The 72,089-nt window shown below is 44.7% G+C and overlaps 1 protein-coding gene across 1 annotated transcript; it reads right to left on the bottom strand.

Annotated features, from left to right (window-relative positions):
* Window positions 1-20,016: 20,016 nt before the first annotated feature.
* On the bottom strand, window positions 20,017-48,980 carry LOC149339213 (uncharacterized). The gene is made up of 5 exons (XM_089550425.1): window positions 48,910-48,980; window positions 38,495-38,673; window positions 37,344-37,550; window positions 26,253-26,552; window positions 20,017-20,182 (listed from the first exon to the last, which is right to left on the bottom strand). Exons 2-5 carry the CDS (start codon window positions 38,642-38,644, stop codon window positions 20,045-20,047), a joined length of 795 nt encoding a protein of 264 aa, XP_089406551.1. The 5' UTR covers window positions 38,645-38,673; window positions 48,910-48,980; the 3' UTR covers window positions 20,017-20,044.
* Between the last annotated feature and the right edge of the window lie 23,109 nt (window positions 48,981-72,089).

Here is a 72,089-nt window from a genome sequence, read left to right as displayed (position 1 = left end):
AGTTGTCCTCGGAATGTGTCAACAAAAAGTGGAAACCGGAAGTGGTGCCTCTCACGTGACCTCAATCGAAAACAGAAATTCGCCGGCATTGGTGTTCAATCCCAAGCCCTCTGCGTCACGCCACAAAAGTTCGTTGGTTCAAGCGTGTTCGATTGGCACGAAGTAAACGCGTTGCGGTACGTACGACGCTAAAGCGTGTTAGGGATGGGTACTCATGGTAGACAATGCTTATATGCAAAAAAAAAAAAAGAAAAGTTGCTGGCATTCAAACGCAAATGCTCTCGCATTTGTCCAATGCAGCAGATTGCAGTGCCCTCCAGGTTTTTGTCCACAGCGCGACCAGAGGCCGATAACACGCCGAGGATAAAAGAAAAATGAAAGCGCTGCAGGTACGGGAGCTAATAGCGCTCCCTTCAGCAACTCGGTCCAGAGCTTTGGCAGCCAGCAAAACCGCGCTGCTCAAGTGTAGATTGGCGAAAAGTGCGGATGTAGCGCTCCTTTGGCAAAGCGAGAAAACGAATGTCAAAGAAAATAGAAGCAAAACTATCGCAAAATCAGATAAGCGCGGTAATCTCCAATGGCGACAAGCAGACGGCTTAAAATGGACCCTCCACCCCACGCTTCGCTGGTCGCATTTCATTTATTGCCGCTAGTACGTACTGGTCAAACTTAAGCTTGAAATGTTACCAGCTATGACGACTGTAAAAAAAAGCACGTTCAACTTTTCTTTCTAGCTTGAGTTTAACTCTGGGAAGAGCAGTTTTTGTTACAGTAGAATGCTAATACTTGTTTTCAAATATTTGTTCACTATGTTTGGTTGATGCCCAAACCAATATTGTTCCAAAAACTTTTAGCATCTGGAACGCTGTATTCATGCAAATGCACAGTAAGTCTGGATTGTCGTCCGGGAACGTATCTTGAAAAAAAAAATATTGTACCTCCGGAAATGCTACCTTTCAAACATTCCTTCCCCTTTTTGTTCAACCTTTCGCAAAGATACGAGGTTAGGACAGATCCAGACAGGAATTATTTATGTTCAATTTTTATTCTGTTTAAAAATGTGTTCTTTTACTGCTCATATTCTATCTGCAGGAATAATTTTCATGCCGCGGCGATGTTTGGGCTTTTCATTAACCTTTCACACTAACAAAATATTTTTCAAACTGAGGAGTGAGATTACTGGAACGGTTACTGGTACGCGGTGACGGCAGGATGGTGTCATCTGTTCATTTCCTCACGTGAAGGTAGTTCACTTGCGATGTGGAAATTCAAAAGAGAGAGTGTTGGTGTCTCCTGCTGGCCGCAGGATCGGGGATTACTCTCTCTTTTGCCATTAATGGCTACGGCGCGTAATTTTTGGTCTAAGAAAGAAGATTAGTTTTAATGCTGCGAAGTACACTCAGTGATGTCGAGGCAATCAGGCTTTGATTATCAGAGATGTCGCAGACCTCTGAGACCATTCCTTAAGCTCTGTATTTGTGTATGGGAGGGAGAACCCTTATTCTCACTTTTCGAGTCCTATTGGTATTTAGGAGGGCTATAAAAGCTCCAATGTTGCTTCATTGCCTGGTACTTTTGCCTGGTACTTTTGCCAAAGACGGTACATTCGTCTTCATAGCAGCCTTTAACGGAAGGAACACGGGAAAGACCACTTCCTCGAAGCGGTGGCCTTGTGGTAGAGCATCCGCCTCGCATTCGGGAGGTACTGGTTTCGATACCCAGTACCGCCGGGTACCCACCGGCTTCCTTAATGGGTACAAGATTCCCCTGGCCTGGTGCTCGGCTCTTATAGGGTGAGATGCCTGGGAAAAGGGTCATAGACCAAACAGTTGCCTTGACGGATCAGATATAAGTTCCGTCGCCAAGCAACCCTAAATCCGCCTCGTGCGGTAGAATCTCAACTTGTGGCCCTTTTTTCCTGCGGACGGGCTGCTTGGTCCTCACGTTTGAGGAAAGGGCATTGCGCTTGTCAGCCGTTAGCAGACTGCGAGTGCGTTCGAAACTGGGCTTGGCCCTCAAGGGGCGCAGCGGGGTTTACGGAGCTTCTCCCAAACGTGCACCCCTGAAGATAGCCGAGCGCCAGGCCGGAGGACGCTTGTACCCTTTTGTACCGGTGGGTGTCCGGCGGTGGGTTTCGAACCAACCACCTCCCGCAGCCGAGGCGGGCGCTCAAACCACTGGGCCACGACTGCGGATCAAAGGAAGTCTTCGATCCGCTGTACTCTGCATTGTTGTATCGCATGTGAAGACCCAGAAGGCCTGATTGCTCACACTTGTCTTAACGGCGACGGATATTGTAAACGCTTGCTTTCCTACAAATTCCTTGAAACAATCTGCTCCATTTATTTCACTAACTTTTCCACTGCTTGAAATGAATGTGTTTACCCTTCTTTGAACAGCATGGTGTTTTGCGTCCCATCCGCAACTAAGATCAAGACTGCACTCTTGAAAGGTCAGGGAAAATTTTGATATTTCAGTTTACGAGTGCTATTTCATCGATATTCACCCAAGATTTTTGAAGTTTTTTTTCCTTGGGTCACAATATGTGTCCAAACATTGTATAACTTTGTTTTTGTTATACGACAAGTAGCACCGACAAAATTTTTCATTTCCGCCAGTTAAGATCTTCTAACACCGCATCCGTGACATTTCATGTAGATGACGAACAGGAACAGAAAATATTTCCGACGTACACATTAGTAAAATGATATTTTATACATTTATTTTTCAGAATAGACCAATAATTAGAGACAGACTTTTGGTTTGAAACAGTACGAACACCTGTTCACTTGTGTTTCCTTTTTTTCTTTAGTTGCTCATACGAACGCAAAATATATGAGGATTCTAAGAATCAGTCTTCGCGCCTTTGGTTGAAAATTTATCGGCCCATCTCTACACGGTATAGAAAACTGAATAAGTCGAGGCGTTTGATCTCATTTATTTTAGAACTTTTATTTTTTTGAGAGCCATTCGCCCAGCCTCCACTAAAGGTATGGTGGTCTAGATATCCACGTAAAAGTTCCCCTTCCATTCCTCTTCCATTTGTTCTTTCAAAAATTTTCGCACTGAGTTTCAGTGACAGTTAGGGGTTGCTGTACCATCCCATAATCGACTAACTTGTGCTCTGCTAGCCCACTAGGCCTTCCTCATCTCGCTCCCCTTTGGCAGCTTTACACTCACCTGGCTATTTCGAGTGCACAAAATTCCTGGCGACTTTTCGAAAGCACTACTTTGAAAACCAATGCTGCTTCCGCGCGCTGTCATGAATCGTTAGTCAGTGAATGTAGAAAATACCAGCGAAGACAAAATCAACAGACTGAGGAACTGGAGCACAAAATTCGGCGCCATTTCGCATAATTTTGCTTGACTTTCAAGGCCATATGTTCTCATTGCTTCAAAATGCTTTCCGCAGCGCATATCTGAGCAAAACTCACGCGTCGATGCGGTACGCGAAGAGTGAGCCATTCTTAGCGAAGTGCTTGCCGACGCTTTGGACTTCTTTTCATAGCGAAGCAGAACCATCCATAAAGAACCGCCGCGTGCTGTGCTGTGACTTTTCTGATGGGAATGGCCTACGGAACATTGAAGCGGACGGGGACCAAATTAGATTTGAATGCGTCTTGTGGCAACGTCTTTGCGATGAGAGGAGGCTGCATCGGCAGAAAGCAGGATGCATGAAGTGGGAGACGGTGGTCCACGTTCACACTTCTTGCTTTTGCAGTATTCTCTCCATCGGCTTGCTTCTTCGTGCAGGCATTACATTCTTTATTGTAAGCGCCAGGCTTACAAAGGCGTAGAGAGCCATATAGAGTCCCCTCCTGCGGCCACTTCCTTTTTGAAAATTGGAGGCACACGGGCTCTCAATTAGGCTTTCTGTTATATTTCGGTTACCACTATCTCAGAATGGTCGAGATGTAAAGACAAAAAAAAGCAATTTACTATAAGTTATACAATTAATTTTTGTTGAATAATTAAATCTTTATGATTGGGATTATTTAGAAATTAATTACAGACCTCCTTTCGATGTGAAATAATATTTTATTATTTTTGTCTTTGATTAAGTGAGCTGCCGCTAGTAAAGGCTAAATGACAGCTTGTAGTGCCTGACGTATGAACTGGCAAACTGTGTCAATCATGTTTTTTTTTCTTTGCGGTAACCAAAAAAAAAAACGATGTATATTCCCCAAATATGATGATATGTGCTAGAGCGACGTCAAAAAGTTAACTGTCGGAAATCTGTCTAAATGAGCAGCAAAGCTGCGATCGAAGCTCTCGTGTAGTTGTCTTTAAGTGATTTGGTATCGAGTGTAAGACTCATCTGCGTCACTTCATTGGAGGAGAAATGCAAAAGACCTGCGCAATTTAACTGCACGTTAAAGAACCCAGAAGGCTGAAGTGAATCAGGAGCCGGCCACTACATGTTTTTCATCTATTCGGGATGCTTGGTCCGGTAAAAACACATTTTTGCAAAAACTCTATCCTTTACGCCTCTCGCCTTCCCTTCCCGAATTGAACAGAAAACGGCTCTCTCGGCTCCATGTGGCTTCTCGACGGCACACACGCGAGTAATAAGGGAAGAAAACTCCGAATAGGAAGCTTAATCACAACCTTCTTGACTGCCTACGAAAAAAGCAGCGGAAGACAAAAAAATCAGAACATGGGCCAGTAAAAAAAAAAGATATGTAAGCAAGCGCAGAATAATTTCCCAAGAAAAAGAACATAAAACAGAAAATTAAGATAAAGAAATTTGAAATGAAAAAATACTTTTATTTATTACGGGCCTTGACATAGCTGCTAAATTCACGGTAAATAAAAGTACAAAATGCAGAATTTGCCTAGTCTCGCTATTTATAGCATTTAATATTTTCAAGTAGTTTCCTGAGTTTATAAGAAAAAAATAATTCGCTGTTGTAAAGCGGGCAAACAACCGGATGCGTCTATGGATGGAACTAAGCAGTCGGCTGCCAATTCTTTCAGCGGTGACAAATTGCAAAGCGCGCCGGCATGTCTCTATTCCTGTTTTCTTTCCTACTCGTGGAATTGAATGTGAAGTACAAAGGAAAATCAACGACAGCGGCAAGACCAGACAAACGACCAAGGACAGAGCTTGCTGACGTACCACAGCTAAAAAGGGAAGTCGTCAGAGGAAACACATACGACGCATTCGCACTCGCATTTCCAAGGAACCTGAGGCGCTGTATAACAGGAGATCAAGGGCTTTACTTTCCTTAGCCACTTTCTAGAACGTATCTACTCTTGAACAAAAAAAAAGTAGTGAAGAGGAAGAAAAATTCGCTTTGGCTTAGGTTGGTTAAGCCCGATAATTGCGAAAGCAATATCCGTACTTACGCCATGGTACAGCTGGTAGTGTAGCTGGTGGTGGTGCTTGTGGTTAGACTTGTGGTGATGCATCGGTTATACAATCCAATCCAATCCCATCCAATCCATTCCGTTCCAATCCAATCCACTGTTATCCAATCCAATATAATATACTCTAATCTAATGTAATCTAATCCAATCCCATCTAATCGAATCTAATCTAATCTAATACAATCCAATCTAATCCCATCTAATCCCATCTAATGCAATCAAGATCAAATGAAGGTCTATGGTGGTCACCGCCGCGGCACGATGGTGGCCACCGGCCGCGGCACGGCAAAGGCGTGAAAGTGCTAGTAGTATTGCTTTCGCAATAAAATGTAGGCACCAAGAATAAAAGCAAATTGAATTTTGTCTATTTCCAGTATCGCCATTTAGTTAGCGGTTTTGTTATTGAATTACTGTCTGGACTCGACGAGCTGCATCGCTTTTTTTTTCTTCCTTAGCGGTAGTTAACAAAGAGGCTATGGCCACAAGCTCGGTGTCAAAACAATTATAAATGGCTCCATCATGACATTGGAGTGTTTCTCCATTGCAGTGTTCGTAATGCGATAGCCTGAAAAGTGTTCTGGAGAAAAAACTGTGTCGTTGGTCGTAAACACCAGTTTGCTCGGAAGAAGTGACGTCATTTCTGGTAGAGGCATCGAGAGCTTCTATTGCTACTACACTGCCAACACATAAGGTAATTAGATACCCCTTTGAATTTTTGTTCAACTTCAGTTCATAATTCATGGGAAGGAAGCTAGGATGACAAGTTGGCTTCTCTTGTTTACACATACACAGGAATACACATCACAACCTTGAACGCAAATATCACCGTCATGCAGTCTCGCGGTGTCGTATTCTTGAAGAGGTTTAAGCCTTCGATTCCTTTCTTCTTTTCCACCGCGAAACATCCAGCACCCCTTTGCAACTCCTGTTGAGTACTTATCCACTGTCTTCCTTTATACGAGCTTGCCAGGCAGCCGTGAGTGATAACGTAACACGACAAAAACGTGATAACATAACCAATACTCAGGTGTCTTCATAATTAATAGGAGGTGCGCTTTTTTAAATTAATTATCTGCAAGCAAGGTGTCTTGGAGTAACAAACCATTTGGAAGAGGTCTCTACATGCCCCAGGATTAGGCTGCTGCTCGGCGCGGGCCCTCATTATCACTTTCCGTTTCATCCGAGGTGTTTCGATAAGAAATAGAAGTCCCTCTCATGGTCACTGCTAGGAGTGGGAGGGTTTCTGTCCTCAAGTAAATCAGTGCCAGATTTTCTTTGCTTTTCACTTTCTCAAAAGTCGCATTTTTTCTTCCTTTTCGTTTTCTGAGTCAGCGCTAATGCCGATTTCACTGCTATTTCGTTTATTCCCAGGGCTCATTTTGACTGTAGGGGGCAGGGACCACCACGGTAACGAAAACACTTGCAACGACTGAAGCCGAAAGAAAAAAGGGGGATTACGGATAGAAGATGGCTCGTTTCTGTTGAAGCTGCAGTTCTCTTTCATTTGAGAGCAACCAGAGCCTTCGACTTCTGCAGGGTTTTTTAACGTTCTGACCAAATAAACAGCCTCCACCGAGAGAAATTTGACGTTGGTCTACTGTTACACAATTTTGTATCGAGAGAGGATTAGTGCTACAAATTTCTGACGATATAATATTGTTTTTTTCTCCAACTGCCCTTGGCACGTAAGCATGCGCCTTTTTCCCTTTTAAATATAACCTAACATTTCAGTTTTCTTGTAAGAGATCATCACTGCGGATGAGCGACCAGCTTTTGGGATTTCTGCTTGAGTTAAAAGAGAAATCCACGCTTTTTAGTCCCCTGAATTCTCACTGAACAGCGGCCAATTAAGACCATTATCGGAAGATTTTCTGAGGAAATTGGGAAATAGCAGTTATTTGTAAAAGTGCTCAAAGTATATTTCCACATAGCAATACAAGGTCCGTAAGCAGGGATAAGTGTTGTGTAAGACATAACAGATTGCTGACATAGACCGTAAAACATCCTCGCAAGCTAAGCTCGCGGCAGTAAAAAAGAGATTACGTCTATGTTAAGAGATCATGCAGTGAAGTAAACCCTAGAAAGTTTCATCTCAATGGCGGTGGAGTGGTTGTTTTGTACAGGCGGGATGAGCCTTCCTGTGGGTCTGTCGACAATCACTCTGCATCTGCCAATTAATGAAGGACAAAGGCTCTCTGCCACTATCCCTAGAGGCCCCTTCGTCGCATTCTAGTAACATCTTCATTTGTGCATGTGTGTGGCTGAAGAAGGATGAACAAAGTAGCCTTCGTGCATAGGTGTTGTTTCCGGACGACACCTTGCGACTCTTCACTTACCGCCTCTCGTTCCTGCCTCTTCAAAATGCAACGGTACGCCATTTCCTTTCGTCATTGGGAGGGAGGTACTCTTATTTTGAAACAGAGCTTAAAACAGTGTGTAAATGCCTTCTTTTTCTGGTTTTAGCACCCAACGCATCAACATTTGCAGGAGAAAAAGTTGTAAACCATCGTGCCGATATTTTTATACTACAAGGTAGACTACAGATAGCGGGAAAACTTGATCTTCTGGTCCTGTGCCTCGTGGAGTGCCATGAGCATATTCTTCGCACAGCTGGCGCACAATTACAGGACATCGGCCTGTCACACTTCGTGGCCAGGTACCCCTCAGCAGGCACAATGCATGCCGCATAAACACCTACGACTATGTTACAATCTATTTTGCGACTATGTTTCAAAAGAAAAAGTTACAATCTAGAAAAAGGTGCTACAGCAGTTTCCATTGCTAATACTTTTCAGCACAGATTTTTCCAGCAATCTCTAACTCGATTTCTTGTTTTATTTAACTTCACTGCGATTACAACATTCATGGTTTGGTCGGTTGTGTGTCCTTCTTGTTCTGGTCCTTTGTCTGCAAGCGCTGTTTTTTCTCAAGATGAACGGCAAAGCTATGTGGTTTAATTTCTCCCCAGATAGAAATATATCTTTTTATTCTATATCCCTTCCTTTAGTAAGGACAAAATTCCAAAACTTCCATCAAAATTTCCATGCGTTATACTTGGCTAGCTGTTCCATTGATTCGGGTGCAACCCCGAGGAAGTATAACAGGAACGTGGACACAGCGACAAAACGGATGGAAGAAGCAACAGAAGATGGTGCGCGGACGGATGGAAGAAGCAACAGAAGATGGTGCGCGGCACAACCAACGTGCATTCATTGAATAGAGGAATAAAACACGCCATGGCAAGGAAAGAAATTTAAGCGAGAACGTTGTACAACGCTGAAATACAACACCAGAGTGCGGCGAGACACCTCATTCTAAAACGACTGACCCATCGCTACTGAGTGCATTCATCACCGCTGACAAGGTGAAAAAAAAGGCAACTTATATTTCTCGTTTCTGCTTTCTTTTTTTCTTTGAAGGCTGGTTTAATGCGGCCGAACAAAACTGTCGAGGTGAACTTCCCTCCGTTCCACGGCGAGTATTGTCTGCAGTGGTTCCTTGAATGAGGGATCGAGACGTCCAGAAGTCGGCCTCTCGAAGAAGTTCGAAGAAGCAGCCCACTCTGTGCAAGGCAATGACGTTTCGTGACCGCTGGGATCCCAGAATCCTCGAATTTGAGGCCGGCGAGCGCAGTTTATTCGAGAAAACAATTATTGCGTTACCGAATTCGCCGGGCTTAGTCTTTATAGGAAGTAATTAATAAGGTAATGGATTTTTGTTCGAATCAGTCGACCTCCTCACGATGCATTACCATCAAAGCATGCAATTTCAGCCTGGTTATACATGCTCCGAAATCTATGAAAGACACTCGAGTGGAACAGAGGTGAATCCAACGTCGAGCGGAGTGGGTGATACTATAATAAAGTAATTTTCGCTGATCACACGCTTGCAATAAAACTTCTTGCAGTACTTTAGAGAGACATCTGAAGTTTTTGTTTCGTTGTCGTTTCACACACAGAAAACTCCCAGAGTGATGTTCGCAATCAGAAAGGAGCTACACAGTTTCGTGCTTAGAAAATAAATAAAATGGGCATTTTTGCAAACATGCATCCTGGCATAGAGGACTGAATGGATGCGAGATTCGTCCGCGGCCTTTCAGGTTTATAGCCCCCCCCCCCCCCCCCCCCCCCCCCATTTGCTTGAGTGCATTTTAAATGGGCTTCGAGAAAAACTTGAAAACAAATATCCTGTGAATAGGCAGATTTTCAACAGTGGAGGGTGAGGTGTGGAAAGATGGCGGCGGTGTTTTGTTCTTTTAGATAGTTAACACACAAGGAAATTTGGCTTCCTGGTGCACGGGGGATACATTCACATTGTTATTTACAACGCCACCGCGACGGATGTTCTCAGCCTGATAAAACGTGCTAGATTTAATTCATGCATATGAGTGCACGGACAAAAACAAAACGGTTTGAGTCCTTATTATGTCGAACAAAGTAAAAGTCTTTCTACGATACACTAGGTCCGTGTTGAGGGTGCTGTATATGCAGGCGAAGAATATTACCCAGTCTGCCATGCAAGCGAGTGAGTATGCAAGCAAGTCCCGAGGAAACTGTGAAGATAACGGGTGAAATCCAAGCGCAGATATGAAATAAAAAAACATTAAGATAAGCAGAGCTCACGCCAAGTGCCGAATGTAGCGAGAGAAGGCAATAGGATTGCCTTCGGGCCACTCCCCTTAGCGACAAGCGACGGGTTTAAAACGAGATTTGGATAGGATCCCAGATGCAGCTGAGCGGATCAGGGATCCAGCAATGGGCCATGATCGATCGTTTTTGTAATAAGATGCCCTCCGGGCCCTCAGCTCCTTTCCCGCGCGAACAGCTTCGAAGCAGTTCAGGAAACTCTTAGTCACCGTCAAACCATTTTGTTTTTTAGAGCTCATTTTATCCGTCAGCAGTGGTACTTCGAAAATTTCTTTGTGACACAACGCCTTCGTTCTGTATCTTCCTTATCTCTGTAATTTTTCTTTTTTTTTATTGCTGTAGCGGAAGCTCATCTCTGCGTAACATTCGTACGCTTCTTGGCCCGGAAGAAAGCGTCGCTGCATCCTGTTTTCGTGCATTCAAGGTGCAGACGCGATGGAGTCGCAGCATGTTGTCTTCCCCAGACTGCAATTCCGGACTAAGGGACCAGAGAGGCAGGGAAGAATGAAATCTCCATAAATAACTACAAAAGAAAAAGCGACAGGTATCAAGCTACAGCAAAAAAGGAGAGAAGTGTACAGATTGCAAAAGTGCACAGAAGAGCTACACGAAGCAAGACGAAATGAAGATAAGATTCACACAAAAGATGTGCATGGGCTCTGCTGCAGAAGCGGCAGCAACGAACTGAGAAATCCCCTGGATTTGTGAAGGGGCGATTGGAGCGCGGATGTCGTGTCGGGAGCGTTCTGACGGGCAGGCGAGAAAGATGTGCTTGAGTTTGACATAAAGAATTTGCCAAAACGAAGGAGAGGAGCTTGGCCTAACAGAACTGCTTTCGAAAGGTTAGGCCTTCTCTGTTGTGTCGCCCGCTTTTCGCGCACGTTGTCCTGAAATGGTTCTTCTGTCGTTTACATTTATGCCCAGCTTAATGGTTTGCTGCGATTGGTGTGGCACATCAGGCGATATTGCCTTCGTAGTTACGTCACACTTCTTAATCCCGTTAGTGTGACTATCTGAGTGATATTGCCTTTGTAGTTACGTCACATTTCTTAATCCCTTTTGTGAGACTATCTCAGTGATATTGCCTTTGTAGTTACGTCACACTTCTTAATCCCGTTTGTGTGACTATCTGAGTCACATATCTACTACGTTGATTGAAACCGGGGTTCTACGTTTTGTAGCGCGAACTTAGTGAGCTATGAAAACAAATCCCATAGTAATAATTTGCAGAACCTGTTCGCATAGTCTTCTAGTTTTATTTTAGTTTTGAAAAATGCCTTCTTCCGCTGGGTTTCCTTCTATTGTTTTTATGATGCGGCCCCTCAGCAGAAATGCGTTGTAGTTATGACTACTAAAGTGTCTCCAGAAGGAGAAGTGAAAATATAATGCTATGTTATATTCTTTTTTCTCTACTTCTCAAACATACTGTCACCACTTTTATGGCTCAGCCAACTTCGTTTTTGTTGCTTTCAATTTTTACCGATATTTTCTAATTTCACGCGCTCGGTCATAGTGACATGTGTATTTAACGAATAAAGTAGCGAACACCTCTTCAAAGACAACAACGAAACAGAGTGGCATGCGGCGGGACGCTCATAAGAATTGAGTTCACAATGAGATGATATTGTGGCATTAGCTTGACTGACTTGATTCTGTTCTGATTGCAAGAGAATGTTATTGAATAAAGCTCGCAAAAAATGCTGAGAAGTTAGTTAATAAAGCACAACCGGCTCTAATGCACTACCTTTTTACTGAAATCATTTTGTCATCAAATGATAAGAGAAGATCTCTAGTCGTTGTTCTTGCCTGCGCTCTGGCCTTCTAGTGAACTCAATGATTGCATTTTTATAAGGAGTCCCCATGTTAGACAAAAACCGCATTGTTTTGAAAAAAGCTACATGTGTTATATAAGGATTTAGCGGAACGTACACTCGGCAGGTTTCTAAACTACGTTCTCAAAAGAAAAAACCAGGTGAGCAATCTTTCCATATTTGGTCCTTCCATCTTTGGCGCTTTAGAACCAGTTTATCGAACCTAAAACGATATATGCATTCAGTGGGAGAGAGTTAAGATGGCGAACTTAGGAATCATCAGTAAGGCATGTTGACGGGTTAGTTGATTTTTCACCTTGAAACTTGGCGCTTGTCCGTTGTCTCCTCGTCTCTTTTTGTGTCGTGAAATCATTTGCGCCTAGGTGGGTTTTTTCCCAAGTTAGCAATCATCACTACTAAAATTTGAGTGGATTACTTTTCTCGTCAAAAACAAACGCTGTTCTCCAGCTGTTGCTTGCTTTTCCTCGCTGACATGCTCATCTGCGTGGGTGGTAAACTTCTCCCCTAAATTTTTCTTGTTTTTCAGCCAGCAATATCCCAATATAAGATGATTTGGGGGCCGGGCAATCTCCAGAGATCTGTCACGAGAATCTTCACAACAGCTCCATATGACGCAGTATTCGCGGCTGAAATAACCAAAATGTATATAATGAATCAACGGAAAGAGTGGCTCACGACTGAAACCGTGGCGGATTCCGGCGAAGAGCGATTATTTGAGATCCCTCGTCAAGCGACTGATCCGGGGCCAATCTGAGCGGTGCTACCTGAAAGCTTCTCAGGCACCACTCATTATTTTTTTCCTGTGGCCGAAACGGACGTGAACTGCAGACTCTGGAAGATTTGAGTCTCACATGGCGCGGGTTATTACCAGCAGAACAACTGTTTGCATAATGTGATGTGTAGAAAGGGGGTCGCTATGGCCACAGACGCTCCAAGCCTACAAGTAGTGAGATTACCACGTCTTGCCACGGCTGCGCATGAATAAAAAAAAAATGAATTATTCCTTCCTTCCCTTCTCAACCATTGCTTTTCTACCCCACCCCGCAAAGCTCCCCTTTTCCCGAATTGTTTTTTTACGTCTTTTACTTCGCAGTCACTTCAACCCTCCTTTCAACGCATTTTCTTTCGCCTAAGAAATGAGGAGTGGCCGGCGACAAGGGGGGTATTCAATATATGCCTTTCTTTAAAGGGACACTGAGGAGAAATTGAAGTTGGCTTGTATCGACAGAATACCAGCTCCTGATTACAAAAACGCCACTCATACTGACAACAAAGCTCTTCTAACGTAGAAAACAGCAAGAACCAAAATACAGGTATCGCCGCCACAGGCCAAACTCGCAAGCACAAGCGTGATGACGTCATAGGACAAAACAGTGTTGCTAGAACCAATGGCTCTAGATACACTGGGACACGAGGGGCACGAATCACTGAGGCGCCGCCAATGCATGCGCAAATCTCCTTGACGTCGCCAGATGGCGCCACGTACCCGGCAGCTACGCGCGCGCCTGCAGCATCGGGACCAATCAGAGCCTGCTCACCGACGGTAGGCGGGCTCCCGGTATTCCGCTAACGGTAACAAGGTACACGGTATGCTAAAGGTGTCTATTTGCGAGAACTTGGCAGACGACTTCGAAAACGGGAGCCATCGTAACGCTGGCAAAACGCCGGTGCAAACGTAAACGAAGCGACGGTAGCGACGGCTGCAATAGACGATAGATGCCTTCAACGTGCGGCCGGCGCTAGCTTTCTTTTCGGCTGCTGCTAGGCCGCACTGCTGGCCGTCAGAAATCACGGAGTCTGCGTTACATCATGCGCATGTCATGTTTCACGTCATTTAGTCCTGTGCCATCATAAGAGAATCCCAAGTTTTAATCAGAGCGGCGCGAAACACTTTTTCAACTTCGAATCCAAATTTCTTAGAAATAAATGCATCTTTCGCTGCCGGCCAAGTGGCAACAAAGCCATGCAATGCCGAACTATCGGATTTTTCTTTTAAAAAAATATTAATAGAGCTCTCCTCACTGTCCCTTTAAGCTGGGGTGCCTTGAGCCCTGCCCTGACAAATTAGGCCGCTTTATGTGGGCTTTTAACATAAATAACAACAAACGGTACCAACTAAAATGTCGATAATACCATGTTTCAGCTCCCACACAGGAGCTTTGTTACCAACAAAGACGAAACTAAGTTTTGTAACACTAAATACGACACATGTCGGTACCCAGACATCTAGTTTATCATGGGTAGAGGTGTCCATCACTTCGATTCAGCGCATGCTCTGTAGTCTGATTAATCACCGACTCGGAATACAGCCGTAATATCTGTGTTTTTCATTAGCAAGTGCACGTTCCTGTTCTCAGCCGGTATTGTGGCTGGCACGTGCCGAATGTTGGGCAAGAGCTTTCGAAGATCCGACCGATTCCTCACGCCACTCTAGCTTGCTCCAAGTCTTTGAAAATTTCCTGATTCGCCGATATAGCGAGCTGCGTAATCGGCACACGGGACTGCGTTTACGACGCCTGGGAGTGTTTCCTCTTTTAGTTCAACCTTTACTTGCGCCAATTCAATCCTCAGCTTTCGGGTTGGAACATGCGCAGCCTGTACTTAATAACTGTGTAATATGTGCCAGGGTAAAATTACGCCAGCCACAATATCGACTGGGCGCCGGCACGTGTCCTTGCAAAAGAAAAGAGCAGAGCATCACGGCTCTTAGCTCGAGTCTTTAATTATTCACACGACTGGGCATACGCTGAATCGCAACGATGGAAATCTGCTATCAGTGTACGCAAGATGGTCGGGTTACGTAATGAGCCATATTTAACACTTCATGTTATCATTCTTTTGGATGACGGCGTTTATTCTTTTGTCATGTCCAGAGGGCAAAACGCCTGCCTAGAACACGTTCTGGGCGTGTCTGGGGCTAAACATGGGATATATAGTGATAACATTTGGTTCAAAATGGTTGGGATGTAAGCATGTGCATTAAACTCTCAGAATTTCATTGTCACTTTTTTTTTTGTTTTCCTGGTCGCAACGTTTTTGGGAGCTGCGGAAAACATAGTTCTGAAGTTCTAGCAAGCTGTTTTGCCCTCTGCACTATACCTACCAGACGACCTTTCGTTTAACATGCCTTCAGGCGTGTAGCACCTCATGATTTGGTGCTGGCTAGCTTGCGATCAGCCACCGCGTGCAGCGGTGGCCAGATTTTGTGTAAATCACCCCTAGGCTATGCCTAATTCTTATACTTCCGAAGAGTTCCAGGCTGAGAGGAAGTGAGATCGAAAAAAAAAAGCCAACAGCATCAAAACTAGCCATCTTTGTTAACCAAGTAGCATGTCATTGAACACGGGAACAGGGGTCAAGGTTGTTCTCGATTAATGTTAACAGCTCTTGAGGTCCTTCATGAAATATAGCTGATGCCTGTGCTAGGGTTAGTCGTTTAGCCAACTCCCTCGAAGGAAACGTGAATGTAGAGAAACGTCCACGTAATCGTAAGGCTACTGGATTTTCTCACTATTCAGGGCCCCAGTTTCTGTTCCTTGCTTATAAGAAGGAAATGGTAATTCCACTACTAAATCTCTTCTTCATTCCGTCACCCCAAACTCTCGCTCAGCTTCATACCGTGGAAGCAGTAGTAGCCCTTGAGTCAGAGAAGGCACGGAACGGAAAAGCAGATATTTACAGGATGCAACCAGTGTACCAGCATTGGAAAACTGAGTGCTTCCATTTCAAGCCGCTGGTAATGAATTTCTTGTCTTTGCCTTAGCCTAAGAGAGCTACGTCACTCTCTTCGTGAGTTCTTCCCGTGGAGGCTATGCACATGTAAAGAAAGTACGCAGCTGGCAGTCACCTTTTCTTATTCTAGCCTCTGCTCTTCTCTCGTATGAATTGCATAAAAATGTATCTTTAAGCTGCTACTGTTCAGGCACTAGAGTTCCCGTTCTACTGACATTCCTGCTTTCTGCACCAGTAATTGGCATGCACCGTCTCTTGGAATGTGAGCAAAGTGGATTCCTCTGGTTCTGTCCTATTTTTTCCCATACTCGTAGGAGAACTGGAATTTAAAGAAATGACCGCTGAGTCAAATGGGCTTCTTCTCAAAAGTGGGAATTTTTCTTTGAATACTGTATGCGATACTTGCAGCCCTCAGTGTATGAGTGGATTTATTGTTCCAGGTGTTTGAGGGAGGCTCGCCCCTAATTTTTATAAATAGGGTTTTTTTAGGCAAAGTGGCGCTTCTTGCGCCACAGTTATAGCGATGTTTACCAACGTCAGCAAATAGGCGAATCATGTTAACCAGTAGAGTGAGTAATTAAAATCTAATTTTTAACTTTTGATTCGACAGCACGATTTCATGGGGTGAAATCCAACCAAGACTTTTGTGTGAATCCTCGGAGTAACTCGGGTAAACTCGGGTTAGTTCGGAGGAGTGTCGTGTCAGCTGCCGCCGAATGGAGAGAGGGTGTTGTGATGAACAGCGAGAAACAAGATTCCGTGCACATACTAATGCCAGAAAAAAAAAACGGCGATTAATAAACAGATGCTTTAGCTCGCCTACTCGGTTTCACTACGTTGAAAGTCTACCACTTTTTAACTATTATCAATAGAGGCCTGATTACAAATACCCATTTCTTGCCGGCCGTTAGTAATAGCCCTATCATATATTGTCTCGTGGTACGTGCGACACGGAGAGATGCGATTCGATGGGCATCGCTCTGTGTGGTCTGTAGGCGCGTGGTTCTTGAAGGACGCAAGAATGGCCCAGTTTTGTTCAAATACAGTGGCGAGGATAACCCCGTTTTTGGAATTTTAAAACCTCAAACAGCTATTACTAACGACCACCGGAAATCTGTAATCACAATGAGGCACCTAGCTGTAATAGTTTTTATTCATTCACCATAGTAGTTAACATGTTTGTTCTGTTTTCTGGCGTCCACCAACAGTGGCATTATCATGCCGAGAGAGCTACTCTTTACCTCTAAAACACCGTTTTAAGATATTAGAGGTGGGCTTCCCTGCAAAAAGAGCGGCTTAGAAATAAAGCGGCTTAGAAACCACTCGTCGTAGTTGAGTTCGGTAATGTTGTATTTTTGTTTTAGAAGAGAAATTATTTCAGAACCTGTATCGACCTTTGCAGCGGAGGTACTTTCCTGCTATGAAAAGGTAGCAAAACATGATGTATTAAAGGGAAGACATTAAAGAAAATAAGCCCATAGGCACCTTCGATGCAGAAGGCTGTCCGGTGAAGGGCTACCAATGGGCAGACTACATAAGAAAACTATAGGTTTGAAAAAAAATTCTTCCTTCTTCTTTCTATCCGGCTAGCGGGGAAGATTAATTTTTCTTCTGTTTTTCGTACACGTAGATCACATCCGTTTATACCACGCCGACATCCTCTAATCAACAGCGCTCTAAGAACATGTCTTTAGTGCTTAATTTACCACCCCTCGAAAAAAGACAAAAGAGACCTCAATTTTTCATTTGCTTTAACTCTTCCTTATTTTACAATATCCATTGGAATGGTGAATGGAGCACGGCCGGTCAAATTTCCATAAGAAGGCAATAATGTACTCGCTCTCTCTAAAGCTTTGCTTTGGTTTCGACGTACTTCGAAAAGGTTCTGCGACGGGCGTCAAACTCTACATACACAATATTTTCGAGACTCCACCTATTTAAAATGAGGGCTGCGGCAAAATATTGAGCCTTATATACAGTGAACAGAAAAAGCTCTATTAAAAAACTATTAATGTCAGGAGTACATAATGTAAGAGAAACAAAGTGCTGAAATAAAGCACCGCAAACGTTATGATTATGAACGCTTTGCATAAACCTACTACAGTTTACTGATAACATAAAAGAAGCGCTAATTCAAGGAATCAATTTCATCCACGACTAACTTTGTACGTCAGCGAGAGTTAATCGGTGACTCATGGTCTCACGGTCACCAACTTCCCTCTCGATGTATAAATGGACTACGCCGCTTTGATCTCGCGCTAAGACTTACAGAAAATTGCAGAAAAAGGCATTAGCTGACTGGCATACAGCTATAAATACAGTTTTTAATTACAGTACATTTAAAACTTCTATGGTTGTTTTGCCAGTCTGTCCCTGTTAGAGACAGGGCTTCTTTAAGTCCTTGAAAATTTTGCAATTTTGATGCAGAAGGAAGACTTATCGTCTCAAAAAGGCGGAAAAACTATAAGATGATTTTTCTTTTTCTTTCTTTAATATACTATTTAGAATTTTTTGTTTCAATTTACAAATTAAGCCACTCTTAGTGAGATAAACTCTGCAGCGTGGTGTAATGCGAGTTTATAGTATACTTGAGTCGGGTTACAAGGCAGATGAAGACGCACGAGCAATGTAGTTATTGAGAATAGGCCTTCAATTTTCCCGGTAGTAACAATATCCCAGTGCCAAGCGAGGAACGGGGCTTCCCAGTAGCAGCAGATGCTTAGAAAAACAATATACCAAGAAGATCTAATAGAAATAAGTTACTCACCTGTCAAACTTGAGAGCGTGATCTCTACTGATAGCGATGGCTGAAATGACGCTGTTTACAAAATGCCTTCATATAGCGTAATTTTGCTCCATCGGTTGACGATGGATAAGGGAGACGAAAAAGAAGGATGAACGTTTATGTCAGATATATTTTACCAAAATTAGGATCTAACCGTTATTACAAAAGCAGGTGCCACTCTGTAACAATAAAAAAACTATTATTATACAGGCGATTGGGGCAGACGGAAGAAAATAGATCTATTTTTAACGAAACTTCAGATATCATGTAGGGACAAGACTTCAAAAGTCGGGGTCAACAGTCTATGGACCACGTCTTCTTCAAACCAAGCCGATAGCTGTATTATTTCCCGGCAGCTGGAGGCCACACTTGCGGGAATGAAAGAGCAAAATTTTTACTTTCAGGTCCACGAGCCTGACCTACAGCCGCCGGCTACTTGCAGAGCTGCCGGCTTCGTTTGAATAACACATGGCGTACAGACTTTTGACCCCGTGCCACAAAGGCCGTTGATCTGGGGCTTACAGCGCCAACTTGTTCCGCTCCGCATATTCCTCTTAAGATAGAGTATGAAAGACTCGAATTGCAGTGATAGATGCACAGGACTGTCAACTTCTAAGGCCAACACAGGGGCACGCGTATAGGTTACACGAAAGCTACGTGTAACTAGAATCCACATCATTGCAGTCGTGCAAGCAGCGCGGGAACCATCTGCGCATGTTGGTTGTGGTGGTTAGTTTAGGTTATTGTGGTTTAACGTCCCAAGCCGACTCAGACTATGAGTGATGCAGTAGTGAAGGGCTCCGGAAATTTCGACCACCTGGGGTTCTTTAATGTGCACTAACATCGGAGAGTACACGGTACTCTATAATTTCGCCTTCATCGAAATTCGACCGGTTGTGGTGGTTAATTTTGAGATATCCAAAGTAGAGCAGATCGGTGTTCACCATAAAAACTGACGTCACTGTACGATTAACTACCGCCTTCATCAGCATTATAATAGTGATGCGCTCACTTCTCCACAGCCCTTATAACATGCCCATTGTTTCCCAATCCTTGTTTTTGTGCTGTAAAGAAGCTTGGAACTTGACCGTAGTGTTGATTATTTGTCGGCAACCATCGGTTGGAATCTACTGACATTGGTAAGTGCACCTTAGGCAGTTGCACGGAGCAGTTGCTACGCCAGCGTATACCAAACTTCATCACCAATCTGGCGCTGATATTGAGTCGCACATGAAGGAAACACCGGTGGCGTCTCTAGAGGTTGTTTTTTTTAATTATCTGCGAGTTTTATGAAAAGATTCTAGGTTTGACGCCCAGCGGAAAGGTCCAACAGTGTGGTTATAATGAACAACATGTAACTGTATTTCAAAATCACTTTGCAGTGCTTTTCAGAGCTCATTCTCAGGCATCTTTTGCGCAATTCACTATCCTTTCAGCAGACCTTAACGCTGACATCAGAAAACAAAAAGCACGTGCTCAACAGTGCTGCCGGCGCTATTGCTATAGAAATGAGAGTATCTCCACTGCTCAGCACATTGATATGAGCGAGGTGGCATAGTCACTCAAAAACAACGTAAAAGGAAAAAAACAACGCAGGCAGCTTGTTGCACAAAGCAACACCCAAAAGAGGACAAGTCGGCGTGTCGCTGTTGTCGCCAGGTGATCGCCCAGACGGGATTTTACGGAAGTCGGTTGCGTGCTTTCGCGTGGACCAGATACACACGATAGTTGTCGTTGACGCCACACGCTTTCCCCACGTCATGCTGCACTTCGAAGAGCGCCCAGCCGTCAGAGACGTTCGTTATGTACCTCTCGAGCTGCAGGAGAGAGTGGTGGAAAGTTATGATGCTACGGGTTGTTTTTTACACCGGCAAACAAGAAACCGCAAAAAACACCGAAAGCATGCGCCCAGATATTGCTACTACTTATGAATTCACGCGTTGTTGCAGTTCTAGAGTCTGTAACCCTTCAACAGGAGCATGAACTTGCGCGCGATGCGCTAGCAGAGATACTGTTGTGAGCACGTTGCTTGCTATAAGCGGCGTCTTGGGATATAGTAAAAAAGCATTTTTTATTGTTTATTTTGAGTATTACTCTCCGTTCAGTCTATCATTTCGTACGGAAGCCCGCGAATGGCATTTGTCAGCTGTTAGCTCTGACCCCAAAGACTTTAGCTGAACACGCCAAACGGTGAAAGTAGGAATCTTGAGAAGAATCACTTCAAAGTATGTTCGATGCACTAGTAAAGTTAGAGGGCATTACGTATGCTGCAACTCTCATTGCTGTCGTCAAACAGTTCTCAGCGACATGAACGCGCGCTAAGAGACGGTGGATGCGTGCTAATGAAAAATTCCATGATCAGTTTGAAGACAAATTACCGTTGGTGTGTAGTCGAAACAGAGCTCCGTAAGGATGACACACGATAGTGTTCAGTCTTTGCGACTGATTGAATTAGTTCGCTTTTAGACACACTTTTATGTGAGGAAAACTTCAAAGGTATCTCGTGTGAGATACATTTGACTGAATAACCCTGCAAAACTAAAGCATGAGATCCCGTTTACATAACTTTTTCATAATCAATATCATCAGTTATTACGGCTGCCAGCTAATATTTCACGTTAATAATCTTTATTTTAGAGGTATAATTCACACATCACTCATCCTCGCATTTTGATTACCGTCCTATACGTACTGTCGTATGTTCGCGATGATGCTTTCTAGTAGCTCGGAGTAAACAAGGCCGCTAATTGGCAAATTCTCCCAGCACTGTTCTATTTGGTTTAGAGTGGAGGGCTTACAGCCTATGCTATACCTATACGAGAACATGCCAAGCAAGAACCAACATTTCCTTGTTGTTGTTTCATACCTCTTTTTATAGGAAAATAAATTGCCGAAATACTTATTCGCTAGAGCGGTGCAGTGTAGCTTAGCTAACACCATGAAGTATAGTGAACACCGGTAAGCCGTAAGGCCGCTGTTAAAGAACTATACGAAGCTAATTTTAGTTGCGTGTTTTCTTTTTCCAAATGATGCATTACACATTAAAAGACATGGATCACCACGCGCTGTATTTACGTACGATCGCTAAATAATTTATAATTAAATTTCCTCGCGTACGCTGTTTCGGTTTAATCAACAGAGTGATGACTGCGGCGTGTAGTGGCTTTTAAGCAACGCATGCACGAATAAAAATGCGATATAGACGCGGGTACGTAATTTTAATTACAACACTTTGACCAGCCTGTTTCAAGAGCTGGAATGATACCAAACGGCGTATCAACCAACTTGATGACAACCATCACCCAGTTGATCAAGCCGAGACCATAACAGTGTCAAGAAGCAATACACGTATATTGATATCATACATGTATATTAATGTCTAACGCATGCAAAACAACCTTTCCAGTGCACGCCACTCGTCGAAATAGCCAAAATTTGTTAGGCCACAATGCTGACAGTAACCGCGTTCTCGAACATCTAAAAACTGATATGGATATTACTTACCGTAGGCTAAACACCTCTCAGTAACTAAGAAGCTTAACAGTAATAGATAAAAAGTTAACGGTTCAATATTTTTAACCAGCCTGCTAGTTAGCATGCCTGGGTTGTATTCTGGTATACTACACCCCTGGCAACGCTGTGCCGGAAAAAAGCGCTCTTCTAACTAAGAAAGCCCAGTTTTAAAAATTGTGTAAAGTCTTAGTGAAACACCCTTCGTGGAAACCTCAGCAGCCATGCAGGCATTGCGGAATCAGGGCGTAGAAGAGTCTTAAGTAAAAATACTGGAAGATCTATAACAACTGCACAGCTGCCATAGTCCTGTCCTCCATACAGTCAGCAATAAATTCTAATAATAAAGCGTGTCAGGCAGGGAGACACGATTTTGCCAGTGGTATTCATCGCCTGTTTACAGAAGTATTCTGAGGGCTGTATTGGAAACAGTTGGGGATATGAGTAAATGGAGAATACCTAAGTAATCTGCAATTGACGGATGATGTTTCCTGGCGAAATCATTCGGGGATGAACTGCAAAGCATGACCAATGAGTTAGACAAGCAGAGCAGAATGTTGGGTCTAAACGACATGCAGAAAACGAAAGTTGCGTTCAACAGCCTCGCAAGGGAATAGCGGTTCATATCTGGTATCGAGGTGCTGGAAGGGCTAAGGGAATACGTCTACTTAGTGCAAGTAGTGACCGCTGATCCGAATCATGAGAGGGAAATGACGAGAAGAATAAAAAATGGGTGAAGTGCATGGCAGCATCTCTCAGATAATGAATGTCAGTTTACCAATATCCCATAGGAGGAAACAACAGCTATATCTTAACGGTACTCACCTATGGGGAAGAAACGCACGGGAGGCTAACAAAAAGGTTTCAGCTTAAGTTAAGGACAACGCAGAGAGCTATGGAAAAAAATAATAAGTGTAACGTTAAATGACCGGAAGCGGGCAGAGTGCATGAGGTAACAAACATTTGTTAATGACATTGCAGTCGAAATCAAGAGGAAGAAATAGGCTTGTGCAGGGCATCTAATACGAAGGCGAGATAACCGCTGGTCCTTGAGGGTAACGGAGTGGATTCTAAGAGAAGGCAAGCGTAGCGGGGGCGGCATAATGTTAAGTGGGCGGATGTGGTAAAGAAGTTTGCGGGAAAAGGACAGCTTAACCCTGGCTGTTAACCCCGGCAAAGGACAGGGTTAACTGCAGAGATATAGGAGAGGCGTTTGTTCTGCAGTGGGCCTAGTCATGCTGATGACGATAATGTTTTAAAGTGTAGGGCGCTGCCTTTTGAGTTATAAGTTTTTTCCCTATTTTTTATTTTTTTAACCAGTTCACACCCTTCGAATTTTTTACCTTCAATTTGCAGCTCTTTATGTCTCTGTTCACGATTGCTGCATAGTTGCTGGTTTGTTTTCTAGCTCGTTTCCGCCACACTTATTCAACGCTCCTTCTGTACATGAATTTAAATACCTTAGCTGCCCACCTCCTATCATAGAATTTCCTCGGGCGTTCTGAACAGAATATTTTACTCCGGGCTCAGCCCATGTCCCACTAAACTGCCTCATTTGTCTACTGCTAATCTGTCAGAACCATTCCGATTTATTTCTTGGTCCGACTTCCGCCTTTAGATACAAAATTGCTTTCACAAAAATAAGCCTTAGCACAATTATTCCTTTGCAAGTACAGTCTGGAACAGAAGTCTGTTTACCGCGTGCTCCGTTAACGAAACCCATCACCCGGCGTCCACACTCGAGAGAAAAGAACACAATTTCTGCTTTCACCTCCACTGGTGTGGTCTCTAGCCACCGGCTAATAGCGAAGCTATCGGCTTTGTTCGCGGAACACGTGGTCCAGACACTTTCTCCCTGGCTGTACCTCTTTTACAGCCATAATGCTATCGGCTTCGTCATCGCAGCATCTCTTAGCCCTTACGCCCTGGTACACTTCTCTATCAGCATTGTGTCAGCCTAGAAATCTTATAGCCTTGTACTGTAAGAATCCGATCAGTTAAATCACTGAATATCATCAAACCTGAGAGAATTCTACTAAACATAGAACGTAGAACATTCTTTCGTGTCCGCAAGTATTAACCAGGGTTTGTAAATCTTCCTGGCTGTCAGCTAGTAGCCCAATATTGTCAGTATACATTAAACGTAGCAAACACTGCTCTTCTATCATTCCATCTTAAATGTACGAGAGATTGATTACCTAAATTCCCTCCTCCCCAGTTTCTTCCAGTATTTCTCATCCAAATCATGAACAACACGGGCGACAAGGACAACCTTGCCTTAACTCTTTTTGTACATCGACACTGTCGCACTCATCATCCCATTTTATGCACTTTCAGCTTACTGCCAACGACAGCTTCAAGCTGTTACAGCTCCCTTCACCACAGAGTGTCATGCCACTATCCACATTATAAGACGCATTGGAGAGGACGCGAACTATAGTGTAACGTGTCAAAAATTTCCTGGACGGAACGCAGGACGTCCGATAAACCGCGACTGGCATAGGAAAGCGGTCGTCACTACATTTGTGACAAGAACACTTTGGTGCCATCTCATAACAAATGTACGAAATATAGACAGTTGGTGATGTGAGCGGCTTTTCTGTGGTAAGAAAATAAGCATTGAAGGACGCTTAAAGCATGATTAAACGTACACTTTTAAATAAAATTAACTGCGCCCGCTACACCTAAAATACAAATACGAAGTGGGAACATCACAGGTAGCCTTGTTAGAAGTAGCCGGGCAATGGAATAGTTTCAGTTACATTTTCTCGGCCTCTGCGTACTGTCAAACCTGCATGCCATAGGGACATCCAGGTCGTCCACAAACTGCCGAAGCTCAGGAGCATAGGCATCCCAAACGGTATGCCTCTTACTTTCAAATTAAAGAAACCCGGTCCAGTAAGGTGCTAGCGGAAGTTCTTTCTTGAGGATACGCGGTAAAATATCCCAATAAAAGGTGAGACTCATCGTTCACCAAAGGCGGCGTGCGGTTATTGCACAATATGCAGTTTTGTGTGCAAAAAATATAACTTTTTCTTCAAGCCACGTTTTAATCGCAATATGAAGCTCCAAGAAAAACGTTTTCACGGAGAGCTTTACAGGCATCTTTTTCAAACCGACGCTCCCCTTTAGGTACAGAAACTGCAGAATCGTCACTATAAATAAAAAAAAAAATAAACTTTATAACACGCACATTTTTCTTTCACGCCCGATGCGGCGATTCGAAGCCCGGTGTCCCATTTACAGGCAGTGAACGTTCTGAGGTTAATTCTATATGAAAGCAGTATTGGCCACTTACAAGAAACATTAATAACCTTTACAGCACATACCAGGCTCCCTTCATAAAATACACGCCTTGAGTGGACCAGCGTTCTTGAAGAATAAGCCTCGTTAACAAAAAAATTTTTTTTGGCTTCAGCATTAGCTCGATTGACGATTTTTCAGTTTTTGCATGCACGAAGCCCTCTTCTTTAAGGAAGAATTAAGGAAAAACGATAGAAAAGGGTTTAAAGGCACTGATCGGCCCGAAAGTGGGGACCTGAATCCCACTCAAGCCACGTATGTTTTCAGTTCTCTTGTCTCGTACCTGCGTGGATGGATGGATAGGCAGACAAAAAAGAGCGGAGAAGAGGAGAATATGTAGCGGGTAAATCAATCCCTGCACTATTCCTCTACACTCCGAGAAATTCTGTTCAAGCGCGCAGTTTCAATCAAACTTTGTACATGAACGCATTTTTTTTCACGTACCATAAAATTGAACCTTAACAGTCACCATATCTGAACATTCCTCCTCGTCACATTTGTTTTCTGCGGCACGATTGTAGTGAATCAATCTCCGTGACCATATGCTTCCCTATACAAGGACGTAGAAAGCGAAGCAGCGACTCGCCCGCTTTCACACTTCACGAAGGAACCGAGTAGGCTTTGAAACGTCGTGTTAATTAATTCAATTTTTTCGGGCATTCTTCTCTCACTTAAATTATATTCTCATCAGTATACTCATAAAAGTGTCTTACAATATTCCTCACTTGCCTTACAATTGTCGAACACGTACCTCATCGGCTTCCTAAAGCAGAGCTAAATACCGGTGCCAGCTCAGGACAAAAATTTAAAAGCGAGACTTCGATACATATCGAAAGGTTAGGCCGTTCCCTTCTATAACTTCATGACAGTATCGTATAATATCCCATAGTTGCCTCAAAATTGACAATGATGTCCAAGAAAGCTAGACATGTTGACATCACGCACGACTTTGTTCTCAGCCCATGTGGATAAGCTATTTTGAACAGTTGTTTTGAGCAGCGCAGCGGCGGCTTGCCTTCATGTAAGCAACCGCCAAACTCAGTCGACTGCCCAGGAAGCAATCGGAAGGCTCACCTTTAGGTTCAAGGACTGCTCAGTCTCGTAACTAGCCCAGATCGTTCGGTTATTGTATTTCCAGGTCTTGTACGCGTACTCATCGTCACTGTCGTAGTTTGGGTCTCCGCTGCTGACAGTTGTATTGCACAGGACGTCGTAGTCGACCATGAGAGCGCGTTCGCAGGACTCTGAGCGCTGCTCTGGCGAGGAAGTCCCCTCCCGGCCGACAAACATCAAGACGCCCATTGTCGAGGAGAACATAATGCGGAACTTGTCACCGTGAGACCGCAAATGCTGCTCGGCACGCTCCGCTGTTTCCTGCATTGTCCAATGGCAAGAACATGCTATATAGTTTTGCCAAACACGTGGACAAGAAATTTTCTTGCTTATACGCCACATGCGAAATTGCTGCCAGGAGTAGATATCTGGAGCTCGTAAAGCACGCATTAACTTTAAACAGGCAACCGCCAGTCTAGAATCACCGGACCGGGCAATACGTAATACGTTTGAGGCAATACGTAAAGCACTGTAGTGTGCACTCCGCGCTGTAAAAAAAATGTTGGTAATAGCTGTATTTTGCAAAATGCAGATGCAGCTATGACGTCTGACAGAGGGGACAAACTGGTGACGTTGGTCGACGTTAGCGGTCTACAACTGAGCAAACTTGAACGCAACATTACTCGGACTGCACCTCAACAAAAGGTATTGCGATTGTGGCTTCGCCAAAATCCTACGCAAATGGAGCTGGCTTCCTTTTGCTTGCGGTTGCAGTACAATTACGCTACCATACTCTTCCCATCCATTAAAGTATTTCGGTCTTTCGTGAAGATGCCAATCTCGCTCCCAAAAAATAACATGATATACGTCCACTGTATGGCAAACCGAAGAATACGTCATCATCCGAGCATCGAAAAATTATACTTGCGTTCGTCAAGCCTTGAGCTTGAGAATGTGAACAAGAGCCTGATGGCGTTTCAAAGTTGCATGCCCATTACCGAGTCCTTTCAAGTAATAAGTACACGTGCCGCGTGCTCCGCATATGTTCGCCCAGTGGCGGCAGGTGAAGTGGATTTGGGCATCGCGCAATTGCCCTGTGATGGCAGATGCTCCCAGCAGAGGGCCTTAATTGTGAGACCCAGGTTGCTGTTGCGAGCGACCACTCATTAGTTTAAATGCCATCTGCCACGGTGGGCAGTTTTTTCGCTCAAGGCCAACGCCGACATCTCCGACGCCAGTTTTTCTACTGAACGGGGCCTTTAAAGCTATCGCGTTGACACAAATATGAACCGAGAGGAAGAAACTCATACTGTCTTGGTCTAGTATGCTCTCGTCTATCCATGCTCGGTTTAGGCGCTCTAAGCTGAATTAGAGTCGCTGAATGTAACTAGCCTAGGAACTGCAGCTAACTGTGCGACCCTGAATTCCGGCAAAAAAAAAGAATAATAAAAAACAGCTTGCGTACCACTTTCACCACACATAGGTACCTTCTGTGCTATTCGATATCTATAACTAAAACAGCGTTTGAAAAAAGATCCCGGAACGATTACCACCGTCTAACGCGAGATTCAGCTGCAGCTGTTGGGTATAACTCTCCCCCTCCCTCCACGGTAACCGCACACTTTTTCTAGTGGCAACCCCTCTCCGATTGCGCATTCTTACGTACACACGATACCCTCCGCCGTAAGCAATGCCCGCTCACAGGGTGGTTTCCTTGGCAACCACCCCATGGTTTGCGCACTTTACACACTCGCCTTTCCTCCTACTTCCTCGATACCCACCTTGTTAAGTGTAACCGCCCTCCGTTTTCGCGTTTATAATTTACCGCAAAATTACCCAATCCGTCCACGATAGCCACTCTCCCGGTGGATCACATGGCAACCACCTCCAGGGTTACCCGGCTACTATTAATAATACTTCTACTACTACGACTGCTAGACTGACGCAAAACCCAGGAACGGGTGCCTATCTGCCTCGTTGTAAAATTACAGTTCATACTGCGGGAGGCCGTCGTATTACGGGAACTATGGGAACTGAAAGGTATTGAAAGTCTATCAACTCAGTTTTTGGAAAGAATATGCCTCTCATCTACTCAGGTTGGAAACTGTACATTCCATCTCGGTTATTTACAGCGACGTGGACGATGGTTAAAATCTCTAGCTTTGCGCATACGCCTTGCTGCATTGCGCGCGGAGCATTTTCTTAGTCATTTAAATTGCCCCAAGCTATATCCTCCCCTGTCTACGTGAAGAAAGGGCCTTTGTGTTCTATTCATTTGTACGAGTGCGTGTTGCCAGCTACCGCCAATAAAACTGTTGAGTAAGAGAAATGATGCAGCCAGCTGTTGATTGATCTCTTTACACGGGTGAAGCAAGTGATGTTGTTGGTGGTTTGGGATAGATCATTGCGGTTTCCCGTTAGACTAATGACGGTTAGTCCTGAACAGTGCATATAAAGCGCATGACACTAAAAAGACTCTCCGGGAAAAGTGTGCACGTCGAGCATCGCCGAGCATGAGCACTTGTATTCAACTCAGGTGCCGCATGGTGGCTCGCAACTCGGTGATCGTGGCCCGGCATGGCGCGTCCTTTTTGCAGTCTTGTGGGTGTTCTACCGGGTGTGTTAGCACCGAATTCACAGGGCTCAAGCCGAGAAGCGTTGCTCACGGTTACTTACGAGGCTGGAGTTCTTGGACTCAAAACAAGCATTCTGGTAAGGTTTCGCAACATTACTTAACGGAAGTAAGCAATATTATTCATTTTCATTTTACTGGAAGAGGGCTCTTTGTCCCTTGTTGCATCCAACCGAAGGGATGTGACGCCCCTCTTAGCACATGCTAGACGCGAACCTCTTCAGCATGAATGGACGCTGCATGCGGGCCCACTCAGGTGAGTGCCGCGGCACCACGTGACGCAACACTGCATCTGGACATACGCATTCGCTTCCTGAGCGCTTTTGACAATACTCTGTGCACACCATGCAGTAATTTTGTAGCGAAAGCTACATTGGCCACAAACGCGATTTCGCTGAGGCGGTGCTCCGAGGAGGCACAGAGACCGACCATGAGCCGGTGCCTAGCAACCGCCGCAGCTGGCGGACGCCGCGCGCTCGTCGCGCCATCTGGCATGACGTCATACCACGCGCCTCGCCGCGGAGCCGCCGCTTGGTATGACGTCACACCGCTTGCCTCGCGTGGCGCTCACTTCCACTCGCTTCGCCAGCTGTGTCGCATGCCTGATAACATGTCGGAGAATTGAACAGGAGAGCTCGCGAGCACCGCAACCACAGTTTAGGCTAGCTTTTGCTACGTATATCCTTGCATAGCCAGGCTAAGCCACTGCCAATTTTTTCTTTTAGTTATGGAGTGTCGGAAGCCTAGCTGCTGATTTGTGGCGTTGTGTGCTTACACTTCGCGCAGCTCCGGAATACGCTTCCGATTTCTAGAAGATACACACAAAATACGCAGCAAAAAATTTGAATATAAACCGTGACTTTCCACCATAAATTAGCCAAAAAAAGGGCCTTTTTTACGATACTACGTGGACTTCTGGTTTGACCATGATGTTCTATTTTCACATGGTACTACTTTCCTACACTTATTATGGCGGAACGAGCATAGCCAATTACTCACGAATGAAGGTACCACCAATTTATTAGTCCTCATAGATACGGGGAAGGCCTGACACCCAGAAATACCGTGCGGTGGACCTCTTGGAAGGTCGTGTATGTGGGTCTGGATAATAATAGTGGTGATAGGTCTGAAAAACAAATGAAAAAGGCATTTGTAAAACCAAAAAGTCGATTTCGAGATGAGCACGTTCTAGAAAGCTTTGGGATGGTAAGAAGCCATGGTACGCAGACGGAAGATATTTTTGGTAAGAAATCGTTTTTCATGACTTCATGTTCAAAACCTCTACTAGACCTCGTACATGTCTAAATTAGAAATAAGAAGGCACTGGGACTCACTACATGTCTAGTTTTGTTAGTAAATACAAATTATAGCGGTTGCTTTATGAACTGATTTTGAAATCTAAATGATCTGATGTCTCGCGGGTTTGCATTGTAGGATTTTTACTCATTTTTCCTCCGTCGTTCCTCATGCACAGGTGGCGGCGTTGTAGTATTGGAGATGCATGGTTTGCTGAGGAACTATCTTGTACGTTTACGGCAGCTGAGATTGTTGCTCTTTATGTGAGCAATAATGCTGAGACATTTTTACTGATTTCAGTTTATTGTCCGTCTAATTCTGACCTGCAACGATTTGTTTATGAAATTTTCTGATTCCTATGCAAATATTTATCTTGTAATATTATACTAGCAGACCGTTCTATCATTCACATTTCTCAGTCCAAAAAAAAGGGGTGCTGAGGATATTCTACATTTATTAGCTGGTTTCGGCACCGACAATATTATCCGTAGTTACCCTCGAGAAATTTGAAGGCGCCAATACACTTTCGCACTTTTGAAAAATTGAATGAAGAAGAGGATGGTGGACCTTATGGAGTGGCCAAGTCGGACTACTGATAATATTTCAGTTGATTATATTTGGATAAGCATCAATATCGTCGGAGGAACAAAAAGCCAGCAGTGCCGAGCAGAATGTTTGGAAGCTGCTGCAAAAGTGGAGAACATGGAGTAGAAGTCCACTGACAGCATCATGGACTCCATGCTTCATTGGAGTCTAACAATGATCGCCAGAAAAGGCTTTTGTTTTAAGTACTGACGCATGTGGTTATCTTGAAAAGGCATCTCGAAACTGTTGCCTCATTGTGTAAAAAAAAACAATTGCTGATACCTTCACGCAGCCCAAAAAGCAGTTCTCAATAAATTTCCTGTGAGAAAAAACTGTCGCTTAAATTCGTGACAAAAATGTGTTGCTGTGTGTAGGTCTGAAATTGTCCAACTAACATTATGCTCAAATTTTACTGCAGTATAAAAAAGGTAAATTAAATAAAACGAAATATTATATCTTTTTGTTCACTACTATAGTTGCATACGCCAGCTGTAACCTCATGAAAGTCGCATCCACCTACTCCATGACGGCAAAATTGGAGCGGACGCTTCAGCTTCGCCTTGAGGACATGACGCGATAGCTTTAATAAGTTAATGCCTTCATTTGCGGAATTCGTCATTCTCTACTTTACATTCATAGGTGCCTGACAGTGCTCACGCCACTCCTTCTTCAATGTGCAGCGGTTAAGGGATGCGCCACCCACTGCCCTGCCGGTGTTGCTTGGGTAACCCAGGTTGCTCTCCCTAAGAAACTACTCGCGATCGGTCATTAATTTAACAGCAGCCTGCCACGGTGGTCAGTTTGCTCACAATTCGTTGGGCAGGCTACGATGACGCCACAAGGTCACGTGACCTTGGTGGCCCACCTAAGTGGCTTCTGTGGCGTGTAGGAATGCCAGATTTTCTGGGTAACGGGGCGTTTAATGCTATCGAGTTAAAAGAGTGATTGTCCATTGTCTAGGCCTTCGGCAAGTTTTGAGCTTATCTCTATGGCCGCCATTTTGACGTGGTCAGGGATCACCATGCCCTTCGTTGGCTTTCCTCGTTAACATGTCCCTCCAGCCGTCTGGCTCGATGGGCTCTACGTCGACAAGAATATAGCACACGCGTCGTCTGCCGGTCAGGCCAAAAGCATCAGGACGCTGATGCCCTGTCCCGCTCCCCGCTATCAACTGAGATTACCGAGCTCTTCACCCTCGAATCCGTTCCACCTTCCCTCACTACCAACGACATGCTTTCCGAACAGCGTAAATATCCATGGATTGTCTCTCTTATAGACTTACTCTCCGACCCAACTGCGGTTCCAGCATCTCTGGCCTTCTCCCTGCCCTGCCCTTCTTAACTATGATGAACGGAAATGGCTTCTCGTCATCCCACGACATCTACGGTCCTAAGTCTGCACCTTTTTCCATGCTTACCCGGCAATGCGGCCACGCGGGAGTATTCAAGATGTACTGTCGAGGACAAAAGTGGTATAATCCACGCGGCAGGAGCCGGAGCAACGGAAAACTGCCACACTGCAGTGAGCTAAAGCACGAAACATTGAAATGAGCCAAGCGACATGCCTGCTGATAAATGTCACGCATTGGCTGTATCCCCAGATGCCGCCTGTCGATGGCGTTCCAACGCAGTTTTTCGTTGCTACGGCTCCCGAGGCGTGGGATATACAACTTTTGTCCCCGACTGTACACTCGCATTCGCCTCAGGTAGTACGGGCGTGGCATGTAACACTTCATCCTCAAGCACGTCCACTCGCGCCCGGCCTCCCAACGCCGTAAGAAACTGCCTCATCGCTCTGCTGACGAGTTGCAGCCACTGCCTTGCCCCCCTTGTCCCTACCACCACGTTGGAATCGATTATACGGTCCTTTGCCGTAAAGCACCGCTGCTGGCAATCGGTGGCTAATTGTCGCCATTGACCACCTGACCAGGTGCGCTCAAACCGCCGCGGAGCCGGCTGCTACAGCTCCTGATGTGGCGTCCTTCATTTTGCAGCGCTTCATTCTTCGACCCGGTGCTGCTCGTGGATTCCCGTGACCGAGGACGCGTCTTCTTGTCTGATGTCACTAAAGCTATGCTCTCCGAGTACAATATAATTCATCATACTTGTACAGCCTACCGTGCGCAAACAAGTGGTCTAACCGAACTCTTTAATCCGACCCTGGGCGACACGCTGGCCATGTACGTTGCTGCCAACCACACAAACTGGGACCTTGTTCTACCTTATGTTACGTAAGCATACAGTCCTGCTACCCAATTCACTACAGGTTTCTTCCCGTTTTTTTTTTTTTGCTTTATGGCCTGCACCCATCCGCTCCCATCGACGCAGTTCTTTCCTATCGTCCTGCCTTATCTGAGTGTACAACTGTTTCTGAAGCTTCCCAGCATGCTGAAGTCTGCCACCAGATCGCATGGTCACTCACGACAGTCAGGAGTGCTGAAAACAGCTAAATTACGAAGAAGAGCTTGCAGACTTTGCCACCCGGCTCCCCAGTGTGGCTATGGATCCCCTCCAGCACTTCTGGCACCTCCAAGGAACTTCTCTCCAAATACAGTGGCCTCTACCGGGTCCTGGAGGGCACATCTCCCGTCAGCTATATTATTCAGCCGCTCACGCCGTCTGCCGATCTCCGCCGACGTGGCTGCGAGACTGTGCATGTCAAACATCTCAATCCTTGCAACGATCCGGTTGTGTTGTCCGCACCATGAGCCACCAGGATCACTCCTTTCCTCACCGGGGTCATATTCAAGATGGGCATCAGCCTAGCCGCACTGCCATCGCGCAGAGCGAGAGCCTGGTTAGCCTGACTGACCACGGATTGTGTTTCGTCACTGCTACTATTGACCTAAGCGGTGACCTAAACTCCTCTTATGTGTGATTTGGTTTAATGGCGTTTAATGAATGGGCTTTAGTGAACGGCTTTTCAGAAATTTTGACCACCAGAGGTTCTTTAACGTGCACTGACAGCGCACAGTATACGGGCCTCTAGAATTTCGCCTCCATCGAAATTCGTCCGCAGCGGCCGGGATCGAAACTGCGTGTTTTAGGTCAGCAGCCGAGCGCCATAACCATTGAGCCAACGCGGCGGCCCCTGCTATGTGTTCGCGTGTGTCGGCTACAAATCTCTAATTGCAAACTAGTCTCTACTGGCAGTAGGGAATAAATTTACTATTAGAATTTGTTGATTAGTTTTCTTGTTAGCATCATTCGCCTGTTTTTTGACGTCCGCAAACACTGGTATTACTAAGCCGCAAAATACTTCCCTTTTCCTCAACAAGCCTATTTTCAAAATTTAGTAATCACCTTCCGTGCACACCTGGTATATTCATATCAAAAAGGGAGTTTCATCGGTAATTCGTACTGAAAATAACATTTCCTCTTGAAGGTTCTCGACGGCTTTGCATAAAGCACGTACAACCGCTAGGGAATTTCTGTGTGTAACCAAATAATCTACTCTCCTAGAGTGCACTCCAGAACCCCTTCAACAATTCATAGCAAAAGGAAAATGAGGTCCCGAGGGCTTCTGTAGAGAGGCTAGTGTACAAAATATGGCTGTACTAACTATTGTTTTGCTTCTATCATTTTAAACAGCCGAAGTTTGTGTGTTCAAAAAAATCATTTTGAAGCGTTAAAATAACGTTCATAAACAGTGGTACAGTACCGTTGCACACTAATTCGAAATGTTGCTACGTTGACGGCAAAAATTATGAAGACTTTCTATAAACATGATTCCTGTAAATATCGGTGATCAGTTGCCCGAAGACCGTTGACAGGTTCTTGATGGACACCTTTGTTAAGTTGTTGGGTGCAAGTGTATACCGACTGTCGATAATTCTACGATAGGAAGTATACAGAATTTCTTCCTACTTTAATATTTTGACTATCGATGGCCAGTTGTCGACCTAACGTTGAAATGTTGTTGATAGGCACTGTCTATAAGCGTTGGTAGGAAGTGTACGGAAAATATTGATAAGTCGATGAGAGGAAGTGCAAAAAATTTGTACATACTTGAGTCTTTTGAATATCGGTGACTAGTGGTCGTAAGATGGCTTATAGGATGTTACTAAAAAGTATCAAGACAAAGGACTTTCAATTGGTTTTTAAAGTTTCTAATAACATCTGTCTGTACACTTTCTCACGAATATCACTGCAAATTTTTGTAAAGGTGGCACTCTGTTTAGAGGTAACATTTATGCTATTTGTATCAAATATTTTATCTCCAGCAAATGCTAATGAGTGATTACTCCCGGTTTTACAGATTTGCTGCACCTTCCGTGGAAATTCTACGTAAACTTGGACTGGCACTGAGCAGATTGTTATCTGTCGAGTTCACTTTCTACTCCCAGGTGCCGTATGAGTGGAATTACAGAGTGTGACTCTGAATATACTTACCCTGCTGATTGCACTTCTTCAACAAACTTGACGAAATTATCATAGTCATGCAGTTCCACACCGAGGAAAACCATCGGCGTCTTGTGGTTCTGTTGGCGCACCGCTGTGTCCAGCGCCTGTGTAGTGCGCAATGCGGACGCAGCATGCGTTCAAGTGACGTCAGGAATTATGATAACCTAAAAAAGTAGGCACCTCTCAAAGAACAAGTGCCCACTCCCCAATAAGAGCGCTGCTTGAGCTCGGTAAACGTCGATGGGAAAAGCTACAAAATATATAATTCATGTCATTTGAAGTACTATACATGCTACAAATGAAATGCTTTTCAGGTCCGAATCCATGATGAAAAAGATTAAGAGATAGTGGTAAGTGGCAGCAATTATCTGCTGCTTACAAGCGATACCGCCATTATATGACGCCACACAAAAGGGTTTGTCATTTGAGTATTGTAGAGGGAAATAACTAAGCGAGAAATCCGCAGGAAAAAACGGTATTTGCATTTTGTTAGGCAATTCGGATTTCCTCTCACAGTCTAGCGCTCGATGATGGAAAAAAATTGTTGACAATGCAAAAATTCCTCTGTTGCTGCGATTTTATCATACGTCCACTGGACCCTCAGGCGCCATGAAGGAGTACAGTTAACAAGAAGGCTACTGCTCTGGTGTCGCCCGATCAGTGCCAAAAATATTTTCCTGGTGTGACGGTCATTTGCTGTAGAATAAGAATCATCGTCATAATCAATGAGCCTGACTACGCCCACTGCAGGTCAAAGGCCTCTCCCATGTCTCTCCAATTAACCCTGTCCTTCGCAAGTTGCGGCCACCGTATTCCCACAAATTTCTTAATCTCATCTGTCCACCTAACTTTCTGCCGCCCCCTTCGCATTACATGCCCTGGCCAAGCCTACTTCTTCCGCTTGATTTCAACTAGGATGTCATTAACCCACGTTTGTTCTCTCACCCACTATGCCCGCTTCCGATCTCTTAACGTTGCACTTATCATTTTTCTTTCCATAGCTCACTGCGTTGTCCTTAGCATAAGCTGAACCCTCTTTGTTAGTCTCCACGTTTCTGCCCCAAAGGTGAGTACCGGTAATATACAGCCGTCGTGTACTTTTCTCTTAAGGGATATTGGTAAACTGCCATTCATGATCTGAGAGAACCTGCCATACGCGCTCCACCCAATTCTTATTTTTCTAGTTATTTCCCTCTCATGATCCGGATCAGCTGTCACTATCTGCCCTAAATAGACATATTCCCTTACTACTTCCAGGACCAGGATGTTAATTTTTAGCCCCACTTTTTTTGCTCTGCCTGTCTAATTCACTGATCATGCTTTGCAGTTCATGTCCTGAGTGACTCAGCAAGGCAATGTCATCAACGAATCGCAGATTACTTAGGTATTCTCCCTTAACTCTTATCCTCAACTTTTCCCATTTCAGACCCCGGAATATCTCCTGTAAACAGGCAGTGAATAGCATAGGCAAGACCGTGTCTCCCTGCCGGACACCTATCCTTATCGAAATTTTATTGCTGACTTCATGGAGTACTATGGTAGCTGTGCAGTTATTATAAATATCTTCCAATATCTTCTCATAACACTCTTCCACACCCTGATCCCGCAATGCCTGCATGGTAGCTGAGGTTCCCACTTAGTCAAATGCTTTCTCGTAATAAATTAACGCTATATATAGGGGCTGGTTATATTCTGCGCATTTCTCTATCACCTGAATGATAACATGAATATGGTCGATTGTCGAATATCCTTTACGAAAGCCTGCCTGATCATTTGGTTGATTAAGTCTAAGGTTGTCCTGACCCTATTAGCGATTACTTTAGTAAATACCTTGTAGGCAACAGACAATAAGCTGATCGGTCTCAAATTCTTCAAGTCCTTGACGTCTGTTTTCTTATGAATTAAGATAATGTTAGCGTTTTTCCAAGCTCTAGGTGCGCTCGAGATCACAAGCATTGCATATACAGGGTGGATAGTTTTTCGAGCTCAATCTCTCCTCCATCCTTCATCAAATCTGCTCTTATCTGATCTTCACCAGCTGGAACCAAAGCCCCAATCAACTGCAAGGAAACCAAAGGGCATCTCTATTCAAGTATTTTACTTATGCTTCTTGCGGAATACCTACCGTTAGGTTAAGCTTGGCTAGGTCACTTTCGCACTGATTTTGACTTTACAAAAAGCAGCACACTTGCTTACCTCGAACATTGGCTTCAGCTCGTTGGTTTTCATACCATCGCGGTGAGCGAAGTCCAGCACTCCCAAGGCTGACACTCTGAACGCTTGCACAAGGATATCTATCGCGGAGAGTGCGTTGGGAATGAAGGCCACGGTGCCGTTACTGTTCTTGGCATGGAGCGTAGAGAAACTCAAACCGACCCCCATTTGCGAATTCGCCTGGATGGCCTGCACAACAGAAAGGCGGTCGCGTTGCAGTGTTACAGTGAACTCTAACAGGGTGCAAAGCAGATGCATTTCTCGGGTACACTGCCGAATAGCAAAACACAACGACTACGTATGCACTGCCCCATCCTTCCCGCCAGATTGTGCTGCCGTGTAGAGTCAACCCCCCCCCCTCAGAAATCAATCGAAGTTTCTTTATTATGGCCACCTTCAGTCTCGAGTAATAGTCTCCATAAAATCAGCGGTCTATCATAAAAAATATTTAGGAACAAAAATACTCAGGTACTGGCCTCATTAAAGAGCGTTTCTAGGCATAGAAATGTGCAAGTTATATGCTCCGGCAGAGTTCCTTACTGTATGATTTCGCACTTATTGTTCTTGCGTTCCATTGACCCTCCATCTTGTAGTAAGTACGCTCGGCGCGGTCCAGACCGCTAACATTATGTCAAAACGCTGCGGATGTTGCACGTGTTTGGAGAGCGCATGCCGATAACCTATTCGCAAAACAGGTAGTCCTGAGAAAGGCCCCCAAGTCTTTTGGTCAAATGCATGACAATAAATTAAAAAGTACTATTTTTAACCAGGCACGGCTGGCCAGTCTTTCAAGCGAAGAAAGGATAATATTATTTCAAGCAGGACCACATCAAATAACGTAACCACCTAAAACGACCCTCACTTGCCGATTTTCTCTGCTTCACGGACGCACACTTGCTTTAACATTACGCCCTATCACGCAGCGCTAAAGCATTGTTTTTGACGTTTCCCTTAGTGTTCTTGCGGGAACAGGCAAAAACAAAAACCGCTGTTGTAAGCCTCTACTCGGAACACCTTAATGCAGTGGTTTTCATTCGAATTTTACTGTCCCGTTAAGTAGCTACCGTCCGCGCTGGTAACTGATCACATCCATAAGTTCTCTTGAATTAGCGGCGGGTACGCCGTTTTGTTACCTTTACGAATGCCTCCCAAGAGGTCGGTCCGTGAAGCGGGACGAAGACAGTGCCGTTAATCACGAGGTCAGGGTAGATGGCATAGTCGCACAAGCCGCCATTGAGCATCGTCGGGTTCGCGAAGCTCTCGCCGACGACGCAGATTAGCATGCCGGGTCGAAGAGTTCTGGTTGTCGTGGCTGCGTAGGAGTGTGGAAATACTAGGTGCTATAGAGGGTGTTTAACGTAAGACTTTACACACTTTTTAAAAGTGGGCTTCTTGAGTTAGAAGAGGGCTTTTTTCGGTGTAGCATTGAGAGCGCTGTAGTACATCAGAATACATCAGAATAACTAGCAGGCTGGTTAACCAATATTAATTAGCTAACTTTTTAACTATTACGGTTACGCTCCTTAATTACTGAGAGGCATCTAGCTTACCGTAAGTAATATCCATATCGGCATTTAGAATTTCAAAAAGGTCGTTGCCCTCGGCGCTGTGGCCCAACAAATTTTGGCGACATCGCGCCAAAATACATGTGCATTCGAGAAGCTTGTGGGCAAAGCAACCTAGGCGTATCAAGGCATTCGCCGTATCAAGGCAAGGGAGACCAAGGATAGCGACGTCTACCGCGTCTCTGGAGTTGATGGTCTCTCAGTCTTCACTTAAACGGAGCACCATATATCGATAATCATCATGCACTTCTCACTAGATAACCTTAAAAGCCTCCTGCCTAATTCAGCTGATACCCATAAGTCTATTTACCATTTTAATGATCGTAGTTTACCAAGGCATTACGATGTCTTAGTAAGCTTTTTAACGCTCGTTAATTACGCCTTTTCACTCATTTGTCTTTCTGAGACATGGCTGTCATCCGATGACGGTACGCTAGTTGCTCTTCCTGGCTATCAAAATGAATACTATCACAGGTCAACTGATCGGCACAGAGGATCTGCTATTTTCATTTCTAACGAGATATCATACAAACACCGTCACGACATCACGTTTATACAGAAAAGTGCGAATCAGTGGGGTTAGAATTTGACAAATCCATTTTTGCTTCACACAGAAACCCTGTCATTGGTAGTATCTATCGCTCACCTTCCGCATCTTACGAGCACTTTTGCCATGAACTAGAAATCTTCCAAATTCTCAATCGTGAAAACAAGAACATCGTAATCTTAGGTGACATAAATATTGACATAATAGATTTCTAACAGCCGCCGCGGTGGCTCAGTGGTTATGGTGCTCGGCTGATGACCCAAAATACGCGGGTTCGATCCCGGTCGCGGTAGTTTAATTTTCGGTGGAGGACAAATTCTAGAGGCCCGTGTACTGTGCGATATCAGTGCACGTTAATGAACCCCAGGTGGTCGAAATTTTCGGAGCCCTCCACTACAGCGTCTCTCATAGCCTTAGTCGCTTTGGGATGTTAAACCCCATAAACCAAACCAAACCGATTTCTAACAGCTCTTGTTCTGGATACACAAACTGCTTGCTCGGCCATGGTTTGGAGTAACTATTAGCGTCACCAACGCGAATTGCTCATCAAGGCTCTAGCACCCTCATTGATCATATATTACCTAGTGTTATTACGCCTCAGATCGCAGTAGTCAACTTTGATATCACGAACCATTACACGACTTTCCGGTTAATGAATGCCATACAACACGCAACCCCCCAGAAAACGTTATAAGCAATCATTTGATAGAAACCAGTTTGGCACGATAGTAACTGAGACTAACTGGAATAGCATACTACAAGAAATATCTGCCAATAACGCGTTCAGTAAATTTTCTGCGAAGCTTAAAGAAATAATTAGCTCGTGCGCATCAGTAACTCCCATCACTCATTGGTATTCAGTTCCCCGGAACCCATGGATACCCAAAAGCCTTCTAAGCTATATAAATAACAAAATAGCCTTCTCAAAAAGGTTATCACGCAGCTGTTTAACGTGCACCTAAAACAGCGCTTTCAAAGATACTCGGATACTCTCTCCGCAGCATTTAAACGCTCCAAGCAAGATTGCTACCAAAATCAGATACTTAGAAATGGAAATGACACTCGTAAGAATTACGTAATTAAGGAATTCCTGAATATAGCTGAAAAAAAAACGAGCATAATGGAAGTCTCTGATGGTGAATGTACTTTAACTGATCAAACCGGCACTGCTAATGCATTTAATTCCTTTTTCTCGCGCTGCGGTTCCTCGCCTCCATGTAGTTACTGTGGCCCCCGTCGATGCCGTCACTCTTTCTACTTGCGCCCTACTCTACCAGGCGAAGACTTTCAGATAATTTATAGCCTAAAAAATACCGCTCCTGGTATCGATGAAATTCCTTCTTTTAAAATAAAGCTGGTGGGTCGTCAGCTGCCTAACGTTCTTAGCAACATTATTAATTTAGTATTTAAGACTGGTGTTTTTCCAACTGAACTTAAGAAAGGTATGGTGATACCGATATTCAAGAAAGGCGACAAAGGATGCCTAAGTAACCACCGTCTCATAACTATATTACCTTTCTTTAGTAAAATAGAAAACCTAATTGTCAATCGCATAATGAACTACCTCATCAAATTCAAACTCTTAGGAGATGAGCAATTTGTACTCCACCCTAATTACTCCACAGAACTAGCATTAATCGAATTCACAGACAGGATTAAACAATATATGGATAATGAGTTTTTCGCCGGTGTTGTTTTCTTGGATTTCCCCAAAGCATTTGACACAATTAACCACACTATACTTTACACTAAATTAGAATCTCTCGGCATTTGTGAACCTGTTTTAGCTCTTTTACGCAGTTATCTCACTTACCGTATACAAGTTGTCTAGCTACACGAACCTCTCTCTTACCATTTAACTATTAATTTAGGAGTGCCACAATGTTCCATTTTAGGTCCACTTCTTTTTCTCATTTTCATCAATGACTTACCTTTGTATTAACGATCTCCCACAGTATTTATCCTGCCAAATTAGAATGTTCGCTGACGACTGCGTAATTTACCGCCAAGTAACAAACATAACTGATCAAGAAGCCCTCCAGCAGGACCTTAACCAAATTGAACAGTGGTGCGCAGATTGGCTTATGACCCTCAACCCTAGCAAATGCAAGCTTCTTTCCATCACCCGTCGCAAAAAGAGTGATGCCTTCCAATACAAAATTGCTAACGAGTCCGTAGAACCTATATCAACTTCCAAATAGTTGGGCGTCACATTATCTAATGACGTAACGTAGAATGCACATGTTGCTAACGTGATTTCATCAGCTAACAAATCTCTCGGATTTCTTAAACGTCACCTTCGCCTCACCTTACATCACGTGAAATTGCTCTCCTACAAGTCACTCATTAGACCTAAACTTGAATATGCATCCGCCATATGGGACCCGCATCATATTAACCTCGTAAACGATCTAGAAGCCGTTCAAAACCGCGCCACAAGGTTCATTCATTCTTCTTACTCCTACGACGTCAATGTTTCAGCCCTAAAAACCAAATCAGCACTATCGCCTCTTTCCGTTCGTCGTCGCATAGCCACGCTATCACTGTACCACAAGTTCTTTTGCTCATCACTTAACCGTGCCCCTTACATCACGCCAGCATCATACATTTCTCACCGCACTAGTAACACGCTTCAACTTTCTCGCCCACGTGACCGAACTGTTACTTCTCAGCCTCCTTCTTCCCACGTGCAGCTATAGATTGGAACGGCCTTCCCCAGCATATCGTCGACATCCCCTGTCCTTTATCATTTGCTAGCAATCTAAACAACATTTTTGTACATGATCACAAATTGCATTGTCTTGTACCTTTTCTGCTCATCCCACCCCTTATGTAATACCCCGCGAGGGGTCTTTAAGGTAATAAAATGAAATGAAATGAATTGAAGATGTATACTTTACGCGCATGACACGACATTATTCACTCAAGATAGCAATTTCACACGCCTAATAAACAAATTAAAAATGGACTTACAGAATACTGTTTTATGGTGTGAATTTACCTTGCTACAACTGAATCCTACAAAAACCACCTTCATGATATTCCACTCTCATCAAAAGGATATCATCCCGAGCTCACATATTTATCTGGGACATCATAATATCACTGCCTCCGAATCCGTTACATTTCTCGGCATCACGCTTGACTGTCATCTAAAATTTTATCTACGCACAAATCTGTCAGTAAAAATATTTCGTTTGGAATAAGGGTGGTAATAAAAACTAGACATTTCTTTCAACGCCATGCTCTCTTATCCCTGTACTATGCTTTCATTAAAAGTCACCTTATTTATTGCCTATCATCGTGGGGTAATACCTATTCATGCCATTTGTCATGTATTTCTCCTCTTCAAAATCAAGCGCTTCGAATTTTATCTTTCAGCCCATACGCAGCCTCTCCTTCACCTCCTTACTCTGATCTAAACATTCTGCCGTTAAAATGCCTCCCTAATCTTAGCAAACAAGGGAAGGGGAATGAGGGGCTCGTTATAAATATGAAAGAAGCCAACAGCCACAGAAACCAAGGGGCACAGGGGATTTTTTTTTAATTAATTTATTTATTTTGTGGTGTTGATCAATTTAGAATACTACTGAACATGTTATCGCTTAAAGCTAATTGATTAGAAAAGCAGAAGAAAAAACAACCACTGCCGCCGGTGGGATCCGGTGGGATCCGGTTAGGTATTCTAATTTACCGCGCTCGCAATGATAATAATCAAGTTCTCTGTTTTTCCGCATCTTCCTTGCTAATAGCAATAACACTAGATTCTCTGAACAAAACAGTACGCTTCTGCCAAAAGTGAACCCAAATTGTGGAAAGCAAACTGCTTTTTTCTCCGCCATAAAAACCTGGAATCCATTACCACTAGCAGTCAAATCCGCACGTTCGCAGCCCACTTTCTACACTTTACTAAAAAAACGTCCCTTATCAACACATTCAGCTTCATGTCAAAAATAAGGTTACCTTAATCTCATTTTCTGTTCCGCACTCCGACAGCAAACGGTCATATTGTTACTCATCTGGAATATCTTTTTTTTTTCCTCCGTTCTGTTTTATAACATCTGCATTTATTCATTGTCCATTGTTATCTGATGTCTTTTATCTTTTTTTCTTGCTCTTATGCTTTGCTGTTTTATGCCTTTTGTTAAAATTATGCCCGCTAACTATTGTATAACTTATTCATTGCCACAAATTATAATAATAGGTTTTAACTTGATTCCATATACTTTTGTTCCAGCTCCTCTTTCAAACTTCTGCACTTAAGTATACCTGATGGGTCACCCAGACTGTTTTACTGTGGGACCTCCTATTGTACTAACTTTTTTTTGAAACTGATAACTCATTTTTATTTCGTTTTCATAAACCTTCAAACCTCCCCAGTGCACGTAACTCGTCGAAATAGCCAAAATTTGTTCGGCCACTGCGCTGAGGGTAACAGGATTTTCGAAATTCTAAAAATTGATATAGATATTACTTGCGGTGGACTACACCTTCCCAATATTTAAAAAGGCTGAACGTAATAGCTAGAAAGTTAACTATTCAATCCCTTTGCGAAAGAGAGGATGCGTTAAAAATGTATTTCAAACATATTGTTTTAATTTCATATTTATTTCGCATTTTTTGTCCCCATGCTTAAACTCCCATACGAATGCTTCTTAAGTATACTAGGAATAATATTTTGAACGTTCTTAAATATACGCGAAAAGTACATTTTTGCCCTTTTAGCATATTTGTAATGCATTGAAAATATACTAAAAATATACATCAAATACATTCGAGTACACCTAAAGTAGAGATTAAATATACATTTAATACATTAAAAATATATTCACTTGTGCTTAAAAAAGGTCTCCTGGACGGCTTCACAGAAAGAGACGGGTCAATGCTTCAACTGAAGAACAAACAGTACACGCATAATCATCATCAAACAAGAGGTGTATGAAATATAAGGTCACTTGACGCAATGGGAACGGCAAAGATATCTACGCAGCAAATCATGAACTTTAAACTGGGCTTGCCTTATATACAGGGTGCCCACGCTAACTTTAGCCAAGGGTTAAAAAATAAAATATTTGAGGTAGGCCAGGGAAACCACTCACTTTACATCTACCAACCGGCTTGCGCTTCATAGGCAATTTTTTGTTTTGCAATTAATTACCAATTGAAATAACTTTTCTAAACACCTAAAAATTGACTTTACACAGCAAATGTGAATAGCAAAGTTGGAGAGCACCTTCAGAAACCCCCATTCCATTTATTTGCGCTAAAGAAGACCTCACGTGTATCTTGTTTCCGAGCTCCAAAGAAAGCCTGCAAAATACAAAAAAAAAATCACATGACTAGGGCATTCGCGCGCCATGATTGTGCTGTTCTCAACCGTGGCTTGAGTGAACGAAATCAGCTGCTGGCAAGGAGCGACGACCTCAATGCGCCGGCAGACCGATATGTCAACAGTGGCTGCGTCTGCAAGCGTGACGGTGCAAGTTGCAGCGAACGCGCCGAGCATTGTGAGCTATGAAATGGCCAAAGGTGACAAACACAAATGCGACAAGTTTTATTCGCCACTGAGAGGCAGAGAAGATAGGCAAGTATTTTACTTATCTTCTTTTTCTTTTTTCTTATTTTCTTATGCCCGGTGCGCTCGGTGCAACTTGCACCATCCCGCTTGCAGACTGGCTCGCGCGGGGGTAGCAACCACCGTTGACATATGGCCCTGCCGGCGCATTGAGGTCGTCGCGCCTTGCCAGCAGCTGATTTCGTTCACTCAAGCCACGTTTGAGAGCAGCACAATCGTGGCGCGCGAATGCGCAAGTCACGTGATTTTTTTTTTATTTCGCAGGCTTTCTCTGAAGCTCGGAAAAAATATACACTTGAGGTTTTCTTTACCGCAAATAAGTGGAATGTGGGTCTCTGAAGGTGCTCTCCAACTTTTCTATTCATATTTTTTGTCTAAAGTCAATTTTGACGCATTTAGAAAAAATTATCTTAATTGCTGATTAATTAATTGCAAAACAAAAAAATGCCTATGATGCGCAAGCCGGTTGGTAGATGTAAGTGAGTGGTTTCCATGGCCTACATCAAATATTTGATTTTTTAACCCTTGGCTAAAGTTAGCGTGGACACCCTGTATACCCACCGAGAGCGACGCACTATCTTGCCCGGTGAGGCGTTTTTTTCGCAAAGACTGTGGGCAAATATCGCAGAAGTGCCATATTGGTCGCGTTCGAATCTGGGGGAATCTAGAACCGAATTACTAGTTGAAACTTGCGTTAGGCATAGGTCGGGAGTCGAACTGTCAACCAACAGATACACGGGCGTCTAAGGGAGCCGGTCGGCCTTGCCAGTCGGGGTCCTTTTCGCTGGCATTTTCGGGCTCGTAACTACCCAAGGCGCCTTTGCCGGTACAATGCTATCACGTTCTCCGCACTTAGTGTAAATAAGTGATGATTATCTTCCTGCTAGAAGTTACCATAAGCGAAACGACCGCAGGAAAGGGAGAGTTTTCACTGTTCCCTGAAACGTCATTTCGAGCCCTAGATTGTTCCATGGTAGCTTGAAGGTTATTGCAAATATTTTTACGCGGATTGCCCATTTGCTACAACTTAAGTATACTTTGGACGAATTAATTGCGTATTTACGAAGGTATACTTCAAATACATTGCCAACACCAAAATGGGATTTCCCGAAACTCAATTTCGAGCATTAGGTTCTTCAACGGCAGCTTGAAGTGTGCTGCAAATATGCTAAAGCGGACTGCCAATTTGCTGGAATTTAAGTATTCTTTGCACGAATTAATTGCAAAACAGCTAAACGGGAAATTTGGTGGTACATATTGAAAGGTAAACAGACAGCGCAAAGACGAAAAGCGCACTACAAGAAACACAGGACAAGCGCCGTAAATACGGATTAATTTCGTATGTACGGAAGTACACTTCAAATACATTGACAACATGCAAATTCCATTTCCCGGAACGCAATTTCGAGCCCTCGACTGTTCAACGGCAGCTAGAAATATGCTGTAAATACGTTTAAAAGGACTGCCCGTTTGTTAGAATTGAAGTATACTTCGGAAGAATTAATTTCATATTTACGAAACTACACTTTTAATACATTGACAAGATGCTAAAACTGCATATATATTTTTCCCATATTTGAAAAGTGCTCGAAGTATGTTTTAAATGAGGTATTTCTGGCATATTTCAAGAATATATTTCGAATGCCAAGCATGAAATTTCAGGAACGTATTTCCTACATAATTTTAGTGTATTCATGAATACAAAATATGTTTAAAATACAATTTAAATAGCCCATCATATATTCCAAACGTATTAGTTTTCGCTAAAGGATATTATTTAACCATGATGCTAGTCATATCGTCTTAGCTGTATTCTGAAGTAGTACACCACTGGCAATGCTATGTCGAAAAAAGCGCTGTTTTAACTCTAAAAGCCTATTTTCTAAAAATTGTGCAAAATCATAGGTGGAACACCTTGTAAAGAAGAAATAGAGGTTGTTGTGGGGATTATTTTGGCTAGTGAAAGGGACAGACGATTAAACTTCGCTGCTTGAAGTCTTTGCCCTCTGTTAGTAACACATCGCACTCTGTGAGTGGCCCTACATGTTACATCGTTACCAGTAAGTCAACGCTAATTATTCTAGAGGAAAATTGAGAAAAAAGCAGTGAGGAAAGTCCGCTGTTGACGGCACGTCCTATATTATGACCAAGTGAATCGAGTGTAAGCATTAGCATGTAAGCATCTCTTCGCGTGGAGCTACGCAAACAGGGATATGAAGCTCTAGTTAACATGCATAGTTCGAATAGTACTGATAATTCAGCGCACCGGGACTTACCCTTGTGATAGCATAAAATGCGATTACACAGATTATGCCACCACAAATAATGTGGTGGCCCAAGGATGAGTTTTAGAAAGCTAATGTCTGGTGCAGATAACAATTACCAAATCCTAAAAGTGTATTCGGGCGCCCTGTATCAACGTCGTTACTGTACGTTAAGAGATGGTCTGTCGAGCTCTAAAGCTTTTTGCGCGTAATTAGAAAACTGAACTCTGGAACCGAAGTGAAAATACAACGTCTTACCTGAAGAGTACGACGATTGATCAGGGCTTGCTGTTCGGGAAGTCAAGAACAGAACAATGATATTATACGATTTCCGCCGTCACTGAACTCATTTATCAGAGCCATTTAAGTGGCACTCAAACTCATAGTCTCAGTAGTATATGAGTAGCTGGGCGCATTTGTGGCACAGGTTTTAGCCCCTGTTTAGAATTTGCCTGCAAAAGCAAGCCTTCGCCAAAGGTTGGGAACAAAGTACAGTGGCCATGCCTCACAGCCGGCACATTTGTATATTGCCATGTATCATTGTAGTGCCCGTTCGTTCGCGCTCAAGGCCGCAGGAAAGGGGTGTTATCATTTTTGTTCGTGACGCGAGAAGCGACCGGACTAATCTCGATTGATAACAGCCATTAAGAGCTGCATCTCCGTTTTTCTACATTACTGTAGATGATCTTGACCTGTTATCTCGAAGTTTCCTTGCTGGCTTTAAACTGAGCGATGCCGCGAGCGGCGGGAATTCGTAGTTCGACGACTGACGAGCACGTTTCTTGCTTACGCCGCCGCCGAGTGATTCAGTTCTTTTGCGGGCGCAAGTCAGCCCAAATAAAGAGCTTCGTTTGCAAGTTTTGTTGCTGTCTTCCTGACAGCTGGATTGCCGTCACTACAACGTGACAGTATGCTTGCATATTCGTTTTTCTCGGAGTCTTTCTAGCCTGGTGCACTCCTACGCAACGCTGGTGGGGAGGGGGGATGGGACACGCAGGCTGGTCAAGGACGAAGACGTGCAACCACGGGAAATAAACTAATAAAGATAGCACTGCAAAACAAAGTTCTTAAAAGACGTACACCCTCGATTTAGAGCGGCGCATTTTCTTTTCGCAATTATACCGAGGTGCTCTTCTCGAATGTGACAATTTTCAGTTCCGTTTTCTTAGTATAATCGGCAAAACAAATTCATTGTAACTCACAGTCTCACGCTCCGACACTGTGTTAAAACGGTCGATATTTACATGCCTTATTCGAGACTTTGATAGCGCAAGCCAACATTAAGGCTGCGCACTAGCGAAACTACGCTTCAAGAACGGGATTTCTAATTAGGCTGCAGTGTTGTTAGCCCCAATGTTTGTTGGGGTCACCTCAGCAAAGCACGGAAAAGTCAAACCTTTCTCAATACATGGGCCGTGCTTTGAAAAGTGACAGCCAGTGGCGTCCTACGCTTAGGCCTATGTGTGGGTGGTGAGGCAGACATGCGACGCATCTCTTTATACCGGGATGCTCAAGAGGGCTTGACTTGGAAGCGGCTAAGTAAGCTTAGTACACGGCAGCTTGCTACATAAAGGACAGAAACGTGTTGCCTGCTTACGTGCGACGGTCCCTTGGGTGTCGGTGCCCGAGTTCTTGCCACCAATGCGTATCACAGGCCCGGAGCTAGGAATCGCGGTAGGTCCTCCGCCGCCGCCGCCGCCGCCGCCGCCACTGCTGCCGCTGCCAGATTTACCGAATTCATCGCCTGCGAGGTAAACGGAACCGACAAGTAGATTCGTGTCTAGCCGATCGGTGGGCATAATACGGAAGTTTTTATTTTATTACCTACCACTAAACGATAAACCGCTCTCAGTACCTTCCGTTCCTGTGTATCGTTAGGTATAGCTCCGCACCGCTAGGAACGATATTTCTCGTAAAATGTCCATCTGAGTACGGGGAACGAGTACAAGCTCAGTATAGCACACCAGTTCTGTGCGTCATCTCTGCAGCTGATTAAACGCTTCTTCAACTCGTTTCCGGGCCGATGTGTTTAAGAGTATTGCGAATTCATATTTCGCATTGCAGTTAGCATGAATGTTATTTCCTAGAACTGTGGAGTCCGCGCTCTGTGCTTCTAGTCTGCCGTCGTTCTGTGCTCGTCTTTCACCCAGGCTTTGAAATAAACGACCACGACCAGCACCAAGAAGCCCATCAGAAAAGACTGCGGTACCTGATCGTAACAGGTTTAAGTTACTTTTGTGCAACCCGTATAAGTTAGAAACAAAAATAAAATCTTGAGGGGAGTTGTCAAAGTCAAGAGCATAGAAATCAAGAGACAGAAATCAAGTATCTTTATTTTCTCCTGTGGACGCTCGCGATAAAGTTAAAGCCGTATAAATGTGAAGATATGCAACGTACAAAACATGCTAGAATTGCAGTGGCCTTTTGTTTTCAGAAATACCTCAGAAAAATATTATACATGACGACATTTTAGCCCATTTGATACTAAAAAATATTTGGTAATATACATTGTACGTTGGAAACGCTATTTTAAATTTCAAGCACCACTCGAGTCGATTTTCGCCTCCACAGTTTTTGGTTGTACCAGCCAGAGTGCAATATTTCTACTTCGTAGGCTACCAATGTTTCCCGCGAATCTGTATGCTTAGCCAATTATTATTTTTTTTTGACGAAAATTCCATCGTGACTTCAAAATCATCGATGCTTAAAACTGACGCCACAAAGAAGCTAACTGATCATTTGCTGCGATGTTTCACTTTTCTTTCCGTTACAGTTCCACTCTCGCAGCCTTCAGTTTAGGCCTCATCGAGGCTGTCACGTTTCCTGGGTGGTTTTCCTTTCAAATTCTGGGCAATTTCTCTCAATTTATTTCCAGGTTTTGTCAGAAAAAAAAACATTTTGCTGCAATAATCACCGCGGCAATGGACTGTGAGCAATTCGCCGCGGCGGATAGCGGGTCCCCGTCTGTTGTGTAATTTTCTTCCACCATTTCACCTGAACAAAAATCACGAGCTCATACAGGAGCCTTGCATTTTTAAATATACATGATACAAGAATCTGTGCAAAACTGCACAAACAATGCTCTGAGTGCAAGGGAGTCTATAGCGGGACAAGAATACTACTTCCCTCAAAAGAAAACGATACGCTAATGCTAAACCTCACAAATTTAGTTTAAAAGGATCGGAAGTGCCCACATCGTCGAGTTTATTACTGCTTATGGCTTCACGTTCGCCCTTTTTCGATAAACTGCTTTCGTGGAAGATTGTAATTTATTGTGGGGTTCTAACATCTGAAGTCTCTCAGGCGATGAGGTACGGCGTGGTGGAGGGCTCCGGATTAAATCATGCTTCTTGGCGCTCTCAACGTGCGCTAACATCGCACACCACTAAGGCGTTTTGGGATATCGTCTCTATCGAAATGCGACTGCCGCGGCCGGGATCAAAGCCCGTGACCTTCGGCGGGTTTATTTCAAGGATAACTACGTTAAGACGAACACTGCACTTTGCTGAAAAACACAGTGATAGATAAAAAGAACGGGCAAAATTTTCACTTTCCCCCTTCCACGTCAACGTCCCGTTTGTCCGACCAGCGTCGCACAGAAACATTGAAGTTTCCCGCGAAGACATTTGAAGCTCAAAGAGTTGACAATCGGTCGAAATCTCGCCCATAATCTCCCACTATTCTATCGTCTAACCTATACATGGCACTTCACCATATGCCCCAAGGATAAATCAGACCTTGCCCTGCATTCTGCTTATATTCGAAGAGCATGTCGCCCATGTTCCATATAAAAGAACTTTGACAAGGGCTGGTGAAGGGGAAAGAGGTCCTTGCAAAAGAAAAATATTTGACGTCCGTTACAGCGTTCATGTTCCACCTGAGGCTCCGTCTTCATTGCCAAGACTGTTAACTTTAAGGAGATCCTAAAAAGGCGTTGTAATGATGTCAGAAAGAAAACAGTGGCGCCTAATGCTACCGCCGAACACTGCATATCGGCAGGCTGCGACATTGAGGGAGGTTAAGCACCCTTACTCACCACCGAAAAGAGCTTATCTCGCATCGCGTACACCTGGGATGTGCAATCATACGAACGTCAACTCGCATTCGAAATCTTAGCGACGGATTTTTAACCCCTCTCGACGCCTGGTCGCTGCGCACTCTGTTTAAATGTTTTTTTAATGCCTATCATCACTTGTTTCATTTAACTGTCAACAAGGCTCTCTTGCGTAGGCTGAAACGTTTTGTTTTTGCTTTCCGTTACATTATGGTCTGCGTCTGCCTTTTCACGTTCATCCCTTTTGCAGAAGCCGCCACTGTGGCTCAGTTGTTATGGCGCTCGGCTGCCGACCCGAAAGGCGCGGGTTCGATCCCGGCCGCGGGGGTCGCATTTTGACGGAGGCGAGATGCTAGATCCCCGTCTGCTGTGCGATTTGGTTGATATTTATGGAGCCCTGCATTACGGCATCCATCATAGCCTACGTCGCTTTGCGAGGTTAAACCCCCATAAAAAAAAAACCAAACATTTGCAACAACACTGCTCAGATTTTTGTGCCTCAAAGGAAATCGATACTGTCTATTTCAGATGTCAGAGGTCCATTTAATTTGTCGGTTCGTTATGGCTTCGTCAGTACGCAAGTGCATTATCACTTCTGACGGCTGAAGTAAGATATTACTTCCTTAAAAAAATTTCGCGCACCAGTCATCTCGGGCATCTGAAAGAGCTCGGGCTCCATGTACCTAGGGCTATCTATCGTTTTGTCTCTCAACTTGCTGAAGCTGCTCTTAAACGAATAGTTTCGGGGCAAATTTCCTGCAAGACAATGCACTAGTGCGTCTTCACGCACATGTTGGAAGCGCCACATTCTCTACACTTGGCCATGACAGCGGGCTGGCTTTTGAGAGCCCGTGTACGTCAACACGGCAATGTTTACAGTGCCAGCAAAAAGGAGAGATGTAGCTAGATGTGCTAGCTCAATCGAACAAAGCGTACAAAAGAGGTGAATTTGCAGCACACGCATATTTGCAGCACACGCATACTGCCAGCATATATATACCTGGGAAAATCTGGGTCTATCTCTTCAGTAAACAAGTAGCAACCACTATGCTGCCGTCAAGGGTGCAGCTTCATCCCTTTCGCCTGATATTTCTTATATCTTCCTGTACTTCAAACCAAACCTAGATGGAAGAAATAGCGTTGCTTCACATATGCGTGCCCATTTAAGCAATGGTCGTGCATACTGAAAGATGTGGTCTTTATCTTTTTTTTCTGGTAGTCTTTCTTTGCGGACACAAGAACGAGTTAATATCTAGCTTGGGAGTCCATGACTGTATTGTTCTGTTAGTAAAAACTTTTCAACAAAAGAGGAACCTCCGATGAAACACGCTCAAGCAAAAGCATGTCTTGCTCGACATTACTTGGGCCTTCGCGAAACGTTTTCACAAGCTGCACAGCTGCGACCTCGAATTTATTGATGCTCCACATGTCATATTCCTCTGGACAGCCCGAATTTAGGCTATCACTTCCCTTTTCATCGCCGTTTACTAAGAATATATGATATTATCTGAGCACTAACTCAGAACATTTTCTTCCCGCAAACATTACGCACCAATAAACTTAAGACCAAAAATTTCTGCTTTCTTTGATTCCGCTCAGCAAGAATCGCTAACAGCAAGAATCGCTAACGCGCAACCCCGAAGAACATTTAACAAGTCGGACCTCTTGGTGCGTACTTTTTGTTTATTTTAGCCCGAGCGTACGCGGAGCGAAAGAAAAAAACATGCTTAAAACAGTTTTCTTGCCCCACTTACTATCTTCAAGGTCGCGGACGTCACCTGCAACAACAAACAAAAAACATATCAGAAAAATTAATTCTGGAATGCACGCAAAACGTGGTGTGCTGTTCTTCCATGTTCTTCAGAAATCAATGGAAGGCTCAGACCTGAGCTGAAAAATTAAAGTTATCTCTCTCGCTCTCTCAGAAATCAATGAATTAAGTGAGATTGATACGCTGAAACGTATGCTGAATCATGCGGTGTATATTAAGGATGCGACAGAAAATCAGTAAATATTGATAAACAAGAAAGTTTTCCTGTGGAACCGTGGCACCACGAGCACTTCTCCGTTTGACTGAAGCCACCACTCCACACAGTTGCTGCTACATCACGACGATTAAAGCAGTAAGGTGTATAATCCAAACATTTTCCACTGCGTAGCAAGCAGTGTGGCTGGCACTGAAATATACGTTGCTATGACAATACGTTGGTCCGAACGCGGACGTTGACTTCAGAGCAACGCGTTGCTCGAAAATGACGATGTGCGGAGGCATACGGAGCGCTTGCTGACTGTCAGGGCAGCTCAGCACGTAATGAGGCATTGTGAGTAATATGTCTGGCGAATGAGCGTTGTTGTGCGGCAATGCACAAAAGGGTGTCGCTGAAATTAATTAAAGAAGACCAAGGACATGCGCGCTCTCTGGAGCGGCTGTTGTCTCAACTGACCCATCCAGAAGGCCTTTATTTGCTTAAGTGAGTTAACATTCTAAGCAGGTACGCGACGTGTGATGGGGACATAGGAACTGCTGAGCACGTTTTACAGATGAATCACCCACGTCTCAAATTTACGTTCGTGTTCTGGCTTTGAAAAAACGCACTTTCAGCATGAGCCTTAATGAGAAAAACACCCCCTCTGGCCATTGGAGACCGCTTTAAATTTACCCGAAACACTATATTTTAAGGTCAAGAAACGAGCACGTGCTCTGTGCGCAAACGAAAATATACGCAATGCCTCTAATCACATCCCATAAAACATGGGGTGCTTCACTTAAGAATGCCAGCAATTGTTAAAAAAATGCGTTTTGAGTTCGCGGAGTGCTTTTTCTGGCATCGCTTTCTCAGTGATGAAAAACTGCACCGCAGACACAATAAATTTTGGAAAAAGCGCTCTTCTAAATAAAAAAGTCGATATTTAAGTACTGCGCACAGTATTAGGTGATCGCGGATAAAGCTACGAACTGGTGGCGTTGAGCACGAGAACTGTTGAAACAATGCGGCGCAGATTACAGCAGCTAAGGACAGCAAACAGTTATAGAGATTTACACATGGGCTCTGCGTAATTAAAGCTTAGTCAAACCTGGCATCACGGGGCCAAGGAACTGCACAACTTGGAATCTAGCAGGGGACTCTACCGCAAAATGAAGTACGTAGAAAAAACTCACCCATGACGAAGGCCAGCACGATTCCACAGCCGACCAATAGGACGGCGACGCAGCAACATGCCAGGAGCGCTGTCTGATACGGAGAGCTATCGCTGCATGAAAAAAATGAGAGGACGCCGAAGCAGCGATCGAATATCGGGCGTTAACACACCTAACATAGTTTGCCGGTTTGAATCCCTGTCGTGAGCTAGACTCTAACTTAACTAGTACGCTTATGCTGCACGAAACGCGAAATCATACATATGGCACCACCCCTTACAACTTGCGATGAACGGTTGAGCCGCAAATTTTCATATGGAGATTCGTAAGGACGAGGAATTTGGGGTACAGAGGTCGCGGGCTCGAATCCCCGCCGCAAGCTAGGCTGTAACTCAACTAGCACGTTTATGCTCGAATCGTATGACACCATCTGGATTATTATGGGGCAAACGGTTCGCCCACAAATTTTGCAGGAATGTCGCGACTAAGTGGCCCTGCTTTTGACGCCTGCCAGACAGGGATATATACACCGGATCGACATAGTTTAGTTTCGAGTTGTGTTGCTCTGGCATCACGCTGCCACCTGTTATTAATTTATTCCATTATGTAACCACCTTGGTTACCATGGCAACCATTGGGTTACGATGTGCGTTGTAACGCATAACGTTGAGACCCAAAACGTGACATGTAAAGCTTACCGCTCTAAAAAGCAACGCGAGGAAGCAGTAGCAATAAACACTCCGAAAGTTTGTATTACACGCTCTACATTACTCTACCAACGCACACGAGACTTCTGTGCAAGCTCCAACTGGGCAGAATTACTATTGCTTAACCGTTGATGAAGAGGTAACCTCTTGGACATCAGGAGCAGTAAAAATCCAGCTAAGCCATTGAAAAAAAAAACGGAATGAAACTTTTAGGTATCAAAACGCATCTTGCTTCTAGTCGAGGCACACGAATTATATGCAGCCAGAATAATTTTGAGGCCTCATGTAACGGCAAATGTGCCAGCCTGGGAGCCGCTTTTGTGCCCTAGTGCCTTGAGCTAAACGTGTGCTATTGTGGTTTAACTCTTCATGATGAGCTTTTTTCAGCATAAACAGTGAAACTGTTTCACTGCTGTTCTATTTGCGACGTTCACCCCGCAAATTTAGCAGACTGACATTTCTGTAACTAGAACGTGGAAAGCCCGTTTTCACGCCATTTTGAGCTTGCCGATCAATGCCTGTAGGAACACAGTAAAGCTTTCGTTTTACTACACAAACTGCCTCTGGAGACTATTATGTCAAACCTAAGCCATGGGTTCTGTGAACTATTATTTTGTTTTGCCATCTTAGTGAGGACTACGAGCAAGTCGGGATAGGGAAGCGGTCAGGAAATAGGTTATAGTGTTTTCAGAGCTGCTTCTTTTCAACAGTTGGAAAGGAAGTGACGGCTATGGAGCTGGACGCTCTGCTGACAGGCGGGTTGAGTTTCGGCGATTATTATAGTGTTTCAGTGCGCTACCCATACGGCAGATCTTCTAATCAGCCAGCACAAGGCCTTGTCTTTGAGGTCCTTGTGCACTCACCGGTTTCTGTGCAACCTGTCCTAGGTGGTAGTTGAGCCACCTAGGGCTAGTGACATTTTGACGCCATCGGAACCTGCTCATCAGATTATGAGCAAACTGCCCACCGTGGCAGGTGGAAGCTCAATTAATGGTCGGTCACGAGAGGCGGCTCAGAAAGTGCAACATTGGTCTCGCAAGTGCCAGCACCTACCATCGCAGGGCAGTGGCGCATCGCTTAACCGCAACATCCCTAAGCCAGGATTGGTATGAGGGCTCCCGGCCATGTATGAATGTAAAGCAGAAAATGACTAATTGCGGATATAAGGCCATTAACCTACCGCGTCGTACCCTTAATTTGGAGCTCTTCTTAAGCTGGTAAAACTAAGCACACCACTAATACGCACCTATGTCGCATTTAGTGTAACCAAGTTAAATGGTCTGTTATTCTTTTATTTTCCCTGCTCGTGCATATGCAGTACAGTGCAGCGCAACTTTTGGAGCGTTCTTGTAAAACATGTATATCAGCCGTTTTTTCTAAGAATGCTTTTTTCAGGATAGTACTGACAGCTGCGTTGCGCAAGCTTTTGTTAGCAGCAGTGTGAAAACTACCACTGGAACGAAGATGCACAAAAGGAAAACTTAATCGCCAAATATTTCCACGCCCTGTATCCAGTGATGGCAGATGTGCGCGCAGGCGAACTTCGCTTTTGTGGAAACGCTTTTTTCAGAAGAGATAAAAAGTCCGAAGGCGCTTCCCTCGTTATTTCAACGCTACCAGAGAAACAGTCACGATCGAAATAAACAAGTCGCCTCCTTCGCTGCTATGCTTACCTGCCTTCTGGTTGGTTGCCACGGCATGAAAGGCAAGGGAGCAGTATTAACGTCATGGGTCAGAGAAACGCGTCGAGGTTCAGAGCGAAAAACCACTTCCTTTCGCACAAGAGATGCGTATGTATCTGCCATCTGCCTGTCTTCAACTTTGAAGAAGCAGTACGCGGCCAAATCTTACCTCGCAAAGGGAGGCGACATAGGGATGCTTCAAAGGTGACTTCATGGCGAATCCCGCGACTATTTTGGGATGTGTAGCATCACTCATTCCTTAAATAAATCCAGCGCTTTTTAAGAGCGAAATAAGATGCTTCAAGTGCACAAACGTAACAATACTGGAAAATTTTTACATTATTTGCTTTGCACTACAACTTTGCGGAAGTTGGAGCAATTTATTAACACAGACTGTTGAATATATGGAGTAATGCGACGCGGTCGCGGCTCTTCCACTGTAGACAATGTTCAGGGAAAGTATAGAACATTGTCACTTTAAAGACTGCATTATTACACAAGGATACACACTTGCTGGTTGCTGCAATAGAACACCATTCATTTACACTCTTTATTCGCTGTCTGTATAATCCTTGCGATTTAAAATGCTGTGAATAATACCTTTTGTTGATAAAGGCAGCTTTGTGAAAAAATTATTTTGCAGCCAGCGCGAGCGCTAAACTTCAAACAGCAGTACTGACGTGTCCATTTGGCTCTCGTGAGTACATGTATCAAATCTGTGAAGTGCGCGTCGTCCTCGCACTGAAGAAGTCAAAGATTTCAGTAAACAAAAATTATGGTAGGAAATAAAGGCGATAACGAAGCTCCTCGATTTTAGTGGTAGTTTCTATAAGTATTAAACCTGTGCTGTGTCTGACCGCGTGAATGCATTAGAACAAATGCTAAAATATGCGAAAATATGTTATAATATACTTTTAAGCCGAAAGTGAAGGACCTATTCCTAATGAATAGCCATGCTCGTAAATCTATAACTGAATGGCTGCGCAGCTGTCATGAAATTTCCTACTTTGTTGCTACTTCTAGTGTCGCTGGTAAAGGTGTCACTTTGGTGAATAGCACGCAGCGTGATGGTGAAATCAGTAAATGAAAAAATTCAGTTTTTTTAGCGTGAAATTACATTCAATGCCGCGTGAGCTCACATTCACACTCGATGCGGACTTCAAATATAAGCTACGAATTTCATTTAGCGTAAAAGTAACAGGAGAACCAGAAAGATATTGATAGCAATTCTCCATTCATCCTGCAGTGAAACTGTATATCCGGCTCAGAGCGTTATTTCTAGGCTTTAAATTGCTCTAAATGTTTTCGATAGCAAAATATTACTGACCATTAAAGGCGTCAAATTCGTCCCGACCCACTATGTCTTAGCGGAGAAAGCACATGCCAGGAAAAATCTAGCCTGAAGCTGTTTTTGTGCGTGTGCGTGTTGCGGCCATACGTATAGGAATATTGTTCGCTCGGTACTTGAGCAAATATAAAGGACCAGTTTTGCCTTTGCCATTTAATAACACACCTAATAAACTACGTCGCTTCCCCTTGCAAAATTCATGGCATCGCTGTTCAAATAGAATTATTCCCCCTTCCTCCCCCCTCCCCCGTTTTTCGAAATGCATAACAATGACGGGTGCAAGATTAGATTCATCGCATGGTTACCTCTGTTATAAATAGAGATGTTTAAGCACGTTAGTTTCGAGAACTCTACTGAACTTACCACCGCCAGAAGAAATGGAGGACACTTGACTATCTGTGGAGAAGAAAAGATTTGTGGCCCAAACTGTGAAGATGGCTTGAAGCTCTAGCTATTATGCACAAAAAAAAAGTGCTATTTTGATATGGTGGTTGATATTCGGTCGTAAATACATTATAGATACCAGCTCTCTCCTATAGCACCTAAGAAACAGATAAAGTGGCATTGAGCATTGTCCAAAGCACCGCAGTGGCCTCGTCCACACAGGCTGTACTTAAAAAAGACCTCTGTGTCCCATCAGTAGCTACTTATACGAAGAAATTACTTTTTCTTTCCAACTGGCATGCAACGTCCTCGCTATTTTTTGAGGAAATTGTGCGTATGTAACAGCAGTTGCACTCAAAAGTCGGCAGTAGCGCTGAGTTTGAGACAGCGTTAGATGTTGACAAAAACCTCTGACATGGCTTCATCATTCGATCTGTAAAATTAGCGAGCGCTTGAGATGTGTTCTGCCAGACTGGACAGAATAAGACATGAAGTGTGTAATTTTGTGAACACGCTAATTGCATAAGTGTGTCGAGAGCACGGTATGCCACGGACGTTCTTTCCACTGCAGTTAAGGTGGCTAGCGCTTCCCCTTCTGTTTTAGTGCACCAGCAACACATATAGAGAATTATAATACAAGCAATATCGGTCGCCATTCTTGCCTAAGCATATTTACACGCTTTAGTTCTAGATATTTTGAGTTCTGAAAAATAGCTGCAGTGATCGCCAAACATTTTTTTCGAAGACCAATCTATTTGTAATTACCCGCACGATATCCCAAAGTGTATTTTGTCTCTTAAGCTACAGCCTTACCGAAAAGGCACAACAATATTGTCGCAAAGTCGGCTCGATACAGATTGCTATGTGGAAGCACAGTCCGAGTACTTCACAACTGTGCGCGAGAGCCTCGTTTGTGGAGCGTTAAATGAATAAGGATCAGTCAAGAATTTTCCACTTCCTCATTCGCGTGGTTGTAGTTTGTAGTTGTCAGCGGTGCCTTTCGGCGGTAATCATGTATTACCGCCCTCTCCGAACTTGGCTGCAGAACGGCAGTAAGCGCAAAAACCGTGACCTGTATATTTGCTATGAATTATCAACTCGCGAGGTCACATTTAGGTAATGTCATGCAAGATTCGTTGATCGAGTCTCTTTTCACCACTCCTGCGATGTCTATTTCTCGACCACGTGTTTTTCTGCACTTAGTTAATAACACGCGGAAGAAATTCATTTAAAAAAAAACATTGTACGGAAGGAATCTGCCCCCGCTTGCATCTTACCAATTTCTCATAGTGCAGTTGAAGGAAACAAGTAGCACAACAACGCGTCGTTACCGTTTCCATAAACACTCTGTTGCTGGCACCATATCAATAAACTTCCATAGTGTTACTCTGGCAGTTTTACGTGACCCAAACTAAATTGTTAAAGCTTGACAAAATAACAAATACTAATGCCTATGCCCATACAAGATAACTTCTCCATTAGGCTCAGGTGGTTGGGTGCTTTATTTCGAACTTCCGGCCCGCGCAGCTATCAGGCTGCGTGGTTCGGCGCTGGAGATACCAAAAGAGCATTTTAACTCTCTGAAAATATTTCCCCAGGACTAGTAGTTATGCACAATTTATAATTCAAGTAATCGCTGATATTTCACCTCTGATTAATTTTGGTATCTTCGAAACTGCAATTAGTGTTCCAAACGCTTGTGGAGAGAATGAATGTTTTCTCTCCATGAATGGAGACAAAACAAAGTAAGTCTCACCGCCAAATTGCGAAACCTCCGAGACACCTGAAAAAAAAAACGAAAAAAAACCAGTGCATAAGACGACGACCTTTTATGGATGTCTACTACACTTCACAAAATTCAAACTAAGAGGGCGCTGCAATTAAGAGGAAAAAACTGACGTAATTTTATTAGAGGGTAACATGCCCCGGTATTGACAGAAGGGACCATTCATTTACTTCCCAAATCAGGCCTCTACCATGCATTGCCAATTAACTCAAAAAAAGATTTTTTTTTTTTACTTACTCTCCGCCCTGCCTTCAGTCATAGTGTTAGATGGTTTCAGCAAAAAGCAAGGCGACATTTCATCACACGTCATTAGCTCGACCGAACTCTTTCGTGTATGGCTCTCATTCTTTGATGCGACCTGTGACACTAAATACAATGACCAAAATTTGTGAGCAATGTATACCCGTAAGGAAAAACATATCTGTAGTGTTTCGTTCCTCTTCGGTAAACGGACGTGAAAAAACAAGAGCTTGGCCAGTCTTTCACATGCGTGCAGTAGTGCTCATGACTTTAGTGAGAGAAGAAGCGCTTAAAGGGAAACTCGCCGTGTCTGTCGACAGCTCTCAAGCATGGTGAAGAAATAGATAATAGACACCTTTAGCATACCGTGTACCGTGTTAACGTTACCGGAGTACCGGGAGCCAGTGCGCAGCCAATGCGCATGCGCAAATTGCCTTGACGGCGCCAGATGGCGCCACGTACCCGGCAGCTGTGCTCGCGCCCGTAGCGTCGGAGCAAATCAGCGTGTACTCACCGCCGGTGGGCGGGCTCCCGGTACTCCGGTAATGGTAGCGGTAACACGGTATACGGTATGCTAAAGGTGTCTAATTTCCTCTTCTGTACCGTAGCATTGCGAAGAAACCCTAGAGAGACCTCACTGTTGCGTATTTGGACAGCCTGGTTTCTGTCCTGCACCTTTAGAAAACACCACCTTCGCCCACTCCCTCTCAGTGTCTCCGCCTTCGTATGGGGTCACGTGATGCTCCGACAAACTGAGGCAGCTAACGATGGCTTCTGGCGCTTCCGATACAGCGCTATCACCGTAACCTGGACTAAGAGGTCTAAGACGTCGAATTGAAGAGATCGCGGAACCAGTGAGGCAGTGGGCAGCGACAGCCCAAGGATTCCTAGCAAGGTTCAACGTGGAGGGGATTCAGATGCCGATATGACGTCGCGTAGGTGATTATCGTCAGCTTAAATGCCTGGTTACTCGCGCATAAGATCATTCGCCGAAGCAGTCCTGGTTGACAAAAAAATATTCTAGCCTTGTTTAAGCTCGGGCCGAAAACGCGACGCAAAGCCCAACGCTAACGTTCCGCCCCTTAATTCCGAGAAAGCTCTAAGTCCTAGCTGTAACACAGCAGAGTTTTTAAGTGTCATAATTGTTCTTACGTAGCAGTATATGGACACTTTTTTCAGAGTTGGAATAAACTGCTGCAGCCGTATCCGGACCCAGTCAATGTAGTCTTACTTGTCTTCATTTCAACTGTTTAATAGTTTTCCGGAAAGTCGTTCCACTAATCGCTATTCCGCGTAGCTGTGCGGGCAAAAAAATATCCGGGAAAGACAAAAAGGCAGGCAGACGAGCAGGTCTTACCGGAATAAAAAGACATCTGCGACACTGTAAAGAAAATAAACAAGACGTGAATTATATCAAACTTTTATAAAAACAAAATTGTCATTATTTTCGGTTGTGTTAGTGAACAATAGTTCAAATAAAAGCATCGAAATTCTTAGGAAATATATTGCAGCTTTTGTACAACCGCTTAAATAGAGCTTTTCAAAAAATTTAAGATTACAAAAAAAAGGGTTGAAAAAAGCATGAACCATAAACGCGTTCAGAAGCTGATTCGGTCTGCTTTTCAAGCTTCATTTACCTCCGTATGATAATAAGTCGAGCCCGCTTATAACAGAACTGACGGTAGCGCGTATTGCATTCTGTGTATCCTATATTCGTAGTAAGTAAACTTATTATTTTACAGCTAAAAAGCAGAGTTTACCAATTTTGGCGTTTTTTTTTTTTAGAAAAGTTAGATACAATCGTCGGCTTCTCCAAAGCAGACTATATCGTGGTGGTTTCCCAGTCTTTAAGGTCTTTCATACTTTGTGTTCTTCGCCGAGGCTTAAAGGGCCAAGAGTTCAGCCAATTTAAGAACAAGATATAACTAATTGTGGTTAAAGCGTTCTCCACAACCGGTGACCAAGTCGAAACCCTCCACATCGTCATCAGATTCTCGGAACTTTGGCCCCGCTGGAACTTCGGGTACAATGGATTCGTGAGAGTATGACTTGCCTGCGTCACGATCCGCACTATCGAAGTCATCTCAGGCAAAAACATGTACGGTCATCTTTAGCCTTCACGCTAATACCTTAAATGTATGCCATTTCACGACATGTAAATCGAGCTAACTTACTCATCCGCCTCTTCTCATCGTCAGTTATCCATGAAACCCACTTCTAAAATAGGCGATGTCAGTGCACGTTAAAGAACCCCAGGTGGTCGAAATTTCTGGAGCCTTTCACTACGGCGTCCCTCATAGCCTGAGTCGCTTTGGGACGTTAAACACCAATAAACCAAACCTAAAATTGGCGTAGCAAAATAAGTGGCTGACGAATGCGCTCCTGGGCCATTCGATTTGTGAGCGCAGCTGCAGCAGTATTTCATCCGTGCGCGACGGAAGGCAGAGCACGCAGTGCCGAAAGGAGGCAGACATGGGTTCAGAAGGCGAAAGCCTTTAATGCCTCGTATACTGTCGTTAGCAGACGCTTCGGCAGCCGTGTCGATAGACGCGTCGGCAGCCGTGTCAACTGACGCGTCGGAAGACTTGTCCGCCTTTCGGCGTCACTGCTTAAAAACAACCTGCGCCGAGGGTGGGAATCGAACCAGGGCCTTCGGCATTTGAAGCGGAGACGCTACCACTCCGCCACGAAGGCTCAAGGTACAAGCATGAATAAAGGCGCATCTAGAGAATGCATGGGTTTCATAAATAAAATAAAAGGCATAAAGTCAAGAAAGTAAAAAGTAAAAAATAAAACTGAGAAAATAAACAAAAATAAAAAGAAAATAAAAATAAGATATGAAACGAAAAATACACAAAAAACAATAAAAATAAGAAAAGGAGCAAAAATAAAAAATAAAAACATGAAAAATAAAAAAGTAAATGAAAAAACAGTGCGCCAGGAAACGCTTTCGCCTTGCAGCACTTTAGAGAGCACAAAGTGCCCCCTGAATTTTTTCACAGCGTGCAAAGCGATCCGCCTCCGCCGAGCTTATAGCTGATCCTCTCCTCGGGAGAATCCTCACTGAAAATATTAGCAAATGATATTAGGGCTTTACTCTGCCGAGAACGACGCTAATAGGGATGTCACCTCAGGCTGATGTCATTCGTCGGAAATGACATCAAACACGCTACCTGAGGCGGCTACAGCAGTTGCATGGAATTTAGTGAGTTCATCAGCACAGTTCATTCTCTTATTTACCGTCTCCCCTCTTCTCCTCCGGATTCCTTATATTTCGAATGACTGATCATCAGTCGTGCGCGTGGCTGCCCAGTTAACTCAGTACATCACACACCTTCCCGGCCGCGGCGGCTAGAATTTCTTTGGAGGAGAAATTCTAGAGGCCCGTGTACTGTGCGATGTCGGTGCACGTTAAAGAACCCCGAGTGGTCGAAATTTCCGGAGCCCTCCACTACGGCGTCTCTCATAGCCTTAGTCGCTTTGGGACGTTAAACCCCATAAACCAAACCAAACACCTTTTGGTCTTGCGCTACGCCATTTAACACAAAGGGAACTTCTTATAACAGCCGCAGAGCGGACAAAGACGATTACGCACACGCTAATTTTGCCGTTATGGAGGCAAAATGCCACGCGCAACGACCGGCACAGCTGCACTTCTACATAATATATTTCGTGGGGAGTTCATTCGCACAAATTGTGGAAAAAAGATGGAGACGAAATTGAACGCAGCAGAGCATTAATCAAGCCATCGACGCGCGAAGGCTATCCAATAACGATGTAAAAAAAAAACTGGCTGTGGTTTAGCTGTGGTTAAACCTGGTAGAGTAGCGAGAGTCTAGCTTCTTTCAGAGACGCAGAACTCTATTCACCGTCATCTCTGGTCGGCTAAGCGGGTCCGTCCAGCCGCGTCGTCCTTACGTCGCTTATGGAGACGCTTAGCGCGCTCTTCCTCGGTCTCCTAGTCTCGCCGCCTCCTCTTGCCTTCGTTCCTACGACGAGCCCTAGCTTCCTCCGAGCTGTCCCATTTCTACCACTGGCTCCGAATCGTTGTGATATATATACCCGCCACATTTCTCTGACGACACTCCGCGCATGCGCACAGCTGACGAGACGGGCGGCTAGAATTTCGATGGAGGCTAAATTCTAGAAGCCCGTGTACTGTGAAATGTGAGCGCACGTTAAAGAACCCCAGGTCATGGTGTCTAGCCACCATACCCAGGTGGTCGAATTTTCCTGTGGCTATGGTGCTCGGCTGCTGGCCCGAAAGACGCGGGTTCGATCCTGGCCGAGGCGGATGAATTTCTTTGGAGGAGAAATTCGAGGCCCGTGTACTGTGCGATGTCAGTGCATGTTAAAGAACCCCAGGTGGTCGAAATTTCCGAAGCCCTCCACAACGGCGTCTCTCATAGCCTCAGTCGCTTTGGGACGTTAAACCCCATAAACCAACCAACCGAATTTTCCTGAGCCCTTCTCAACGGCGTCCCTCATTGCCTGAGTCGCTTTGGCAGGTTAAACCCACACAAACCATAAGCCATTTCTTTGATCCCACTGTTTATCCCTTCCTCTATGGCGCGGTTCGAGTGCCCATAGAGATATGGGAGACATTCACTGCGTATTCCCTTCCCTCAAAAACCAATTTTCAATTTTACGAAGGAACGCCATCGCCCGTTCGCCGCGACGCTTTGCGCGTGGTGCCACGGCTCAGCGCGCTGCCACGCTGACCTCGCGAAGCGGTTGGCGTAGTGTAGCTCTCGCTACAAAAACCAAGAACGAGTTTTCTGGAAGCGGGCGGCGGCGTCGAAAAAGGGAGCAGGTGCCGCAGTTGGTGTGAAACGGTGTCTCCTTCCGGAACCCAGACTTCTTGAGAGGGCTCAAATCGTTTCGAACCGAAGTCCGCGTGCGCCGCTACGCCAAGGTCGCAAGGAGAGTGCCAGAGCCATGAGCTGAGATGCGCTATAGCGGGAGCCCGGCCCTTCGACCATGCTCCAGAACAATCTTTTAAGGCGAAAGCCTTTAATGACTCATGCTCGCGGCGTCCGCTCATGCTCTCTGTGTCCGTCCTTGCGCTGCAATCGTGCCAACTGTGGCCTCTCCTACGCGAAGCAGCGCAACCTCCTCCGTTATTTCCTTTCCTCAAATTCACTTTCTTCACTATAGGCCCCCTTTCTGTTCTTTTTTCACTCCCACTTCCTCCCTACCTCTGTAAACAGATCACGGGTGTCCACCGAGAGATGCGAGAAAGTTACTGCGTAATTTCCTTTCTTCAGATAGAATTTTCATTTACTTCTCTACTGCCCCTCTTTGTCTTTCTTCTTTCACTCCCACTGCCTCCCTTCCTGTACGGTGCGGTTCGGGTGTCCACCGCGACGGTTGCTAGGCAATGGCTCTAGCAGCCGCAACAACAACACAAAAGTGCGATTCAGGCGTCCACTGACCCAAGGAGCCAGTTATCAGCGCATTTCCTTTCCTTAAAATGATCGGAGTGTAAAACGTCAACGCCAACGCCAATGAACACAATGAACACCTAACGGACAACGGCGAGGGCGACGCCGCGAAACGCGCGCCAAAGAGCTCGCTCTAAAGCCCTGCAACCAAAACAGAGACCTCAGTCACCAATAAAAACCTCACATGCGGGAAGCCCGCCACGCGCAAGCTGTTCAGGAAAGCGGCGGTGGGTTGACCACAAGGCTTTCGCCAAGCGCACATTAGAATTTCCAAAGCGTCTTCGGTAATTTTTCCTTTCATTTTTTTTTTGTTGCGAAAGGAATACTACTCGCACTTCCAAGCCTTCGCGTGACCCGGCCGCAGTTACGTTTGACCTTTAGTGGAGTGAATATGGGCGACCAACTCGCTCCTTCAGATAGCCCGGCTGCAGTTACGCCGCGCCGCGCACCTGTGTCGCGACTGCCGCTGTGACGTCATACCAGCTGTAGATTATGGGCGACCAACTCACTCCTTCAGAGAGCCCGGCTGCAGTTACAGTGTGTGTTTGCCGCGCTGCGCACCTGTGGCGCTACTGCCGCTGTGACGTCATACCAGCTGTAGATTGTTTTTATGCGAAGCATATTACTAGAGCTACACTACAGCCCGTCGAGCGCGGCGGTGCAGCTACCATTGACCTTTAGCGTGACCACGTGACACCACGTGACAACATGACGTCACAGCAGAGGAGAGAGGGGCTGCCGGCTCGCGCGGTCGGCCGCGGCGGTGGAGGCTCCACATCAGAGGCGCGGCGGCTGACCACGTGACAACATGACGTCACAGCAGAGGAGAGATGGGCTGCCGGCTCGCGCGGTCGGCCGCGGTGGTGGAGGCTCCACATCAGAGGCGCTGCAGTTGACCACGTGACGCTAAAGCAGCGGTATAAAGCTGAGCTTGCCTCGATCTCTTACCTCTCCTCTATCTGCACGTTGGCAGCGGTGGTGGCTTGGCTAGAGCCAGTACCAGGCCCATGCAATTTCCTTTTCATCCTTCTCTCAGTCACAACAACAACAACAACATCTCCGGGCACTTACGAGGCGGCCAGGTGTTGGGATGCCGCCTAGAAGCAGGGCTGATTTGAACGAGAAGCGAAAGCTTCAGCGTGCCACAGAGACGGATGAAGAGCGGGATGAACGTCAACCAAGGAAAGCCATGTATTACCAAGCCTAGCCATCAATATGCTTCGCATCTGACTAGGCTTAACCTTAGCTAAGCCTCAGCCATTTTCTTTCTCACAGTAGCAACATGAAAAACAAAATATAAAAAAATGGCTGAGGCTTAACTTGGTTAAGCCTGGAGAATGCGAAGCATCATCGTGTCGCGTAATTTGGAGGCGCACAACCACAGCGACGGCGCGAGGTGGGCCCCCGTTTCTCCACTGTCGTGAGGTCATCAAGTCACGTGGTGTGACGTCATGTATCACGTGATTTGGAGGCGCACAACGACAGCGACAGCGCGAGGTGGGCCCCCGTTTCTCCACTGTCGTTACGTCATCGTGTCACGTGGTGTGAGGTCGTTGTCGTGACGTCATCGTGTCACGTGGTGTGACGTCGTGTCACGTGATTTGGAGGCGCACAACCACAGCGACGGCGCGAGGTGGGCCCCCGTTTGATTGATTGATTGATTGATTGATTGATTGATAACTTTTATTTCCACCGATGTAGGAGGCCCCCTACTCCCCGTCCCTGGCACGCAGGCCTAGGGGACGGGAACTCCGCGACTAAAGACTGGCGAAGATACATTGTCTCTTCGCGGCTTCAGCCTCCAGGCGGACAGCTCGTTTCTGGTCGGCGGGAACCTCGCTTCGCAGAAGGGCCTCCCAGGCTTCTCTACTCTTAATATTGTCCTCAGCACCCGGGGATCCAGGGCATTGCCAAATTATATGATCGAGGGTCCCCCTCGCTCCGCAGGTCTTACATTTGTCATCTTTTCTATCGTCTAACGTGGCTTGAAATAACCAGACGGGGTTAACGAAATTTACGGCCTGTAATCGTCTCCAGGCGATGGCCTCTGTATTGGTTAAGTTTGGATCTGGTGGTGGCATTAGAGGTCTGCCTAACCTGTAGTGCACGGCGATTTCCGCGTATGTTTGCAAACGTTCGTCCATCCCCTGGGGGTCGGGTGGCTCTACAGTTACCCGGAAGTAGAGATCTCGGGCTGTGGTGGGCCCCCGTTTCTCCACTGTTGTTACGTCATTTCTGTCACGTTGTGCGACGTCATGTGTCACGTGATTTGGAGGCGCATAACCACGGTGAAGGGCTGAAGTGGTAGCTAAAGTAGTATGCTTCGCACAAAAAAAATTACCGAAGACGCTTTGAGCCGTCGCGCAGCGGCGGCCGGTAGCCGCGCGTAACCTGTAGACGCGGCGCACTGCGTTCCAAGATTCTTTCAGTCGTCGCGCAGCGGCGGCCGGTAGCCACGCGTGACCTGTTGACGCGGCGCACTGCGTTCCTTCAGTTGGAGGCGCTGCGCTTTTTTTGCTTTCGCAACCTACCAGGCTTAACCAAAGCTAAGCCCCCGCCAATTTTTTTTTATCCCTGGTCTCAGACGCGCGACCTGCCGTCACGCTACCGCTATAGCTACCGCTATCCTCCTCGCTCTTCGCATTCTTTCGTCCTCCGCTTCCCTCTGCGTTCGTTCTCTTTTAACCTCCAATGCGCTCGTTCACTCGGTTACGCCGACACCGGCGCCGAGGCACGCCGTTCAAGGCACGAACGGGCGCCTAAACACTTCGCTCTAAAGCAAGAATCCGAACACAGTATCAAATATAGTTGAAAAAGATCACGTAGATATTTAGGCACATTTGTTGACCAACGCCGGGTAAAATCTTCACGTCGACACACACAACTCCAATAGCTTCGGAAACGCCTTTCGATCTGCGCAACGCCTTACTATCGATGCCGTTCAGAAGCGCAGGCCATGGTCGAGATTTTGAATAGCGTCCATGACGCCCGCAGAAAAAGAGCTAAAACATTCGTTGTGTACGCAGCGTCAATAAATGTTCCAGAACTTTACTGAGCCTGCGCTACAGTCATTATAGCCGAGTATCAGCTTCGGGTCACGAAATCGCGTAAGGCCACTCCCGAAACCGACTCCAAGGACATTGCACTCACTTTCAGCCATTGGTCTCGTTGGATTTCTCGATCAACGGAAGAACCTGGACGTCGGAAGAGAAACTAAGCCTAGCGTGTTGGTATGTTGGCAAACTGGAACGAGCGTATGGCACGAGGGGAGCGTGACGCGTGCGGATGTCTTTTTCTTCGGCGCGAATTACCGACAGTGCGCGAAAGAGAAAGGATGGTTTGGTTTAGTTTGGTTTGGTTTGGTTTGGTTTATGGGGTTTAACGTCCCAAAGCGACTAAGGCTATGAGAGACGCCGTAGTGGAGGGCTCCGCAAACGGGCCTCTAGAATTTCTCCTCCAAAGAAAGAGAAAGGAGCCACAGTGACGAAGCTGCTGATAATATCACTAATTATCGGTTGGCAATCGCTGCTAAATACTTCATTCTTCCAGTACGTATTTACGACCGACTCAGTGCGGCCGCTATGATTTGGGCAGTTTTAACATTAGGCCCTTTCTCGTTAGGCACATTGGCAGTCATTTGTTTTCAGTTTCTTGTTGCCTGTTTTTCGCATGGATTTCCATGAAAGGTGGCATTTTTTTCTTTTCTTTTGTGGGAAAATTTGAATGGGAAGAAAAAGAAAGACAGAGGGGGAAAAGAAAATTATAAATCAGCAAATTATACATGCGGCCAGAAGCAAAAAAAGTTTGAAAGAAAAAGATTGCCGCACGCTTAAACTTGTGATAAGGTGAAGTGCCGTGGCAGCTGCGATGGTCCGAGACGCTCACGCCGGTCAGAGTGTTTCCTAACACTCAACACTCCTAACACTCAACAGATACAATTGTCACTGTTAAAATAAAAGGATCGGTCGTCATCATCATCAGACTGACTAGGCCCACTGCAGGGCAAAGGCCTCTCCCATGCCTCTCCAATTGACCTTGTCCTTCGCCTGTTGCAGCCACCGTATCACTTCTGACTTCTCAATCGCACCCGCCCACCTAACTTTCTGCCGCCCCCTGCTACGCTTGCCTTCTCTTGGAATCCACTCCGTTACCCTTAAGGACCAGAGATTATCTTGCCTTCGCATTACATGCCCTCCCTGAGCCCACTTTTTCCTCTTGATTTCGACTAGGGTGTCATTAACTCGCGTTTGTTTCCTCACTCACTCTGCCGTCTTCCGATCTCTTAATTTTACACCTATCCTTTTTGTTTCCATAGCTCGCTACGTTGTCCTTAAGTTAAGCTAAACCCTTTTCATTAGCCTCCACGTTTCAGCCTCATAGGTGAGTAAATTGAAGATACAGCTGTTGTACACTGTTGTATACTGCTGCTTTTGGCACAGGGCGGGTACTTGTGTCAAAAATGACAAGATCTCCTTTCGCGTAAGAGAAGCACAGAGAAGAACACCAAAAAAATGTATAGAGAAAGAAATTCGAGGTAGTATTTGGTGTGCGATGTCGAACGGCCCTGGGAAGCTAGCTGAGCTGGCGTGTATTAAGGAGGACACAAAAATGGTAGTGTCTGGCTCTCTGAGCAGAGTTGACATTTTCTGAGAGTTCGGTCTTATATTTCTCGGAAAATGAATGTCTCAGTAGAGAACCACGTTTTATAAAAGTAATAAAAGTAATCGGTGCAGTTGCATGATGACAAAGATAGTAAAAGAAGAAAGGCAGCAAGAGATGCAGTAGTGGAGGGCTCCGGAGGCAAGACACATTTCTGGGGTAGGGTTAATGATGCTTGATATCTGCTCATATAATGACCTATCTCTGTGATATGGAAGCTTTTTCGGGGTGAAACATATTACTCAAGCAAATAATTACTAAAATAAAATTAAACACCTGTGAATGCGCAGCTTTGTTATGGAAACAAAGTTTCATCTCTCTGCACAGTGTGTACTTCGTGTTACAATTCTTTGTAATCTTTTCGAAAACAGTGCCGCCAAATTCCTCAGCAAAGCAGCACGGCCAGTTTAGTATTCGTATTCTCGTCATATTCCTACCTTTGTTCGCATGACTCACGGACACGAATTCTAACGAGCGTCTTGTGCCATGTACAACTTTCGCGACAAAACATTTCTCTTCTCGAAAGGAAGAACGTGTGCCAATGCAGTTAAATATTCGTCTAAATATTCGTTGTTCAAGAATTTCTTTGGTCTCTGCATCGCAAGAGGCGGTGATGTCGAACCACGAACAGCAGAAGACCTGTTTGTTGACGCAGCTCAAGGAAAAGACGACCACAAATGGATCGAGAGGCTTTCTAAAACTATCCAACGCATGGTAACACTGATGAAAAACTCATACCCAGTAATTCTGGTCAAGCGCATTCTTCAAAAGCAAGTTGTTTATGAACTCAGTATTTTCAGATATCGTAAGATTCTACTATAACAATCAATATATCCATAAATCTCCCCTCGGTAGGTTTGCATTTGTTTGCTGCAGCGATTTTTGCTAACCTCAGAAACGTTACCTGTCGGTTTCGAATGTCAGCCTGACTACTGAATGCCAGAAACGGACTCTTTAAAAGACTTGGCTGCGCATTGGAAAAATGAACTCTCACCTTCATATTTCTGTAACACTACCCTACAATATTCCAGAGTTGGCTCACAATAAAAAGTAATGTGAAAATATTCAATACTTGCATATTTTATAGACCGAAGCATACTGACTTCGTTTGACTTGGCATTCCTGATCAGTCAAACTATTATTACAACGCGACTGAAACTACATAATCCCACTGCACGCACTCATTTAAAACGAGACCGTGAGGTCCTAGACTACGACAAAATTCATTGCCAGAAGCACCGACGGGCTTTCCAAGTTGCCAGTAGAAAGAGCGCATTTCCGAAAAAGGCGGAAATGTTTCTTGAGCGCCGTCCGAGAACCAATTTGTCATACCC

This window comes from Amblyomma mixtum, chromosome 6, assembly GCF_055824585.1.
Source record: "Amblyomma mixtum isolate Tamu chromosome 6, ASM5582458v1, whole genome shotgun sequence".
In the NCBI taxonomy this organism is placed as follows: domain Eukaryota; kingdom Metazoa; phylum Arthropoda; class Arachnida; order Ixodida; family Ixodidae; genus Amblyomma; species Amblyomma mixtum.
The sequence above is the reverse complement of the archived record's forward strand: the minus strand, read 5'-3'. Positions and strand labels throughout refer to the sequence as shown.

What these genes read in the sequence shown, in the direction of transcription:
- LOC149339213 (XM_089550425.1), bottom strand. Translation starts at nt 38,644, where the DNA reads ATGCTAATCTGCGTCGTCGGCGAGAGCTTCGCGAACCCGACGATGCTC. An exon ending in AGCTGAAGCCAATGTTCGAG is followed by an intron (nt 26,553 to 37,343) that starts GTAAGCAAGTGT and finishes TGGACAATGCAG; the next exon opens with GAAACAGCGGAGCGTGCCGA. An exon ending in AGCAGTCCTTGAACCTAAAG is followed by an intron (nt 20,183 to 26,252) that starts GTGAGCCTTCCG and finishes TCTCTCCTGCAG; the next exon opens with CTCGAGAGGTACATAACGAA.